This window comes from Bubalus kerabau, chromosome 2, assembly GCF_029407905.1.
Source record: "Bubalus kerabau isolate K-KA32 ecotype Philippines breed swamp buffalo chromosome 2, PCC_UOA_SB_1v2, whole genome shotgun sequence".
In the NCBI taxonomy this organism is placed as follows: domain Eukaryota; kingdom Metazoa; phylum Chordata; class Mammalia; order Artiodactyla; family Bovidae; genus Bubalus; species Bubalus kerabau.
In genome coordinates this window covers 103,260,533-103,314,061 of record NC_073625.1, presented here as the reverse complement: position 1 = coordinate 103,314,061, position 53,529 = coordinate 103,260,533, and the positions used below count along the sequence as shown (strand labels likewise).

Here is a 53,529-nt window from a genome sequence, read left to right as displayed (position 1 = left end):
TGATCTCCATAGCCTTCCAATATCTCCTGAGGTCTGCTGGCTGAAGGAGTTAAATGGGAACAATAAAAGCCAAAAGTGGAGGCACAAGGCACCTGTAAGAAACAGCAAGGAGGCCAGCGCAGGTACAGAGCACACGCAGGAGGAGCAGGACCTTGGGATCAAGTTTCTTGTTAGGATCTTTTCATCTTGAGAGTTACAGGAGGCGCTGAACGGCTTTAAACAAGGGCCAAGTATGATCATATTTGCATTAAAGACATCACCCAGTCTTCTGTTCAGAGAACAGATATTAGTAGAGAGTGGCATAAATGGATGCTGGAAGACCACCCAGGGGGCCAGTGGTGATGGAAGCAGGGTTGCAATGAAGGAAACGAAAGCATTCGAAGGAGAGGGCGGTGAATGACTGGTGTCCCATCTAACTGGGAGATTGGGGACGGGGGGACAAAGTACAGGCAGGAGGACAAGGCCACAGTGTTTCTAAAGAAGAAAAGGAAACGAGTTTTGCTTTTGCCTTCCTGGGTTTAAAAAGGAGAGCCTGGTTCATTCACCTTGAATTTTAAAAACGAGCCCTGTAGGTGTGTAAAAAAAAAATAGTACAGCCCTCGCACCTCTAGCCACTTCACCCAGGGGAGCTGCGGGTGTCAGGAAACCCCAGTCTCAATCAAAGAAAACAGAAATAGGAATCGACCTCTAATGGTAGAAACAAGACCTCTAATGCCAAAACTCACAGACACTTTTTTTTAAATTCTATTGAAGGTATTGACTTACAACATTGCATTAGTTTCAGTTGCATTTATTTTTACACATCAGGATGATCTAGTTCCCCTCTGTCTGTCACCATACAGAATTATTAATGCTATAGTTCTGGTCACAGTATTCCCTATACTGCACAGTATGTCCTCATGCCTTATTTATAATTGGATGTTTGTACCTTTTAAGTTCTGTTACCTACTAGCTCGTACCCCCACCCGCTTCCCTCTGGTAACCACCAGTTTGTTCTCTGAATCTATGAGTCTGTTTCTGTTTTGTTGTGTTTCTTCATTTGTTTTTATTTCTAGATCTACATATGAATGGAATCATATGATATTTTTCTCTCTTTGACTTCACTCAACATAATGGCATCTAGATTCATCCATGTTGTTGCAAATGGCAAAATTCCATTCTTTTTATGGCTGAGTAATATTTCCTTGCATATACATATACCACATCTTCCTCATCCATTCATCTATTGAGGAATACTTAGGTTGCTTCCCTATCTTGGCTTTTGTGAATAATGCTGCAATGAACTTTGGGGTGCATATATCTTTTCAAATTAGCACTTTTGTTTTATTCATATCAATACTCAGAAGTGGAATTTATGGGTAGTATGATAGTGAAGTGAAGTCGCTCAGTTGTGTCCGACTCTTTGCGACCCCATGGACTGTAGCCTACCAGGCACCTCCGTCTATGGGATTTTCCAGGCAATAGTACTGGAGTGGGTTGCCATTTCCTTCTTCAGGGGGGATCTTCCAGACCCAGGGATCAAACCCAGGTCTCCTGCATTGCAGACAGACGCTTTACCCTCTGAGCCATCAGGGAAGTCCTTGTATGGCAGTTGCATATTTAATTTTTTTAGGAAACTCCATACTGTTTTCCATAGACACTGCAGCAATTTACAATCCCACCAACAGTGCAAAAAGATTCCCATTTCTCCACATCCTTGACAACAAGTGTTATTTGTTGTCTTTTTAATAATAGCCAGAATGATAGTATCATATTAATATTAGTACCATAGTATTACTATATCAATAGCCTGTTGGTAGTGGTTTTAGTGCTAGGTACTGTCCAACTCTTGGGACCCCATGGACTGTAGTCTGCCAGGCTCCTCTGTCCATAGGACCTCCCAGGCAAGAATTCTGGAGTTGTTTGTCATTGCCTTCTCCAAGGGATCTTCACAACCCAGGGATCAAACCCGCATCTCCTGCATTGCAGGTGGTCTCCTGCATGACAGGGGGATTCTTTACTACTGAGTGACTAGGAAACTAGCAGTAACATAGTATAGTAATATAGTCTAGTTTGAAATCACTGACCATGATACCTCCAGCTTTGTTTTTTTGCCTCAAGACTGCTTGGCTATTCTGTACCTTTTGTGGTTTCATACAAAATTTAGGATCTTTTATTCCAGTTCTGTGAAAAACAGTATTAGTTCTTCCAATTCATGAGAACAGTATATCTTTCCATTTTGTGTGTGTCATCTTCAATTTCTTTTATCCATGTCTTATAGCTTTCAGAATACAAAGGTTAGATTTATTCCTAGGTATTTTATTCTTGATACAATTGTAACTAGGATTGTTTTCTTAATTTCTGATAGTTTGCTATTAATGTATAGAAATGCAACAGATTTCTGTGTGCTAATTTTGTATCGTTGCAACATAATGAATTTATCTGTTAGTTATAACAGTTTTTTTGGTAGAATCTTTAGGGTTTTCTATATATAATATTATATCATCTGCAAAGAGTGATAGTTTTATTTTTTCCCTTATAATTTGCATGCCCTTTGTCTGTTTTTCTTTTCTGGTTGCTGGGGCTAAACTTCCAGTATTATGTTGAATAAAAGTGGTGAGTGTTGAGCATATTTGTATTGTTTTTGATCGTAAGGGAAAAGACTTCAACTTCTCATCATTGAGCATGATGTTAGCTCTGGGCTTGACATATATGGCCATTATTATACTGAGGTATGTTCCCTCTATATTCAGTTTACTGAGAGTTTTTATCATAAATGGATGTTAAATTTTGTCAAATGCTTTGTTTGTAACTGTTGAGGTGATCATATGATTTTTATCTTTCATTTTGTTTATGTGGTGTATCACATTGATTTGTGTACATTGAATTATCCTTGCATCCCTGGAATAAAGTCCACTTGACCATGGTATATGATCTTTTTAATGTATTACTGAATTTAGTTTCTTAATATTTTGTTGAGGATTTTTATATCTATATTCATCAGGGAAATTGGCCTATATATTTCTTCCTGTGGTATCTTTGTCTGGTTTATGGATCAGGGTAATGCAGACCTTGTAAAATGCATGTGGAAACATTCCTTCATCTTCAATAGTTTGGACTAGTTTGAGAAGGCTAGGTATTAACTCTTCTTTAAATGTTTGATAAAATTCACTTGTGAGGCCATGTGGTCATAGGCTTTTGTTTGTTGGAAGTTATTTTCTTTTATTACTGATACAATTTCTTTACTATTAATTTGTCTGTTCATATTTTCTATTTCTTTCTGATTCAGTCTTGGAAGATTGGATGTTTCTAAGAATTTATCCATCTCTCCAGTTAGTTTTAAGCTGATAGTCACTTAAGTTTGAATGTATTCTAAAAGCACCACATTTTTACCACTCCCCACCTACAGAGTGGTAAATGTTATGTTTTTGTCATCATATTTTACATTTTTATTCTGTATATCCCTTAATCTCTTACTGTAGTTGATTTTACTACTTTGGTCTTTTAAGCTTCATACTCGCTTTTTAAGTGGCTGATACAACGGCTTTGCTATATATTTGCCTTTACCAGTGAGATATTTTCTTTTGTATATCGTCTTATTTTAAGTTATAATCTTTTCTTCTCTGCTTAAAGAAGATCCTTAAATATTGCCTATAAGGTCAATCTAGTGGTGATAAACTCCTTTACTTTTTGCTTGTCTGGGAAATTTTACCTTTCCTTCAATTCTGAATAATAACCTTGCTAGGTAGAGTTTTCTTGGGTTGTAAGGTTTTTCCTTTCAGCAGTTTAAATATATCATGCCACTCTCCTTGAAAGTTTCTGCTAAAAACCAGCTGATAGTTTTATAGGCGCTCCCTTGATGTGACTTCCTGTTTTTTCTAGCTGCCTAAAATTCTCTTACTTTTCCATTTTAATTATGATATGTCTTGGTTTGGATCACTTTGGGTTCATCTTGTTGCTTCCTGGACTGGGATACCTGTTTCCCTCCCCAGATTAGGTAAGTTTTCAGCCATTATTTCTTTAAATACATTTTCTGCCTCTTTCTGTCACTCTTCTCCTTCAGGGATCCCTAAAATGTGAATGTTAGTATGCTTGATGTTTTTTTCAGAAGTTCCTTCAACAATCTTCATTTTTTAAAATGGGCACACCTATCTCCAGGGTAGAGTGATGCCATGAGGCTTCCATTGAATGCTCTTGTTTGCTTACTGAGCTGGTGTATTTCCCTCTTTGCTGAGTGGCCAGAACCTGCTGGTTTTAAGTATATTGACTTTTTAGCAATCGGCCTGCTTTTGTTTGTTTCTGTCACTGTTCTCAAAAATGGTTTAGTTTGAGAGTTTCCTTTTCTGTAGAACTGTTCTTGAGCACCAGCTTCTACTCCACCATCATCGCCTGTCACCTATAGCAGAAATAGCCTTCCTCTGCCTTGTGGGTCTCTCTTAGGTCCTTGTCTGCCTCCTAGGCTAGCCTATGAGCGACTTGAGGACAGGATCTGTCTCTGATTCTTTTTTTTCTCCCTAATTCTTGGTACACAGTAGGCATGCCCTGGTGGCTCAGTCAGTAAAGAATCTGCCTACAATGCAAGAGATTACCTGCAATGCAGGAGACCCAGGTTCAATCCATGGGTTGGGAAGATCCCCTGGAGAAGGAAATGGCAACCTATTCCTATATTCTTGCCTGGGAAATTCCATGGACAGAGAAGCCTGGCAGGGTACAGTCCATAGGGTCACAAGAGTCAGACACGACTGAGTGACTAATCACCACCACCAGGCACGCAATGAATTTTGGGTAAGGAAGGACAGAGAAGGAAAGGAGTGAGAAAGGGAGGGACGTGTAATTTCCTGTCCAAAACCCACTGAATGTCTTTCCTTTCACTTAGCCTCTCAGCACAGCTTTGAGTGTTTCTTGTTTAGATGACCCTGTTGCTCCCCAGGGATGTGTTGAAGATCAGGATAGCCCAAGAAGGGCTACCCTAGCTGTACCTTGGTTTTCTGGTTGCTTATCTTTCAGTGCCCCTCTTCTCCCCTCCCAGAAATCTCCCCATGACCTGAAATTCATTAAGTGTATTTTCTTTCTCCAGATGAAGAAACATCATCTGCTCCCATCCAGGTAATGCAAACATCTCTGAGACTTTTTCTGAGATGACAGTAGAAATGTAGGCACTTCAGGTAGCAGGAGAAGACCTCCAAGACCCCTTATGACCTTAATATTGAATCCTTTAGATGCCAGTGCTTATGAGTCCAGGGACATATGCAGAGTCTGGTAGCAGAAGCTATGACCACTTCAGTTGCACAATTTATTGAAAGGAACTTATATTTATTGAGCATTTAGTTTATGCCAGGCAGTTTATGCCCGTTTATGTGGGCTGAACACTTCACATGATTCATCTCATGTAACTGTCACAACAACACTGTAAAATTGGTGCTATTATTTTCCTACCCATTTTATAGAAGGATTAAGTGATATTCCCTCAAAGCCAGACAGCTGACAAGATGGCAGGAGCATGGATCAAAAACAAGTCTTTCTTCCAAATCCATACTCCCTCTCCTGTCCCTTGCTGTTTTGCTGTTTATCTCCTGAAAGTTCACTGAAGGAGACCTTCTCTTGAGCGAATTCTCCTTTAATAATGCAAATATCTCTAGAGTGGGTGGTTAAATATCATAACCCAAGCATTTTAAGCTGTCTTTAGATTGTTCTCTTATACAAGGATGGATGCCCTCACGGTCTTGAGACTTTGGGAATTCTATAGGGAGGTCACTCTGGGACATGGGGAAGAGAGGACATGCCTGAGTAGGCTAAATTCTCTGAGTAGCATGGGAAGTCTGGCAGCTTGGACTAGTGGTTGGGGTGGGGCAGCCATTTAGGAAAAATAAACAAGAGGTGAAGGGGAAGTGGTCATGGAGGACAGACTTTGCCCGAGGCTGAGCCTGTGCTGAGATGAAGTAGAAGGAGAATGACAAGAGGCCAAGTCTTAATGCTGGCTCTCCTTTACCCAGCAAGAGAATGGTGACCAGGGCTCCTCAGAGGATCTGTGCTACACCCTCATCAATCACAGCGTCCTTGGGAAAAGGCCGTCGGGAATCTCTGCTGAGGAATCTTATGAGAACGTTTCCCTCGAGGCTGAGAGGCCCAGAGCATCGCTGGGAGGAACCGAGACTGAGTACTCACTGCTTCGTGTGCCCTCCACCCCTAAGCAGCCATCCTCCCCAGAGGATGAGTATGAACTTCTCATGCCCAACAGAATCTTCCCTCACTCCCTGAAACAGCCACATCCACTTGCGCCCCCTTCTCAGGCTCAGTTTTCTCATTTCTAATGAAGCGACTGGACCAGCACTTAATTTGTTGTTGTTGCTCAGTCACTCGGTCGTGTTTGACTCTTTGAGACTCCATGGACTGAAGCATGCCAGGGTTCCCTGTTCCTCACCATGTCCCGGAGCTTGCTCAAACTCTTGTCCATTGAGTCAGTGACGCCATCCAACCATCTCATCCTCCGTCATCCCCTTCTCCTCCTGCCTTCAATCTTTCCCAGCCTCAGGGTCTGTTCTAATGAGTCGGATCTTTCTATCAGGTGGCCAAAGTATTGGAGCTTCAGCCTCAGAATCAGTCCCTCCAATGAATATTCAGGATTGATTTCCTGTAGGATTGACTGGTTTGATCTCCTTGCAGTCCAAGGGACTCTCAAGAGTCTTCTCTGACACAATTCAAAGGCATCAATTCCTCGGCACCCAGCCTTCTTTATGGTCCAACTCTCACATCCATACATGACTACTGGAAAAACCATAGCTTTGACTATACGGATCTTTGTTGGCAAAGTAATGTCTCTGCTTTTTAATATGCTGTCTAGGTTTGTCATGGCTTTTCTTCCAAGGAGCAAGCGTGTTTTAATTTCAGGGCTGTGGTCACCCTCTGCAGTGATTTTGGAGCCCAAGAAAATAAAGTCTGTCACTGTTTCCAGCAATTAATCCCAGCAAATAAACCCATGAGTGGGGAACTTTGGTTGAAGCAGGTCTGGGGGACAGAGCACTTTCAGCTTATCTCCCCCTGCTCCCAACACACACATAACAGCTCTTTCAATGGAGGTCCCTGTAGAAAGTGGTTTGCAAACCTCAAAGCCTCCTAAATCCTCCTCAATGTCCAACATCCTAAGATCACCCAACTATCCCGAATACTCACTCTTTGAGAAGGAAGTGACCATCTTTGGTTCTACGTGGCTTGGGATATGGGCCATTCTACTCAGTGGTGGGAGGGACTCCCTGGTTCCCTGCTCCTTTGTTCAGGTTCTTCTTATAAAATGTCTGTGTGGGCCATTCTACTCAGTGGTGGGAGGGACTCCCTGGTTCCCTGCTCCTTTGTTCAGGTTCTTCTTATAAAATGTCTGTGTGATTGTGCTCTGAAGTCACAGGGATGATTCACCCCTCATATTAAAAGCCCCCAGGGATGGGGGAGCCTGGTAGGCTACCATCTATGGGGTTGCACAGAGTCGGACATGACTGAAGCGACTTAGCAGCAGCACGTTACCCAAAGGGCAACCTCATTCCACATACGTCTATGTACCAACTCCTTGCTCATAACCTTCCAAGTAGGTGCCCATGGCATTCCTCTCACTCCATGCCTCTAAGCAGTGTCCTTTGCCGTGGGGGAGGGGAAGGAGAGAGTGGAATGAATTGGGAGAGTAATAATGACATATATACACTACCATGTGTAAAGCAGATAGCTAGTGGGGCCCTGCATAGTGCAGGGAGCTCAGCTTGATGCTCTGTGATGACCTAGAGGGCTGGGACGGCAGCGGGGAGGAGGCTCAAGAAGGAAGGGATATATGTATACATATAGCTGATTCACGTTGTTGTCCAGCAGAAATGGACACAACATTGTAAAGCAACTGTACTCCAATAAAAATAAATGTATATTAAAAAAATAATAATAAGTAGTGTCCTTTGCAGAGTGTCTTTGACTCATTGACCCTGGTGCCTTGGTTGGTTAAATTGGTAAGTTCCAGGCCAGATAACTTTGTATTTCTCCCTAGAATCTTAGGAAAAATCATAGCATCAGAGAAAGACAGACTAGAAAGGTCATTGGAGATCCTTTAATTCCACTCTCTTTTTTTGGCACAGAAAGGATAAACTAGCTTACTGAACACTGCAAGTGAGTGGCAGAACTTTACCTAGAGCCTGATTTCCTGGCTTCCACTTTGGTGCTCTTCCAATATACTATACAGAAGGGCTCTACTATACTGTATGTGTGTTATATACTATGTCATGTATAAACTATGAATAAAGTGTCACACTGGAAAAATCTCACACACACACACACACACGCGCCCCTTCTCTAATGAGCATGTCTCCCTCTGTCTCAATTATTTACTTTCTCTTCTTTCTTTTAGTGTTTCTAGAATTATGCCCAGCCCTTAAAACAGGGTCAGCATACTATGGCCCACAGGCCAAATCTGGCTGACTTGCTATTCTGGTAAATAAAAGCTTGGCAGCTCACAGCCTGCTCATTTATCTATGCACTCGCTGTGGCTTCTCAACTTCTGGAGAGCTGAAATGTTGTAATTCACACTACGGGTCCTTCAAAGCCAAAAATATTTATTTGGGAGCCCTTTTCAGAGGGAAAAAAAAGAGTTTGCAGATCCTTTTCTTAAACAATCAAATAGATAAACTAAACAAAAATGTGTTTTGGGTCTTGGTGTAACCATAATTGTTGGTGCTAATAAAATGGCATGGAAATATTAAACCACAATTTAGGGTAAGAGCAAGAACAATCAGCAAATTAGACTATTTCTATATGCACACCTGTGCTCTCAACTTCCCGTTTTATTTAACCCATAACCATTGTCCTAATTTGAGGGATGTTAAAATAGTAAGAAGCTTGTTGAGACAAGTAGTAGATGCATTATGAGTTTAATCGCCTTTTTGCTCCCCAGTGAACCAAAGTTAAACAGTGTTGCTATTTAAAATGTGCTAAGTGCCCTGTTGGGATAATTCAGTGACTTAAGGTTGGATGTGTCAACACAGGTTTGATGAGGCTTCAGTCAGTCCATGATCTTGAGCTAAGCCAATCACATCTTAATATCGTGTCCTCTGCTAACTTCCTAGTTTCAGCAAAATTCTTCCACATGGAATCCTAACTTTGACCTTTGGTCGAGATACACTCAATTTCAAAAGGAGGCATGCATGGCAACGGAGAATACAGTACAAGATGTAATGTGGCTTAGGGCAAAGAGTGCGCGTGCTAGAGTCAGACGATTAATGATTTGAGTCCTGGTTTCATCTCTTCCTCGATCTGTGAACTTGAGCATGTAAGAGGCTCAGCTCCATCACCCATAAGCAGGAGGATTTCATTCAATGTGTGTACATCATCTGCCACAGATTACGAACAAATTCTGTCAACAAGCAAAAGGATACAAAAATCTTTATCATGTATAGAGAAAAATTTGCACTGATGTGTCCGGTGATTCAGGGCCACTTGGCAGTCTCCCTTCAAGGCAGACACGTAATTACTGGGGATTTTTCACTTAGAAATTGGACCACTGTGGAAGTTGATTAGTAAGTGTTTGTAGTTACAACATAATAAGTTATAGTTGTTTGGGTCTTACCCTGTAAAAGTATTATCTGTCCCAAATATGCTTCATTTGGGGAACATATTAAGTATAAATGCTTAAACAAAGAAAACTGTCTTATAATGAAATTTAAAGGAATTATGAAAGGAAACTATTTTTGAGCAAGAGAGTCTTTGAAATACCTACTATGGCTGTATTTAATGCTGATCTGTTTTCCATAGACTTCAGGATTTCTAATGAAAGCAGTGTACTCTTTTTACAGAAAATGTACCTTCAGACACACACAGACAAATTTGTATACAATTTCATTTGGGGATGCAATCCCTAAATTAAAGAATTCCTGTTCTTGATAAGAAACTGAGCCTGAGAATTTAAAATGCTCCCTTAAGTCACACATACAATCGGAAAACTCCCCTCCCCCATGCTGATCTTAAAACTACACATAGCCAAAGTTCGCAGAGGCATATGCAGTGTCTGCAGGTTTTGTGGTTTCTGCTTTATGCTCACACTAGTACCTATAAATAATCTCTTAGTCTGTGAATAAATTCTTATGTTAGAACACAACAGAGGTACAAGAGAAGAACAAAGATAGGTCAAGAAAATCTACCGTTGACAACAAATAAATTGTTTTAAATAAATAGCATTATTCAAATGCTAATGCTTTTAAGACAACCTTGGGTGACAGGGGCTTCAACTATGGAAGGAATAGAAGGGCGTAGGTAGAATAGGAACGTTGAGGCCTCAAGGTTCCACAGGAGCCTTCAGAGGAAAAGGAGATACTGTTTACATTTTATCTGACTCTGTTCTTTTCCAAGTCAACCTACTGAGTTCAGAAAGCTAGTTGTGAGCCACTTGATCTGAGTGTGCCTCGGATCTGTCAACTGTTAATTGGATCTGTGTAAGTTCCACTTTCCTAACAGAGGCACTTGGTAAAGGGTTGAGTGGTCATGATCACCCCAGAGAGTCTTGCTCAGTCTGATAACCCACCTCTCAACCCATCCCCTTCCCTACCTCCTGTGCTCTTCATGGATTTCCAGAAGGTAGCCAGGCCTGACCCTGTAGCCTGCATGACCCTGGAGTGCCCACCAGTTGGAGGCCATTGATCAGGTGTTTCCCACTAGGCTGGACTTTGCTCCCCACAACTGTGGGATTCTGGGCTGGTCCTTCCACCTTTCCGTACCTTGGTTTCCTAACGATAAGATGAGAGAACTGCCTTCTGCTGCTAAGAGGATAATGAACTCGGATCATAAAGGAAAAGTTGCTGCTGGCAATGTAGTAATTGTGTGAATAAGCTTATTTTGAAACAATAATGGGAGCCGAGAGGGGAAGATTTATAGAGACTTCTCCCATTTTTCGCAGCACTAGACTTTGAATAAGGCAGGAGTCCATATCTAAAGGGAAAAGATGAAAACATGTGTCTCATCCTAAGACACAAACATGTAAAAAGAAAGAAAATGTGTCTACTCAAATCCCACCATTGCTTCAAAGTTCAGCTCCAGTCCTACTTGCTAGCAAAGCCTCCTCCAGTTAAATTAGACTTTTCACCCTTTTCTCTGACCATCACACAGTCCTACAGTTCATCTTTAATATCTTGTTTTTCCCGCTGTTTCCCATTTCATCTGTGCAGAGCCTGAGTCGCTAATAAGACCAGCAGTTTTTTTCCTTCTTATCATTCTCATCTTCATTAGTATATTCTGTAGCCTTCTGCAACTCACATCATTAAAAACAATCTGCAAAACTAAGTTAAACTGAAAGGCAGAAAAGAATGGGACATGGCTAGAATTTTCTTTGGAGATGGGGAGAGGGCAGGTTCCACTGATCTGTTGTGTACTTTCTGTCCATACTTAAGTGACTCCCAGTTTTTCTTCTCAAGTCCTTCAGTGAGAGATTTCCCAGTGGTCCAGTGGCTAGGACTCCATGCTTCCACTGAAGAGGGCTCAGGTTCGATCCCTTTCAGGAAACTAAGATCCTGCAGACAGCACAGAGAGGCAGCCCCAAAATAGTTCACTTGGGAATTCCCTGGCTGTCCAATGCCTGGGTTCCATTCCTGGTAAGGGAACTAGGATCTCACAAGCCTCAAAAAAAAAAAAAAAAAAAATGCTGTTATACCACAGATATTTGTTGAAACCTTCTTATGCACCATGTGGTATAAAGATGCGTGGGAGCCAATTAATTCATCTCCTGTAGCAAAATGTGTATAAATGTCATTCCCCCCCCAAACACCTCAAAATGCTCTAATCACAAAGTTCATTTCTTTCCACGCCATTTGGGCAGAAGGGTCAAACCAACAGAAAATCCTCTCTATGACTTTCAAGTGGTCAAAACCTGAGGCAAGGTGCTTGTATCTTGGTGGTTTCCAACAGAGAAGGGAAGATCAGAACCAAACCCAGTCCTGCCTCCAGACAGGAACCAGCCCTTCCTTCTAGCCCCAGGCTCTTCAGACACCTGGTCATGCCCGCAGGGCCCCAAGGGAAGTGGCGAGAAGAGACAGCCCCTCTGCAACAGGAACAGGGAGAGGAGGACCCAGCCCAGGCGGGTTCAATCTTATTCACTCAGAAGGGGAAGCTGCCCTCATGAAAAGGTCGCTTCCAACACCAATTACTGCAAGGACACGCCAGTCCAAACCCAGGCCCTGGAGAGTTAATGCCTACAGAGCAAACATTAATACAGCAAAATGGAAGCAAAAATAATTTATTGTCAATATTTTAAATCCTCTCCAAAGAAGTTCTTCATTATTTTCTTAAAAGTACAAACATGAAAGTTTAGGTTTGACATATAAAATATAAAGAGGAAGAAGGGAAATTCACCTGTTTCACTAGTTTAAGGAACTATGCTCAAAATGAGACACCGAGTTACAATAAACATATCTTCCAATTAAATAACAAAGCACATTCACATTATCCAGAGTCCTGGGTCTTAAAGAGCTCAACAAACCTAGCCTGAGATGCACACTCTGACACATCCCCTTACACAGCTGCCCTCCCCTGACATCATCCACCGGGCCCAGTTAAGATCCTGAGGCTATGAACCTCTCATTACGTAACCACAGAACTTGCCTGGAAAATTTCCAGCAATGTTATTTTCCTAACAAGACACTCTGTTCCCTCTTGACAGGTAATTCTATGTCTGTAGGCGACCAACACAGTCCCTCTTGTACCCCCCAACCCTCACCTGCCAAAGGATCTGGCATTAAACTTCCAGCGGTTTAGTTCTGAGAGTGGTTCTTCCTATTTCACAACCATCTTCAATAAGATACACAATCAGTGCTTGAAGACACTGAGTCCTACAGGAAGGCTAGTGACCCCAGATAACAAAAAGTCAACATGAACTACCTCTAGCAGATGGTAAGCAGTCTTAACGATTGTCTGATGGAAGCTGATGAAAATATAAATGGACAAACTATCCAAAATGAAGAGCCGTGTGTTCAAAATTCACAGGGACCCGTGTCTCCAAAAGAGGTGTTCAGGAGACACAGTAATTATGCAGGGAAATAATTAAGAAACACACATCTCATTTCTGTAGTGTTACATAATGCTGTAACATTGGGTGACATGCCAAGGCTGGTTTCCTGAGATGTGACAAGTCAACGTGTCTTGGAAGTAGACATGAACAATGTTAATTACCTTTGACAAAGTGCACGCCTTTTCCTCACAGCCTTGTCTGGAGGTAGGTCAAATGTAGGGTTGAGAGGGAGGAGAGCAACTGGCTGAACTCTCCCTTGCTTGGCCTCTCCCTGTTCTCTCTCCTCCAGCCCCGGTTGGCGGGATCCTGCCTGAAAGAACCCCTTGCCCTAAAAAGAGCGTGTCCATTGTGGGTGAAGGGACCTCCCCCTGCAGGTCTGCCAGGCGCCCCATCATGCCACCCCATCCGGACCCAGCTGGGGCAGAGCTGGAGTATTGTTTTGTTAAACACTGAAGCAGACTCTAACTGTGCAGAAGCTGGAGGAAAAGGACCGCCTCCACGCCTCTCATCATTTTGAGTCCTTCCATGTTAATTCTCAGGATCTCTTCTGTAAAGTGGAATGAACTCTCCGCATCCCAAAGTTCAGCAGAGTGCTACTGTCAGACATAGATCAACCTTCATCATTCTGAAAAGGAAATAGAAACAAGAGTCACCGTTTAAAAAAAAGGCATAATTATTTTAAACATTTATGTTTTTATTTTATTTCACTGGGTTTGATTATGAACTCCAATGTAAAACTGGAATATGTGTAAACTCTTAACAGAGGAGATTTACTCTCCACGTAGCATACACACACACACAGGTTCACAACTCCTGAATTCCTTTCAAAAGGAAATAACAGATCGGGTTTAGACCTGGGTAGTTAAGTTGAGGTTCCCCCCCTGCACTGGGGATAGATAAAATTTTGCTTTGTTTTTGATTTTTGCTGCTTTTTGTTTGTTTAAAACTAAATAGGAATGAGGAAAGTTGAGGGTAGGTAAGCTCTTTCAAAACTGTGAGACAACCCCCACCACATTTAAAAAAAAAAAAAAAAGGAAATAACACATTGTTTGCTTATTTACTTTGGCATAATTCATGATAAACAACATTTTGATGAGGACTTTTGGATGCAAAGGACATTTTAACAGTCAATCTTTTTTCCATAGTCTAATCATAAAAATATTTCTAAATTTTCATTTTTTTTAATATAAGCACAATATACAGTGAGAAATTCTAATGAGGGAAATGGTGCAGAGCTGGCCTAAGGCCAAGGCATTTGGGCAATGACTGAGGACAAGACACGGGGAGCCCACGTACTCCACAGTGGGGTTCTGGTGGTTGATGTTTGAGGCTGGATCTTCCTTTGCTGTCAGAATCTGTCCTGTGCTTTGTAAGAGGTTTAAAGAATCCCTGGCCTCTGGCATCCTAGATGCTAGGATCCCACATACACTCCCAATTATGACAATTAAAATGTCTCCGGACCTTGCCAAATACCCCTGGGGGACAAAACCGCACTGATTGAGAAGCAGTATTCTTTGGATAAACACTGCGCTTTCTGGGGAATCTGTAAACAACCTCAACGGTTGCCCTTGACACCCCAGGTAGTCTTTTCAAGGGCAGAATGCGCACTCTGGCCTCTCTGCCAGCAGCCCATAGTTTACCCCAGATTTGTAAAACAAGATTCATCATTCTCATTGCCTGGAACTCTTTCCTCTTCTCTCTCACACTGATCAGTTTTTGCTTTTGTTCCTTACTCAGTCTACCGGTTGACTCCTTCACAGGTCAGAAAACAGTACAAAATAACTACCCCACGTCCAAAATAACTCACAAGGTTCAAAATAAGTCATACAGCTGTTTTACATTGTAAAACATATTTCCCCTCCTTATCTCAAGACCCTACCCTCCACTAGATGAAGAAGCTCAAGGAATAGGGGGATGGGGAAGGAGCAATCCATCACCAAAAAAAAATTCCCTTAACCTTGAGGATATTATGCTAAGTGAAATAAGTCAGAGAAAGACAAATATTGCAAGATCTCACTTACATGTAGAATCTCCAAACTCATAAAAACAGAGATCAGATTGATGGTTGCCTCTTGAGAGTCCCTTGGACTGCAAGGAGATCCAACCAGTCCATTCTAAAGGAGATCAGCCCTGGGTGTTCTTTGGAAGGAACGATGCTAAAGCTGAAACTCCAGTACTTTGGCCACCTCATGCAAAGAGTTGATTCATTGGAAAAGACTCTGATGCTGGGAGGGATTGGGGGCAGGAGGAAAAGGGGACAACAGAGGATGAGATGGCCGGATGGCATCACCAATTCGACGGACATGAGTTTGAATGAACTCCAGGAGTTGGTGATGGACAGGGAGGCCTGGCGTGCTGCGATTCATGGGGTCGCAAAGAGTCGGACACGACTGAGCGACTGAACTGAACTGAACTGAAAAGGCAAGGTGTGAAGGAGGAGGAATTGAATGAAGGTGGTCAAAAAACACAAACTTCCTGTTATAAATCAGTCCTGGGAACAAGTTCTCACAAGGGGAAAAATAGTTTTGTAACTTACAAGGTGATGGTGATGGACGTTAACTGCACTTATTATGGCAATCATTTCACAATATATGGGTTGGGTCACTATTCTGTAACCCTTAAACTTATACTGTCTTATTTGTTAATTATATCTCAATTAACACTGCAAGAAAATATAAATTAAAAAATTCCCTTATGATTCTAATATTAAAGGAAGTTTTTCTTTGTAGAAGGCATCAAAATGCTTGCAGTTAGGTCAAGCAGTCATATTCCCGAATTAGAGAATGAAAAATACACAAACAATCCCTTAGGGATCCAAATTACAAGCTAATTTAAGGTTCAGGTTCTCTAGCACACACGTTGGAAATTCCAAGGAACTGCAGACTGGCTCCAGGGAATCCTTGGAATCCCTGAAATTGTAAAATTCTGTCCAGGGGGAAGAGTGTGTGCATTTTTTCCAGGGAGAAATTACACGGCTGTCTCCAAATTCTCTAAGGGGCATTTGAACCAAGCAATTTTAAAATCCACTGCCCTTTGTAGAACAGACTTGTGGCTGCCAAGCGGGAGAAAGGCTGGTAGAGTGATGGATCAGGAGTTTGGGGTTAGTGGATACAAACTATAATATAGAGAATGGATAAAGAACAAGGTCTTACTGTATAACACAGGGAACTCTATTCAATATCCTATGATAAACCACAATGGAAAAGAATCTGAAAAAGAACATATGCATATAAATAGATACGTGCTGTGCTTAGTCGCTCAATCATGTCCGACTCTTTGACAGATAGATATAGGTATAACTACGTCACTATACGGCAGAAATTAGCACAACACTGTAAACTGACTATACTCCAATAATTTTTTTTAATGGCCAAAAAAAAAAAAGAAGCTTTGCTCTTTGAAGAATTAGAACATGATCTTTGTGGGAAACCAGCTGCCTAGCTCATCGCAGAAGGGGCTACCCTGCCAAGCCCACAGTGCCTGGGAACGTGGGAGTCGGCCTCAGAACCCCAGGCCTTGCTGGTCCCTCCTGGGGCCCCTCTGGTTCCTGCCACCCCTCTCCGCCCTCCCTCTGGATTTGCCCTGAGTTGCCCCTCTGCCTCCCTGCCCTCTAGACTCTCTTTGTCCTTGCTTGCTTTCCAAATGGTCACTGTCTTCCCTTCCATTTGAGAGGAAACTGATACTCACACTCCTGAAAATATCAAACACTGTCCAGGCTCTGCAAAGAGGGTGTGGGGTCATGGAGACCCCCCCTGCCCAGGAGAAATGCCCGAGAGAAAGAGTGCGGTCTCCTTGAGAAGCAGAAACGCTGTTGCTCACGGCTGCATCCTGGGGGCCACGCAGAGTCTGAGGCTCACCTCCAGGTCTGTCAGGCCTCACAAGCAACCTGCTGTTTGCCATACTGTGTGGACTTCCCAGCTTCATAATCCTCCTCAACTCTTTCTCACCCTCCTCCTAATCCCTCATCTCCATTTGGAAAGAGCTGGGGACCACAGTTTCAGAGAGGAGGCTCAGAGAGTCCAGGCCAGTCACCACACAGCAGGCCAGAGGGCCTCTTCTCTCTTTCCGCTGTACACAGGACGGGGCTGAAGGATCCTTTCTTCCTCCCTCCTTCTCTCCCTCCTTCTTTCTTTTTAGAATTCCTGTGGAGGAGGCAGAACCTTTTCACTCCACACAATATGTTACTGGTCTGGCCCACAGACACACTCCATCTATTCAGATGCTCAGTGAGGAAACTCTTCACTGTGTGACTTTCCCAGTGAGCTAGAAGCTGGCCCTCTGAATGTCATTCCTTTTATTCATTTGGGGAAAAGAATGCTTTAAGAACTGCTTTATATAACTCTCTGCTCTCCCAGGCCAAGGTTAGTCCACTTCCACCTCTTGTCCCCAAGAATCGAGTGTCATCACGGTAAACACCTCTTCTCACACCGCAGGGGATGTGTGTGCTCTATAATCTGCTCCACTCTTCTGACCCTTGGCTGGCCCCACGCCTGCTGCTCACCACATCTCCTTCGTGACTGCCTTTGTCATTCATTCAACTAGGATTTACCACTGATGTACAGAGTGCTTCTGATGGATTGTGGATAAGGAACCATCCAAAATCATTAGCATTATGGACTAACCAAGATCCAAAACCCATCCAAGTGAGCAATTAGAAGTGGAAAACAAGAATGGAAAGTAAGGTCAACAGTGCAGACCACAGGGAGGAGGTCTCAGAGGCTGGCGGTAATCTCAACTCCCACCTTCCTTCCTGATAGGTTTTGTATAGTGTTCTCAGATTCTTACAAGTGGGGTGTCATCTATGCTTATTAAACAACGTCCATTTCCTCATTCCATTCTTAAACGTGGATGCACATTTTGCTTATAATCTTCTAAGAAAGAGACAAGCTTGCCTTTTTATGTCCCTCTGTTAATATCTTAGACTAGTGGGCTTCAACAGAAAAAGATATTCTCCAGATTGAACCGTCTTTCAACAATTTAATATACCATTTACTTCAAATTCTTCAGTACTTGCTTCTCCGGTGAGACCACAGCGTTTCCATGAAGGTGTCTAATGATATTGTGACATGGGATTCAGAGCTTTGAATGTGGGTGAACCACAGCGAGGAAACACATAGCAACCCTCATTTTTATAGTTTGCTTCCATGACTTTTTTTTCCAGCTTCTCTATGTGCTCACAAAGGGTAGGGACTGGGTGACCTCCATGGACATGGAAGATCGCCTGCTCAGAAATCAAAGCAAGCTGTCTGCCCCACCTGGTTCCCCCGTTTACCGTCACAGCTCTGCCTTCCGGACATGCTCAACTTATCGTAGGTGCAGAGGGATCCTGGATCAAGCCCCAGAGTTTCACAACCAGCCATGTTCTGATCATGGAAATCCTGCTGCAAAACACCCAGCACGAACTCCTCACTCATCACATACTTCATAAAACTGTCATCTTCAGGAGGAACCCTGAAGTGCAGGCGGAAGATTATTGTGGCGTTTTCACCACTGAAAGGCAAACCAAACAGAGACAATAAACATATCAACAGAACCAGACTGCAACTCAGGAAATTGATTTTAGCAAAAACATCTTTTGAGTTCTACATGCTCTCCCAGTATAAAAAAGCAAAGAGTGTACTACCCTAGAAGAGCCCTTGTCAATGCACCTATCATACAAAATTGCAGTTATCCAAACCTCCTCCTTTCACCTAAAACCCAACCCCGAGAAGCCCGCCGTGAGAGGCCACGCAGGAGAGGCTCCAAGAGCTGCCTAACACCACGCTTTGCCCAGAGGCAGGCCAAGGAAGCCCTTCTCTCCCTGGTCTCCTTTCTCCCACAGGTGCTTGTCAAAGCTATCCAGTTTAATCAGTTCATCACTTAACCTATAAAATGGCCCAAGTAGGGCCCAGAGCTCCCTGCATTGGCAGGATACACAATCCTAAACTCCCCAGATGGCCCTGGGTACCTGCAGCATATCTTACCTCCCTGGTTTGTCCCCAAAGTGAGAAACTGTTTCTGTCCTGTTTCTACTTCCCACAGTTTTGCAACTCTCAGTAAGGGGACCTAGGAAAGGGAGTTTTTCTCTTTCTAGAACATATTCTCCTACTTCTAAAAGAAAAATAATCATACGGCTATCCTCAGCTAATCAATGGTCTACACAGCTTGTTAAATGCTACCTCCCCATTTAGAATTCTCACAATTATCCTTTGGTTCAAGAAGGCCAGATTTTTTTTTTAAAGGCCTAGTTTAAGAAGTAGCAATAAAATATTTAAGAGTGGTCACATCTGAGACTCTCACCCAAGGCTAAGTTTTGCAGTCAAGCCAGTCCCAGTAGTGAATCAGAACATTGTCCCTGCCAACGACTGGCAAAGTGCTCCCTCTAGTGGCCAGAGATGACATAGCCCAAATGAACAGAGATCATTCTGTCGTTTTTGAGATCACATTCAAGTACTGCGTTTTGGACTCTGTTGTTGACTATGATGGCTACTCCATTTCTTCTAAAGGGAGTCTTGCCCACAGTAGTAGATAAAATGGTCATCTGAGTTAAATTCACCCATTCCATTCCATTTTAGTTCACTGATTCCTAAAATGTCCATGTTCACTCTTGCCATCTCCTGTTTGACCACTTCCAATTTGCCTTGATTCATGGAACTAACATTCCTATTCCTATGTTCCTATGCAATATTGCTCTTTACAGCATCGGACCTTGCTTCTATCACCAGTCACATCCACAACTGGGTATTGTTTTTGCTTTGGCTCCGTCTCTTCATTCTTTCTGGAGTTATTTTTCCACTGATCTCCAATAGCATATTGGGCACCTACCGACCTGGGGAGTTCATCTTTCAGTGTCCTATCTTTTTGCCTTTTCATGCTGTTCGTGGGGTTCTCAAGGCAAGAATACTGAAGTGGTTTGCCATTCCCTTTTCCAGCGGACCACGTTTTGTCAGAACTCTCCACCATGACCCATCCGTCTTGGGTGGCCCTACCCGGCATGGCTCATAGCTTCATTGAGTTAGACAAGGCTGTGGTCCATGTTCCAAATAGGAAAAGGAGTACGTCAAGGCTGTATATTGTCACCCTGTTTATTTAACTTATATGCAGAGTACATCATGAGAAATGCTGGGCTGGAGGAAGCACAAGCTGGAATCAAGATTGCCAGGAGAAATATCAATAAGCTCAGATATGCAGATGACACCATCCTTATGGCAGAAGTGAAGAAGAACTAAAGAGCCTCTTGATGAAGGTGAAGGAGGAGGGTGAAAAAGTAAGATCATGGCATCCAGTCCCATCACTTCATGGCAAAAAGATGGGGAAACAGTGGACACAGTGGCTGACTTTATTTTTCTGGGCTCCAAAATCACTGCAGATGGTGATTGCAGCCATGAAATTAAAAGACGCTTACTCCTTGGAAGGAAAGTTATGACCAACATAGGCAGCATATTAAAAAGCAGAGACATTACTTTGCCAACAAAGGTCTATCTAGTCAAGACTATGGTTTTTCCAGTGGTCATGTATGGATGTTAGAGTTGGACTATAAAGAAGGCTGAGCCCCGAAGAATTGATGCTTTTGAACTGTGGTGTTGGAGAAGACTCTTGAGAGTCCCTTGGACTGCAAGGAGAGCCAACCAGTCCATCCTAAAGATCAGTCCTGGGTGTTCATTGGAAAGACTAATGTTGAAGCTGAAACTCCAGTACTTTGGCCACCTCATGCGAAGAGCTGACTCATTTGAAAAGACCCTGATGCTGGGAAAGATTGAGGGCAGGAGGAGAAGGGGACGACAGAGGATGAGATGGTTGGATGGCATCACTGACTCAACGGACATGGGTTTGGGTAGACTCCAGGAGTTGATGATGGACAGGGAGGCCTGGCGTGCTGCGGTTCATGGGGTCGCAAAGAGTCGGACATGACTGAGCGACTGAACTGAACTGAACTGAACTTCGTGCTTTGGGGTTAGGGAAGTCCTTTTGGGTAACTCATGATGACTGTCCACCTTCAGAGAGAGACTGTAATACTCTACATTCTTACCTGAAGTCCATGACTTCAACCGAAGTGAAATAGCGGTTCAGAGCTGGTGAATCACTGTACACGTGTGTAACCTAAAGCAAACAGGGACAAGTTAACAACCACACATCACAGCCAGATCATACTGCATATCACCTGACAAAGCAAAACTACTCCTAGGTGATGGAAATTCCACCCTAGGGAGGAATGAACTTACCAAGAGGCTCTGGGTGAAGAAACAGGAAGAGAGTGGGCCCCACACCAATCTAAATTCAAGTTGGCACTCATTTAAAGGGACCTCATTTGTAAGGCGGAGAAGGCAATGGCACTCCACTCCAGTACTCTTGCCTGAAAAATCCTATGGAGGGAGGAGCCTGGAAAGCTGCAGTCCATGGGGTCGCTGAGGGTCGGACACGACTGAGCGGCTTCACTTTGACTTTTCACTTTCATGCATTGGAGAAGGAAATGGCCACCCACTCCAGTGTTCTTGCCTGGAGAATCCCAGGGATGATGGAGCCTGGTGGGCTGCCGTCTATGGGGTCACACAGAGTCGGACATGACTGAAATGACTTAGCAGTAGCAGCAGCATTTGTAAGGACCAGGTGATCAGGCTGGGATTTTCAGCATCTCTTGCACGTTGACCTGTGACTTGTGGTCTGACTGGTCAACAGCCTGAGCCCACACAGACCCAAGCACCACAGGAAGGCGGGAATCTCCAAAGGGCTGGGAAGACTCAGAACAGGCGACTCAGGGGCCTGCATATCACCAGACAAAGGAAGGCCTCTTCTCTCCTTTCCCTGGAACTTCACTCCAAGGAGACACAGCCATGTGGTTTCTGGATAATGCAACCAAATGAGTGGTACAATTGCAAAGACACAAAGTTCTTATTTTAGCCATCAAGTGTTGCAACCATAAAAAATAAGGACACCTGTGTTCCCACTACCCACGTTTCATGCCTTCACATTTTACCATATGTAGCTGAGCCCTTTACCTGAAGAAACACAGCACAGCTAAAGTTATTCTCACACACTATTCCGCTGTCCTCTCTCCCTGCCCACTACTAACCACTGTCCTGAAGCTGTCATGTATCTTTTCTGCACATGTTTTTATGAATGTAACACTCCCTTGTGTAATCATAAGTATACATAATTTTTTTTTTTTTGGCTGCTCCACACAGCATGCTGGATCTTAGTTTTCCAACCAGGAAGAGAACCCATGCCCCCTGCATTGGAAGTGTAGTCTTAACCACTGAACTGCCAGGGAAGTCCCCAAAGACGTGATCTTTTTAGAAATACATATATAAATTCAATGCATGTTTTTATTCAAATAAAACATACCATATTCTACACCTTCTCTGACTTGATTTTTTTCACTCAAATCACATTTGCAGTTTACCCACAATGGTCCCTTGGAGAGCAAGATCAAACAGTCAATCCTAAAGGAAATCAACCCTGAATATTCATTGACAGGACTGATGCTGAAGCTGAAGCTCCAGTACTTTGGCCATCTGATTTGAAGAGCCAACTCACTGAAAAAGAAAAGACCCTGATGCTGGGAAAGACTGAAGGCAGGAGGAGAAGGGGATGACACAGGACGAGATGGTTGGATGGCATCACCGACTCAATGGACATGAGTTTGAGCAAGCTCCAGGAGATAGTGAAAGACAGAGAAGCCTGGCGTGCTACAGTCCGTGGGGTGGCAAAGAGTTGAACACAACTGAGGAACTAAAAAGCCTCTTGATGAAAGTGAAAGAGGAGAGTGAAAAAGTTGGCTTAAAGCTCAACATTCAGAAAATGAAGACCATGGCATCTGGTCCCATCACTTCATGGCAAATAGATGGGGAAACACTGGAGACAGTGTCAGACTGTATGTTTTGGGGGCTCCAAAATCACTGCAGATGGTGACTGCAGCCATGAAATTAAAAGACACTTACTCCTTGGAAGGAAAGTTATGACCAACCTAGATAGTATATTCAAAAGTAGAGACATTACTTTGACAACAAAGGTCTGTCTAGTCAAGGCTATGGTTTTTCCAGTGGTCATGTATGGATGTGAGATTTGGACTGTGAAGAAAGCCGGGCACTGAAGAATTGATGCTTTTGAACTCTGGTGTTGGAGAAAACTCTAGCCCTGGGTGGTCTCTGGAAGGAATGATGCTAAAACTGAAACTCCAGTACTTTGGCCACCTCATGCGAAGAGTTGACTCATTGGAAAAGACTCTGATGCTGGGAGGGATTGGGGGCAGGAGGAGAAGGGGACGACAGAGGATGAGATGGCTGGATGGCATCACCGACTCAATGGACGTGAGTTTGAGTGAACTCTGGGAGATGGTGATGGACAGGGAGGCCTGGCGTGCTGCGATTCATGGGGTTGCAAAGAGTCGGACACGACTGAGCAACTGAACTGAACTGAACTGAACCGAGCAACTAAACAACACAATGTACATCCAGATGGAGGTCATTCAGTCTGACTCCTAACTCTGCAGAGATTCCGTGAAGTGACAGCTCCACCCCCTCCCTCCCCATCCTGGTGGCCGTGTGCTTTGCTTCCGACCGCCTCCTGCCACGACTGTGCTGAGGCGATCTGCTTAAACATCCCCAAGCCCCTCTTCTCATACAGGTATGAGATTTCCTAGGCCATATACCAAGAGGTGGACTTGGGTCTAAAAGTTAGCACATCTCTACCTTAACTCTTTCTGAATTGCACTCCATTTCACTGCCTCCCAGCAATGCACAAGTGCTCTATTGCCCACAGCCTTGCCAGCATTTAAGATAACCAGATTTTACAATTTTTGCCAATCTGATGAGTTTTCATTGTGTTTCACACTGTCATATTGCATTCTAGTGAGGTTGAGCATCTTATCATGAAAAGATGGAAGGATGTCTTTCATGAAAATCCTTAACTCTGTGGGATTTCTCACCTTTGAATTGTCTGTCAGTGTTGTTTCTCTTGGGTTGCATTTTTCTTACCCAAACTGATTTACACTCTGGATACTCGCTGTTGGTTTTATGTCACAGATATCTTCTCCCACTCTTTGATCAGTCTTTTCATCATGTCTCAGAGATGTAAATCCTAACCTATAGTATCCCAGAACTTGTGGCTGAACATATTTACATTGCATCTCTTCAAAATTATTACTTTGAAGTTTAAATGCCTTGTTCTTAGCAGGCAGGACAGTGCTGGGATCTGGGTACACCCCCAGCACGAATCCAGCTCTGAGGCTGGAAGCAAGCCTGTAGCTAGATCCACTCTTGCCGGCCTGAAGCCTCAGCCTTAACGTCGTTCTGGAAATTTCACCCCCACGGTTCCTCTGTGCTGAGCTCGGTGTGCCCCGCTGCACCCATCATGGCTTGTCGCCTCACTGCTTTATTCCGCAGCAAACAGCAGAACTACCCCCAAGGAAAACCTGCCCATCGTCTCCCACCCACCCTCAGCAGAATCTCAGGGAGGCTGCATCTGTTGTTTGGTCCCACTGCATTCACTGGTGACAATCCAGTTTCTCCAAGGTAGAGCAGAGGGGTTGCGAGCACTTCCTGTAACCCTGTCACTATGGCTGTCGTCTGCATAAGAAACTGACATAAGAGGCACTGCTATCTCTGCTCTCTGTTCCCTTTGTGCTGATTAAAAAAAAAAAGTCTAGGCATTCAGGGAGGTTACAAAACATGCTCTAGGTCACTCTGCTAGCAAGGAATCTAGTCCTGGATGTTAGACACTAAGCCCAGCGTCCTCACGTTTTACCACACAACCCAGTGGAAATGAAGCGAGGGGGACAGTGTCTCCTGAACAAGGACGAAAGTAGCATAAAAAGTGTCAAGAACTCTGTGGGGAAAATGACTGGGCCGTCTTAGAGTTTTTGAGCCCCAGAGAAAGTTGCCAACAGGCCAACAGTCATTTAGAAAACCCGGAGGTTGGAGCAGTCCCAGGACTGCTCAGAACAGGGAGGAGGATGAGGATGCTAGAGAGGGCATTTTTTCTCAAGCACTGAAAATAACAATAATAACAACAACAATATCCCTCTCTTCCTTTTATTTTTTTATTTTAATTGCAGGAGAATTATAATATCGTGATGGCTTTTGCCAAACATCAATATGAATTGGCCATAGGTATACATGTGTCCCGGTCATCCTGAAGCCCCCACCCACCTCCATCCCCACCCTATCCCTCCAGGCTGTCACAGAGCACCAGCTTTGGGTGCCCTGCGTCATACATCAAATTCCACCTGGTTATCCCTCTCTTCCTTTTAGACTGAGCTTCTTTTGTCAGAAATTATGTCTGTCCTTCCTTCTTTGTTCCCTTCCTCTCATTCTTCCTTTCATTAATTCTTAGGGGCCTAAGCACTGTGTTTTTTGCACATTGATACTCAGAAAAAGTTTTAAGATTTCACGTTAAGAGATGGAGTGGTATACTAGATCAATTTCAGTGTCCACTCTAACATTTTTATTTGTGGCACCATCACCTACTATGATTAGGAAATATTTACATATTTATGAGCTGTCAACCACACTACTTTGGGATCAAAAAAGTGAAAAGAGGCGCTCCTCACCCCTTGCTCTGGTGTTTCCCAAACTGTGCCAGTGAGGCTGAATGCAAACTGAGCTTTGAGCGCAGTGAGCTGATCACCAAAGTCAGGCACAGTGGCTCATCAGAAACCAGTTTCCATTATTTACAATGGGGCTTTCCAGGTGGTCCAATGGTGAAGAATCCGCCTGCCAGTGCAGGAGACTCATGAGATAGGGGTTCAATCCCTAGGTGGGAAGATTTCCCAGAAAAGGAAATGACAACCCACTCCAGTATTCTTGCCTGGAAAATTCCACAGACAGAGGAGCCTGATGGGCTACAGTCCATGGGGTCACAAAGAGTCAAACACAGCTGAACACACACACAATTATTTACTATAGCCAAGATACGGGCACAACCTAAGACTCCATCAACAGATGAATGGACAAAGAAGATGTGGTATATGTAGACAATGGAAAACTACTCAACCATTAAAAAGAATAAAATTCTGCCATTTGCAACAACATGGATGGACTTGGAGGGTATTACACTAAGTGAAATAAGTCAGAGAATGACAAATACTGTATGATATCAATTATATGTGGAATCTAAAAAATAAAAGAAATGAGTAAATATAACAACAACAAAAAAGAAACAGACTCACAGATGCAGAGAACAAACTAGTGGTTATCAGGGAAGAATGAGAAGGGGGAGGGGCAAGATGCAGGTAGGGGGTTAAGCAGTACAAACTACTATATATAAAATAAACAGGCGATAAGGATATATTCTATAACACAGGGAATATAGCCAATATTCTTTAGCAACTATAAGTGGAATGTGACCTTAAAAATTGTGAATCACTATGTCATACACCTGAAACATATAATACTGTATGTATCAACTATATCTCAATTTTTTTAAAGTGATAGTGTTAAAAAAAGAAAAAAAAAATCTTCCAGAGGAAGAGGATACGTCCCCTGCATTATCAGAGGGGCCAGCGCTGACTCTGGCATCGAGCAGGTAAGCTGAGCTATGACGCCGAGTAGCTACCAGGCTAGCTTAAGCTGAGTTATCAACCCAACCCAAATAGAAGGAAACTGGCACTGAGATATGAGAGGAGCCAGGAAAACTGTGCGTAGAAAAGCAAGACAATAAAGCAAAACAGGGGGCGCAGTGTTTCAATATCCATTCCCATTTACTTTCCAAACCTGGAAACTGGCCTAAGTGGAAGAAAAGGGTTCTCAATCTGACAGTAAGATAGTAATATCTCCAAGTTCCCCATTTTTTTTTCTTGAACATTTGTTGGGAAACCGGAGAGCAGAAGTTTCTTCACCTCACTGCACTTTATGTTTTTCATCTGCAAATCAGATAATTCTTTTTAAAAATGCCTTACAAAGTTCTTTATATGCATCTGTGGGTATGCAGGGAAAGTGAGGTGATTTCCATTTATCACAGTAGGAACCAACTCAAAGAGGCCTGTGAACTTGCCCCAGAGACCCACCAGTCCCTGTTCCTCAGCCATTATACCACGATGAACTAAAAACACCTGCAGAATCTGCTCACATCTGCTTCTATGACCAGAGAGATGGCTTGTAAGTGACTGCCTGATATCCATCTCCCTCTGACACAGAGGCTAGCCTGGAACAGCGACACCTGTGGATCCTGGCTCACTCGGTCTCTCCTCGGCCAATGCAAATCCCTCCATCAAAAATGAAAAAGAGCGGACTTCCCTGGCCATCCACTGGTTACGACTCTGCCCTTCAGGAAATAAAGGGAACTCACCCCATTCAACCTATCTACCACAGGGACAAGAGTGACAGACAGCAGGCTGGTCATGCTTAGAGTTCTCAAAAACTTTCCTGGGTCTGACTGTGAACCACTCTGTCTTTGACAGGGTAACCAGGGCCGCTCCAACCAACCCTCGTGGTCTTACTGCAGAGCCCCCATAACACACAGAGGCTCCTTCTCCTGCATCCCCTGCTCCATGAATGATGTCACCATCCACCCACATGGTCACCCAACCAGAAGTCTGGAGCCATGCTCTCCTCAGCCCACATCCTACCAGCCATGAAGTCCTATTGAGGGAACAGACCTCTGAAATCTCACCTGAACCTCAATTATCTCCCCTGACATTGCCCTAATTCAAGGCTCCCTCACTTGTCTCCCTCACCAGATTATTGCAATACCTTCTAACTAAGCACTCCACCTCCAATGTTTTCCCATCACCACAGAAAGACTAAAATGAGAAACTGACCATGTCAGCCTGCAGATTAAAATCTTCCAGGACCTCACCAAAGAACCAGGGGTCATGATCTGACCCCTTCCTTTCGTTCAGCCTCACCTCTGCATTTCTGCTACACAGCATGCGGAGGTCATAGCACACCGCTGGGCAGATACCCTTATGTTCTCTGCTCTCTAATCTGGAATACCCCTACTTCACATTTCAAGACTCATCCTGAGTATCGCCTCCTCCAGGAGGCCCTCCAAGCCTCCATCCCTCCTCTGTGGCTGTAAATCACACTGTACATATCTTGGTGATGGAACATACCACACTGCTCATAACTATTTAATTGCTTCCTCTACTTGGACTTTGAGCCCCCTTTGAGGGCACAACCTCTGTGGCCCTGGCACTAAGCATGTTGTCTAGCACCTCACAGACCCTCAATAAAATTTCAGGTTGAATCAAACCTAAGACCAGAGTGAGAAACAGAATACTGTCCTCCAGGACACATTCAGCAGGAGGCCAGGGCTCTTCCTTCCAGCTTTGCACTACAGAAAATCTATTTCTAAGCACTGGTTTCTGCCAGTATCCAAAGAATCCAAGCTTGAAGCTACTTACTGGCTAGCTCTAACCCAGCTGCTCCAGAAGAATTCACACTCTAATGCTAAGAACTTAGTAACAATACATAAGGTAACTTACCCGCTTCTCGAGCATGTCAGGTAATTCCTCTTCAGAAACACACTGCTCTGGAATCTTTAGCATGACCGAGAATGTTTCATTTAATGACAATTCAAGTATTTCATTTTCATCTTCATCGATATAAGTTACTAAACAGAATGGGGGGGTGGGATAAAAAGTAAAAGTAAGCACATGCATAAAATAAACATTCATCCCACTTCAGAAATAAACGAACAATGAGTATTCATCAAGCCTAATCACAGTAAGCAAGTATGAGCAGAAATGCTTTCTTTTTCTTGGGTAGGTTGAATAAACACAGGGGCTTGCTTCCATCACAATAAAATTTTGTTTCTTTATCTGATGCCAAAGGGGGCTCAGATTCCATTGAACACAGACTGGGTGAAGGGCAGCTGGAAGAGGTGGTAAGAACATGAATTTCTTTGTCAAACTGACTCTTGCAGCTTAGCTACTTTCACTGGTGTCAAGGCAGGTGCTAGAGACGGCCAAAAAACAACAGGAGATGGGGGACAGGAGCAGAGCAAGGAATTTCCCTGAATCCCCTGTGGTTCTGTACCCACGCTGAGGACGTGACATCATTGAGACCTGCTCCTGGGTTAGAATCTGAGCTAGTGAGCATGAAGTCATCACTCTCCAGGATGTCCCACGGGGGGAATGTTGACACACTCTGTTTGTAGAAGGAACCCAAACTGCACTCAGAGTCCCAGGGCCCATGGGACTTACATTCCTAAAACAACAGTTCTGTGCTGCTTGCATTCCAAGGACTGTGAGCTAACTGATTTTTAAGTAGTTAGAGCCAAAGGAAAAACACACAAAGTCGGCAGCCAGGAACCTGAAGCTGGCACACTGGTACTCATTAAGCTGCCCTGGCTCCCTGCCAGCACCACTTGGGGACCACCTCTCCAACCCTGAGAAAAGCGTGGGTGGGAGGAAGCAGGCGTTTGTGGGCCATGGACTTCTCTGTAATCCCGTGCCTCAAACATAACATTATCAGTCTCTTTACTGGACTTTGCAAAGGCCACCGTGGCATCGATTCTGGGTTTATGAGGCAAGTAAGAATCCAGGTCCTTATTCCCTGGGGAAGTCTGAAGCGTGAGCCACAAGGATCAAGGGAAGTTGCAGAAGAGTTAACAGAGCAGGTCGGAGGCTGCCAGCCTTGGCAAGGCCGGTGCAAGGTTGACCCCTTACTGGAATCTGGAACTTGGATTTCCAGAGAATTCCCACTTTCCCTGATAAGAGTGGCTAGCTGTGCCCCAACTGTTTACAGAAACAGCATGCTGAGCCTCTCCTTTCCTTCTGGGAGTCTGGGGTTTTAGTAGGTGCCAGGCAGAGCCTGCCCATGTGACCAATCCCAATATAAACTGAATCTCTAATGAGCTTCCTTGGTGGACAAGACTTCACATGTTGTTGTCACAATTCATTGCTGGAGGAATTAAGTGCATTCTGTGTGATTGCACTGGGCGAGGATTCTTGGAAGTTTTCCCCTGGTTTCCTCTCTATTTTGCTTTATATCCTTTAGCTGTAATAAATCATAATCACCTTTACAATATATGCTGAGTATCATGAGTCTTATCAGCAAATCAATGAATCTGGGAATAATCCTGGGGACCCCAACACAGGGAATTATCCCTGCATCATTATTTGTTGTAAGTCATCATGTTATTTTGTTTGAGAATAAAAAGTTATGCCCTCAGGAATTTCCTGGTGATCCACTGGTTAAGACTCGGCACTTCCACTGCTATGGTCCTGCATTCAATCCCTGGTCAGGGAACTAGGATCCCACAAACCACCAGTCAAAAAAAAAAAAAGGCTTATGGCCTCAAAGCAGAAAACTTGCAAAGTATAGAAAACTGCAGCAAAGCCAAAAAAAATTACTAATAATTCTTTAATCAAAAGGTCTCCCCCTATATTTGATATATTTGAGGTCTTAATGAAAAGGTAATTTGTATATTGCTTTTTATTGTTTGCTGCCCTCATTGCTTCGGAGAAGGCAATGGCACCCCACTCCACTACTCTTGCCTGGAAAATCTCATGGACAGAGGAGCCTGGAAGGCTGCAGTCCATGGGGTCGCAAAGAGTCGGGCACGACTGAGCAACTTCACTTTCACTTTTCACTTTCATGCATTGGAGAAGGAAATGGCAACCCACTCCAGTGTTCTTGCCTGGAGAATCCCAGGGACAGGGGAGCCTGGTGGGCTGCCGTCTATGGGGTCGCACAGAGTCGGACACGACTGAAGTGACTTAGCAGCAGCAGCAGCCCTCACTGCTTATCTGCTTGATTCTTTTGTTGCTGTTATTAACATATCCAAAGGCATTTCCCATGTGTTCAAAATTCCTTGCAAAGATTATTTTAATGGCTACATTATTGTCCTAAAATAATTTAATGTTTTCAGCTTTCCAAAGTTATAAATAAGGCTGCATTAGGGATCTTTGAGCTCTACACCCACCATGTGCATTTCCAGAGTAGATATCATTACCTCAGAAAAGAATAGGGATGCCAGAGAATGGCTACAGGAGTCACAGAACTGCTGAACTCAAGGGCACTAAGAAATGCCAAGTTCACCATTGTATATACTTGCCTCCTTTGCCATAGGCTAATTGACCATAACTGCATGGGTTTATTTCTGGCTTTCTGTCCTGTTCCATTGATCTATATTTCTGTTTTTGTGCCAGTACAATACTGTTTTGATGAGTATAGCTTCAAAAGACAGGGAGCCTGATTCCTCCAGTTCCTTCTTCCTTTCCCAAGGTTGCTTTGACTATTCAGGGTCTTTCCTGTTTCCACAAAAACTTAAAAAACTTTTGTTCTAGTTCTGTGAAAAATGTCATTGGTAATTTGAAAGGGATTGCAGTGAATCTGTAGACTGTGTTGGACAGTATGGTCACTTTGACAATATTGATTCTTCTAATCCAAGAACACGGTACATCCTTCCATCTGTTTGTGTGTTCTTTGATTTCTTTCATCAGCGTTTTACAGTTTTCAGAGTAAGGGTCTTTCACCTCCTTAGGTAGGTTTATTCCAAGGTATTTTATTCTTTTTGGTACGAAAGTAAATGTGATTGTGTCCTTAATTTATCTTTCTGATCTTTCTTTGATAGTGTATAGAAATGCAACAGATTTTTGCATATTAATTTTGCATCCAATAACTTTACCAAATTCATGAATGAGCTCTAGTAGTTTTCTGGTATTGTGTTTAGGATTTTCTGAGTATAGTATCATATCATCTGCAAACAGTGACAGTTTTACTTTTCCAATTTGGATGCCTTCTATTAAGAAATGCTGAGATCAAAAAGAGGTCTCCAATAATAGCTGTACTGTAATACCTTGTATTTTCTGAATAATGACTCTGTACAAGAACTAGCTAAAGAGTTGTGTTTGTTAAAATAGTAACAACAGCCACAACAGGCTCACCCAGTTAGCAAAATCTTTATGTTATTAATGAGATTTAATCTGGGCAGTGTTTCCAGATAGAGAAAATGTCTTTTAAAAATCATAGTACATACACAAAGTACATTGCTGTTGTTGTTCAGTGGCCCAGTTGTGTCCAACTCTTTGTGACTCTGTGGATTGCAGCATGCCAGGCCTCTTTGTCCCTCACCATCTCCCAAAGTTTGCCCAAGTTCATGTCCATTGTTGAGATTTAATCTGGGCAGTATTTCCAGGTAGAGAAAATGTCTTTTAAAAATCATAGTACATACAAAAGTACATTGGGAATACACAAAAATAGCTCTTTGGAAGAAATATAAGAAATGAGCCCAGAGAGGGAGGCCTTAAATGCCAGATGTCTTCAAGAGATAACGGAAGTTGTTAAATGTCTCCCAGGAAGGAGACAGGGAAAAATCTGTTGGTGACGGGATGAAATGGAACTGGGCAGATTGGAGGTAAAGAAGCCACTGGACACAAGAATAGGAAAGACAGATTTCAGTTGACAGCAGTGAGAAGAGGAAGGAAGATTTCAATTGACAGCAGTGAGGAGAGGGAAGAGAAAGACCAGGATGGTGGAAACAGAGCTGTCTGTAAAGGTAGCCAGATTTAGTTTGAATTCCACCTCAGCCAGGCACAAGCCATGTGACTTAAGTCATTTAAATCTCTGAAGCAGTTTGCTCAACAGAAATACCAATGCCTACACTGTAGGTGATGGTAAAGGTAAGAACCACCATATCCAGCGGGGAGCCCAGAAGTAGGTGGGTAGTCAATGTTGAAAGTTACTATCAAGACACTACCAAGGAATGATTGATAAGATCTAGTCATTATCTAGCAATAGGAGAGAAGAAGAATTCAAAAATGTTTCAAAGAATCAAGTGTGGATAACAGGAGAATAATGTTCCAAAGAATCAAGCGTGGGTAACAGCAAGAATAATAGCTGCTATATTAAGAGTTATACACAGACATCCTGCTATGTACTTGTAGTTGTTAACCTCATGTAATCCTCCAGTCAACCTTATGAATTAAATATTCATGTTTTCATTTTAAAATGAAGACATTCTTAGAAAAAAGGCACAATTTTCTTAGGTCAATTGAGCTAGTTAAGTAGGAGGGTCAGGGTACATTTATAGACACAGATTCAGAAATCACTTATATTTTACAAATGAGGAAACTGAGGCCAAGAACATTGAAGAATTTGCCTAAAGTTACACAATTGGATGATATAAACCTAGCTTAATGATTCACCATGAAAATATGAAGGGTGAAGAAGGGGATTCCCACAAATAGTAGTTTCAGATGAATAATGATAAAGAGGGTGATAGTTATTTCCAGGTAGAGAACTCCAGCAAAGAGCGTGACTAAAACTCAGGAAAAACATGTGCATGAACTTCTTGGAGTCATCTCCAAGGTGGGGATGGCCGCTGCCCTGGGACTAAACAAACTTCTCAAGGGAAAGAACGAATGAGAAAAGTCAGAAACCTGAAGATACGCCTCCTGCAACCACAACACGGAGGCCAAAGGCAGAAATAAAGTCTGGGAGTTCTGAAGGCCCGGAAGAGTACAACACAGCTGAGAGACCTGGCAGCTGCAAATAGGGCGGAGAGGGGGAGGGAGAAAGACCACTGGCCTTCATCATCAGACACTTGCTATTGACCTTAGGAAGAGAATTTGGGACCAATGGATACAGTGGTTTAGGAGTACAGATCTCTCTTTCTAGAAGTTTGCCAGTGAAAAAATAGAGAAAAATATCTAAATGAAGTAGCAAGATGCTGATGGAAGACTGCTCTGAAGGAGAGACTATGAGCACATTTGAAGAGGCCCAAGAGGATGCTTTTAGAGAGGGCGTGCAATATCTGGAAGTCCACAGGTCGGAAGAAGCTGGAGAGGACTCCATGGAGAGCACAGGTGAAGAGGTTGGTCTTAGGAAGGCAGAGGATCATATGATACATGAGGGAAAGAGAAGCAGGGGAAAATGCAGAGAAATTTCAAGGTCCTGGACTGTGAAGTTCCTGCTCCCAAGGACCTTGCTGTCTGCCTAGGATTTTCCCAAAGTCACCCTATACCAGGGAGCAATCTGTGCGACCTGTTTATCCACCAGGACTGTGTGATGTTGTAAGATGCGGTTCTTATTCCCAAGATCTGGTAAGAGAGCTGGGAGACATCACATAAGCATTTCTTAACTATTAAAAATGGTCACCTTTCAATCACATTTCTAAGCATCTACCTACTCATCACAGTTTGCAGTCTGTAACATTTAAAATATTTTTGCCCAAACCAAGGAAGGGTTTCACTAGTTAAGGTGTTCCTAGGATCTTTCCTCTGCCTGGTTGGGATAGATTAGTAAAGAAAGCAGAGTCCTTGAGGATGCTTAACTGATTCTTCAAATTATCCAGACAGGAAAGGACTTAGAGAGAGGAAGTGAGGGAGACAGAGATGAAAGCTTCCCCTCCCACCCCCCACCCCCACCGCCTTTACTCTTCACAACAAGGAATTTATAATTCCTTAGGGAGAAAGAGAATCCATCAATATTTTTTTTTTAAGAGGTGGGACAAAACTAGCCTCTAGATTCAACAAGGATTCTCTGAGCTATGCCCCCACCCCAAAATTGTCCATTTTAAGAAGGTCTCAAAAAGAAATAATAATAATAATGATAAAGTTTCATTGTCTCTGTGAGCCTGGAGGAGTGTTAGCCTCTGCTCCACAGTATGGACACAGCCCAGCGTCAATGCCTTAAGCTGAGCTGTGATCCTAACTTTCCATCACTTCAGTGGCATACCAAGGGCAGAGTAGGGGGACAGGTTATTCCAGGTGCAGGCAAGAAGGGGTGCACGGTCTGTACAGAATTAATAATAATGCAACTGACCACAGGATGGTCTGCTTGTATTATCACCACATCATAGCCATTCCTATCAATGTCAGTGACAAGATACAGCTCCCCCAGGCATCTCATTCTGGGTACCCTATTGTCCCCTCCCTAGAATTGGATACCCTTCCACACTGGGATACAATTAATGCCCCCTCTTTGTCCACTCCAGCTCCATGGCTATTATCATCTTCATCTCTGAGACTCAGTCTGGGGACTGCAGAGCCCCGAGACAGTAGAGTAAGGAGGCGGGAGGAATGGCAAACAAGGTCCTGAGAAACTTCACTTCCAAATGAAGAGACAGCATCACTTTCTAACAAATGTATACTCATTCCTTTTACATATATATTGAAGCATAGTTGCCATACAATATTATATAAGTTATGAAAAGAAAGTGAAGCAAAAGTGAAGGTTGCTCAGTCGTGTCCGACTCTTTGTGACCCCATGGACTATACAGTCCATGGAATTCTCCAGGCCAGAATACTGGAGTGGATAGCCTTTCCCTTCTCCAGGGCATCTTCCCAGCCCAGGGATCGAACCCAGGTCTCCTGCATTGCCGGTGGATTCTTTACCAGCTGATCCACAAGGGAAGCCCAAGAATAGTGGAGTGGGTAGCCTATCCCTTCTCCCGTGGATCTTCCCAACCCAGGAATCAAACCAGGGTCTCCTGCATTGCAGGTGGATTCTTTACCAACTGAACTATCAAGAGTACAATATAGTGATTCACAATTTTTAAAGGTTATACTCCATTCATAGTCATTATAAAATACCGGCTACATTCCCCATTTTGTACAATATATCCCTGTAGCTTATTTTATACCTAAAAGTTTGGATTTCTTTCCCCCTTACCCATATATTGCCCCTCCCACATTCACTTATGAAGGCACAGCCTTCGACTTTCCCAATGGCCCTTTCCCCAGATGGCAGCATTTTCCACAGAGTGCCAAGAGGTTCTATCAACACTCGATTCATATCAGTGGGCCTGGCACTTGAACAATGGCTGATTATTGCCGACTATCATCCCAGACACACCCACAGAGCTGCTCTGGGTGAGGCTGGGAAGCCCAGAGGGAGTCCTGTCCTTCCTTCTTCTTACCTACCGTACCCCCCACCACCCACACTAGACTCTCCCCACAGACCCAAACCCTTGAAAGTTCAGGTGCCAAGTAAAGTAAAAGTATTTCCCTGATTTAAAAAAAGTAAAAGTTTGAAAATCTCTTGGAGCATCAACCCTTTTAAATAATTTTATAACCAAATTAAAAAGAAAGTTTGCACCACAAGTGTTAAGAAAAAGTTCATCCCTAAATCTGATCCTGTAAACTCTCATGTCCCCTGAGAAACTGTGGAGGGAGATGGAATCCTTTCCTCTGCAGGTTGTTCTTCATGATTTGAAGTCAAGTGACTCTCTGAGAATTGAAGAGAGCTCTTGGTTCTTGAGTCTTTGGGGGTTTGGCTGTTTTCTTTTTTGTCCACACACTTGGTGGGATCTTAGTTCCCCGACCACAGATCAAACTCATGCATGGAGTCTTAGCCACTGGACCACCAGGGAAGTGCCTGGGTCCAGGGCTTTAGAATCCTGAATATCAAACCAACCAGATCTGTGGTATCATCCTCTGTTACAGGCGCCCGATGCTGGCAGATAGATCAGCCAACTTTCAGGCCAGCACTGGCTGGTTGTGACAGGATAAGATTGTGTGACTCAGTTCAGTTTCAACATCTACACGTGGGAGTTGATGGAAGAGGTAGTACCAACACTCACACTAAACCTACTGTCCTCAGTGTGATGGAGGAGGGGCAGTGGCACCCCTTATCAGCTTCTCCCTACTCAGGACCAGTCTGTGGCCACAAAGCCACAGCATCCCACCTAAACACTGCCCTAAGTTACTAAGCAGACATGGTGGCCGCCTGGGAGGCTCACATGCTGGAGGATGGCACACCTCATCAGAGTTTTCCTATTCCTTCAAGCACCATAATACCTTGAGACAGGAGATGAAAGGGTTGGGACAAGGTGGAACAGGAGGTGAATAACGAATGCAGGCCCTTAGGAGAATTCCCAGGGCCCCCTCTGGAGAAACTCAGGGGCCGCCATTCTTGCTCGCATTCTGTGACTGGGTTTGCTATGGACAGCCCGGCTCAACCTTAATCCTGTGGTGACCAGATCACTCTCATGATCCACTTCAGAGTGAGTATGCCCACTTCAAAAGAGCCCCCTCACACCGCTGCAGCCTGCAACCACCCCTACACACAAATCAAAGCATTTTTCTTCTTTCTTTTTTTGAAACAGAAATCATTGAGTATCCCTGCTTCAGAAGAGCCCCTTCACACCCCTGCAGCCTGCAACCATCCCTACATAGAAATGAAAGCATTTTCTTTTTTGAAACAGAAATGATTGCCCACTAGGGGGTGCTATATTTGTCATCATAAAAATCTTAATACTAATAATCATAAAAAAAAAATAATAGCAACTACCTAAAAGACTTTTTCGGAGAAGGCAATGGCAACCCACTCCGCTACTCTTGCCTGGAAAATCCCATGGATGGAGGAGCCTGGTAGGCTGAAGTCCATGGGGTCGACTGAGCGACTTCACTTTCACTTTTCACTTTCATGCATTGGAGAAGGAAATGGCAACCCACTCCAGTGTTCTTGCCTGGAGAGTCCCAGGGATGGGGGAGCCTGGTGGGCTGCCGTCTATGGGGTCACACACAGTTGGACACGACTGAAGCAACTTAGCAGCAGCAGCAGCAAAAGACTTTTTAAAAGTGTGGAAGAGTACATCATGCAGTAATTTAAAATATATATATATATATATATATATATGTTCACACATAACTTTTAATGAATTGTCAAAATGATTGCAATGTAACATTAAAATCTTAAAGTTAAGCCACAAAATTATAAAAAAAAAAAAAAAACTGACCTCAAATTATCCTTAAAATGCAGGTAAGAAAAAGACTAGAGAAAAGTGTAACAAAATACTAATAATATGGATGGGCTTTATGGGTAACTGAACATGTACTATTTTCATATTCAGAATACAAGATAAAATGAGATAATATATGTAGAATACATAGGCAACACCAGCACCATATGAGTTTTTATTTTGCACACCCATAAACACAAACATAGTGATTTCTAAAAGAAGTTAAGATGACAGCTAATAGATACATGCTTCTATAGTTTTTAAAATGCTTTCAAATACGTTATTCATCATTTTGTCATTACAATGATGTGCCAGGTATATCAGATAAAGTTGGCTTTATACAATAATAACCCTTTATAATAATTATCTTTACTAAGTAAATTATTTTAAAAAATTTTCAAACACACATGTGTAAGATACAATAAAATATCAATTTATGTTTAAGTAAATTAAAATTTTTGAGAAATCTTCAACATCCAGTGCATAGAGTTTAGGGCAAAACAATGGTCCCCATATTTCTACCAGAGTTTATAAAACAAACAAACAAACCAAAAGTAAAAAAAAAAAAGCAAAAATCATGTATATCGCCCATCTATACAACATACCCCAAAGCAGTTTTAAATTCATATTATAGTGGTGAAGTAGCAGTGAGTACATCTTCGATTTCAGCATTTAAGTCATAAGCATTACATAAGTTCTTAAAATACATCAACTTAGTCACATTTAAAACTCTCTTACCTCCAGTGAGACATAAGCTTATGATGATGACTAGAATGAAACTCAGGAAAACAGAGGCAAGGACCATCCAGAGTTTGCACTTTCCAATCAACTTCTTATTACAGGAGCTCCAAGGGCTTTCCTTGTTAGCCTGGAAAGCAGAGGAAGACTGTGATGCAGTCATTTGGTTTCAAGAAACATTTTTTAATGCTTACTATGGGCCAGTGACACAGAAATGAAGGCAGCAGGATCCTGATCTCAAGGAACTTCACTCTACTGAGTCAAGTTCACAAAAGAACAGATGGAACGTCATAAAGAAGTTAAGGAGAACATGCTCTGGGGACTCTGAGGTGGGAAGAACAGGCAAGATTTTGAAAGATGAACAGAGAAAGGCATTCCAAACCCAAGAAAGAACATCCTCAGCATTGATTCATAATGAAATTGGCTAAAAGATTCATCTGATGGGAATGCAGGTTTCAGAGGCAAGTAACGACAGTTAAGATTGGAGAGAATGAAAGGTTGGAGCATCCCTGAAGCATCTTGAATGCTTCCAGAGTGGTGTAGACTTAATTTGGTCTGTACTGGGAACCCACTGAAGATTTTTGGTACACAAAGCTGAGTAGAAGATTAAGAGAAAAATAATTAAAAGATGCTTACTCCTTGGAACAAAGCTAGTGGAGGTGATAGAATTCCAGTTGAGCTATTCCAAATCCTGAAAGATGATGCTGTGAAAGTGCTGCACTCAATATCCCAGCAAATTTGGAAAACTCAGCGGTGGCCACAGGACTGGAAAAGGTCAGTTTTCATTCCAATCCCAAAGAAAGGCAATGCCAAAAATGCTCAAACTACCGCACAATTGCACTCATCTCACAGGATAGTAAATTAATGCTTAAAATTCTCCCAGCCAGGCTTCAGCAATATGTGAACCATGAACTTCCTGATGTTCAAGCTGGATTTAGAAAAGGCAGAGAAACCAGAGATCAAATTGCCAACATCTGCTGGATCATGGAAAAAGCAAGAGAGTTCCAGAAAAAATCTATTTCTGCTTTACTGACTATGCCAAAGCCTTTGACCGTGTGGATCACAATAAACTGGAAAATTCTGAAAGAGAATACCAGACCACCTGATCTGCCTCTTGAGAAATTTGTATGCAGGTCAAGAAGCAACAGTTAGAACTGGACATGGAACAACAGACTGGTTCCAAATAGGAAAAGGAGTATGTCAAGGCTGTATATTGTCACCCTGTTTATTTAACTTATATGCAGAGTACATCATGAGAAACGCTGGACTGGAAGAAACACAAGCTGGAATCAAGATTGCCAGGAGAAATATCAATCACCTCAGATATGCAGATGACATCACCCTTATGGCAGAAAGTGAAGAGGAATTAAAAAGCCTCTTGATGAAGGTGAAAGTGGAGAGTGAAAAAGTTGGCTTAAAGCTCAACATTCAGAAAACGAAGATCATAGCATCCGGTCCCATCACTTCATGGGAAATAGATGGGGAAATAGTGGAAACAGTGTCAGACTTTATTTTTCAGGGCTCCAGAATCACTGCAGATGGTGACTGCAGCCATGAAATTAAAAGACGCTTACTCCTTGGAAGGAAAGTTATGACCAACCTAGATAGTGTATTCAAAAGCAGAGACATTACTTTGCCAACAAAGGTTCGTCTAGTCAAGGCTATGGTTTTTCCTGTGGTTATGTATGGATGTGAGAGTTGGACTGTGAAGAAGGCTGAGTGCCGAAGAACTGATGCTTTTGAACTGTGGTGTTGGAGAAGACTCTTGAGAGTCCCTTGGACTGCAAGGAGATCCAACCAGTCCATTCTGAAGGAGATCAGCCCTGAGATTTCTTTGGAGAGAATGATGCTGAAGCTGAAACTCCAGTACTTTGGCCACCTCATGCGAAGAGTTGACTCATTGGAAAAGACTCTGATGCTGGGAGGGATTGAGGGCAGGAGGAGAAGGGGACGACAGAGGATGAGATGGCTGGATGGCATCACTGACTCGATGGACATGAGTCTGAGTGAACTCCGGGAGTTGGTGATGAACAGGGAGGCCTGGCGTGCTGCGATTCATAGGGTTGCAAAGAGTTGGACTGAGCAACTGAACTGAACTGAACTGAATGTATAGTTTACACCAAGAAAAAGCTAAGAACCTACTGCTGTGGCCCAGACTCTATGTAATAAGGAAGGAACACCAGGAAATAAGCCTGCAATGTGTTCAGTGATGCAGAGGGTGGGGTCAAAATAAATAATTACAAGGGCTATGGTCTACAGAACACCATTTCACTTATCTATACAGCCCTGCAAGGGAGGTGTTGGTGTTGTTACTTAGTTGCTAATTAGTGTCCTATTCTTCTTCAACCCCATGGACTGTAGCCCTCCAGGCTCCTCTGGCCTTGGGATTTCACCGGCAAGAATACTGGAATGGGTTGCCATTTCCTTCTCCAGGGAATCTTCCCAACCCAGGGATTGAACCCTTGTCTCCTGCATTGGCAGGTGGATTCTTTACTACTGAGCCACAAGGGAAGCCCTAACTTGAAGTTAGGATAATAGAAATTACATAAAGTGAAAACCAAAGAGAAAAGAGTGATAAATAACAGAGCAATGAAGAACTGTGGGACAGTATTAAACAACCCAGTCCAAAGATAACTGGAATCCCAGAGGGAGAATAAAAAACTGAGGGCAGATAAAATATTTGAAGAAATACTGGGTAAAACATCCTAAGACTACAGACGGGCACAAAATGACATACTTAAGAAACTTAAGAGTCCAAACTTAGGGAAAACAAACAAACTGTACCTAGACAAATATTAAAATTGCTAAAATCCAAACACACAAAAAATCTTGAAGACAGCTGGAGGAAACTCATTTTACCTACCCTTATGGATTTAATGGTTTTATCCCAGGATTCATATGTTGATATCCTAAACCACCTTACCCACCACCCCAGTGTGGCTGTATTTGGACATGGGCCTGGTAAAGAAATAATAGAGAATGAAGTTCTAAGGGTGGGATTAGTGTCCTTATGGGGCTTCCCAGGTGGCACTAGTGGTAAAGAACCTGCCGATCCAGGAGACATAGCAGATGCTGTTTCAGTCCCTGGGTGGAGAAGATCCCCTGGAGGAGGGCATGATAACTCACTCCAGTATTCCTACCTGGAGAATCCCATGGACAGAACAGCCTGGTGGCCTATAGTCCATAGGGTCGCAAAGAGTCGGACACGACTGAAGTGACTTAGCACGTACACACACCACGCAGTGTCCTTATAAGAAGAGATACCAGAGAACTCACACTGTCTCTCTCTCCCTCTGTGAACATGCACCAAGAAAAGGACATGGGACGATATGCTGAGAAGGTGGCCTTCTACTGCCAGGAAGAGAGCTCTCACCAGAAACCAACCACGCTGGCACCCTGATCTGGGACATCCAGTCTCCTGGACTGTGAGAACATTAATTTCTGTTGATTAAGCCACCTGCCCTGTGGTGTTCTGTCATGGCAGCCCGAGGAGACCATAACACCTACAAAGGAACAAAGATAAGCCCACTTCGAAGAAGCAGTTTGGGAGAGGTTGGCCAGGTTGGGGTTGTATCCTGGCTGAGTGTCACTGCCCCGCGCAGGCGCTCTCTCTCTAGTCCACAGCCTCCCCGCATCAGTGTGTGGAGCTCCAGCTTACGTGTGCACCCAGCTTTCTCTCTCAGTACTGTAGCTAACCCCTAAAAGGTCCCATTCCTCTTCTCGTGTGTCCTACATGAAAACCATGGGAAACAATAGAATATGATGGATAAAAAATGTGGATCTGGATCTGGATCCCAATCCCAGTTACACCACTTAAAGGCAGGGTGACTATCAGCAAACTACTTGCTGAAACTCACTGGCCCCAAGGTTCACAACTGTAAAACATGTGAGTAATAAATCTGGCCCACAGGAATGTTGTAAACCTAGAGATCATGCAGACGAAGCATATGCTAAACAAGGGCAGAGTGGAGGTCGCGCTTTGGCACCCCTGAGCGCACTTGACATTGGCTCTCAACATGGGAGCCAGTGGGTTACACTGAGTGTTCACCTTCCCACCAAGCAGCAGCAGGCACTTCCTGAATTGATGCCTTGTTAACTTTCTCTCCCGTGGTGACTTTAGCGGGAGCCATCAGGAAAGAAAACTGTCCACATAAGGACAATTCCGTTTTTCTTACTGAGTGGGTCCCAGCCCTCAGAATCTTCTGAAGGGGAATTTAAACAACACACACCTAGGCACAGATTATAGGGGAAATGGGCAGCCCCAGTTTGAAAATGTAAATCTCCCAACGTGAATCAACTGCTTTACCAGAGGTGGGTGGGGGGCCCTGGTCTGGAGCCTCCTGCCCTCTGGAAACCAGGTAAAATCTCTCCCTTTTGTGGAGGCCTCCCTACCAGGCTTCCCTCAGAGAGCACCCAGTATATGAGCTGTCCACACAGCTCATCTGCTGTGGCCATCACCTGCCTTGTCTGGTTTCAGGTCCAAATGTAAATAGATACTGGCCTTATTTACGTAGGGAAAGTGAAACCACCCAGAGTGAGGAGTGGCTCTTAAAATTCCCCTGTTCTTATATCCCACAACTCATACAGGTAAGACGCAGTTAATAAATGTGTGTTCCTGAGTTACAATGGGTGCCCCAAATATTGAAAATGTACTTTGAAAAGTTCTAGAGTAGAGGTCACACTTTGGAGCCCCTGCGTGCACTGGCCCTTCAGGTGATGTGTGGTGAGGGGATGGCGTAAAGGTCCCAGCAACATCTAGACAGAGGCAAACTCTCTTTGAGGTAAGGGTGTCTGGAGTCCGAGCGTAAGCACCTCTCACTCTCACCTGAAGCCTGAGCACTGCTCCAAGGTCACCAAGGCTAGGGGCTCAACAAGGCACATGGCAAAGAGGACCCCAATACAAGAAGCCTTGAACTTCTCAGGATAGAAACCTATCTTCCTGTTAACAGAGGTCCTGAGACACATTTTTAGTTCTCATGAGACAGCAGGGACCACAAGTCAGTTCAGTTCAGTTCAGTCGCTCAGTTGTATCCAACTTTTTGTGACCCCATGGACTGTAACACGCCAGGCATCCCTGTCCATCATCAACTCCTGGAGCTTACTCAAACTCATGTCCATCGAGTCGGTGATACCATCCAACTATCTCATCCTCTGTTGTCCCTTTCTCCTGCTACCTTCAAAATTTCCCAGTATCAGGGGCTTTTCAAGTGAGCCAGTTTTTCACATCAGGTGGCCAAATTATTGGAGTTTCAGCTTCAGCATCAGTCCTTCTAATGAACATTCAGGACTGATTTCTTTTAGGATTGGATCCCTTTGTAGTCCAAGGGACTCTCAAGAGTCTTCTACAACACCAAGTTCAAAAGCATCAATTTTTCAGAGCTCAGCTTTCTTTATAGTCCAACTCTCACATCCATACATGACTACTGGAAAAACCATAGCTTTGACTAGAGAGACTTTTGTTGGCAAAGTAATGTCTCTGCTTTTGAATATGCTGTCTAGGTTGGTCATAGCTTTATTCCAAGGAGCAAGCGTGTTTTAATTTCACGGCTGCAGGTACCATCTGCAGTGATTTTGGAGCCTGAAAAAATTAGTCTCTCACTGTTTCCATTGTTTCCCCATCTCTTTGCCATGAAGTGATGGGACCAGATGCCATGATCATATTTTCTGAATGTTGAGTTTCAAGCCAACTTTTTCACTCTCCTCTTTCACTTTCATCAAAAGGCTCTTTAGTTCTTCTTTGCTTTCTGCCATAAGGGTGGTGCCATCTGTATATCTGAGGTTATTGATATTTCTCCCGGCAATCTTGATTTCAGCTTGTACTTCCTCCAGCTCGGCATTTCACATGATATACTCTGCATATAAGTTAAATAAGCAGGGTGACAATATACAGCCTTGATGTACTCCTTTCCCGATTTGAAACCAGTCAGCTGTTCCATGTACAGTTCTAACTGTTGCTTCCTGACCTGCATACAGATTTCTCAGGAGACAGGTCAGGTGGGTTGGTATTCCCATCTCTTGAAGAATTTTCCACAGTTTGTTGTGATCCACAGTCAAAGGCTTTGGAATAGTCAATAAAGCAGAAGTAGACATTTTTCTGGAACTCTCTTGCTTTTTCGATGATACAACAGATGTTGGCAATTTGATCTATGGTTCCTCTGCCATTTCTAAATTCAGCTGGAACATCTGGAAGTTCAGGTTTCACATACTGTTGAAGCCTGAGTTGGAGAATTTTGAGTATTACTTTGTTAGCATGTGAGATGAGTGCAATTGTGCAGTAGTTTGAACATTCTTTGGCATTGCCTTTCTTTGGGATTGGAATGAAAACTGATCTTTTCCAGTCCAGTGACCACTGCTGAGTTTTCCAAATTTGCTGGCATATTGAGTGCAGCACTTTCACAGCATCACCTTTTAGGATTTGAAATAGCTCAACTGGGATTCCATCACCTCCACTAGCTTTATTCATAGTGATGCTTCCTAAGGCCCACCCAACTTTGAATTCCAGGACGTCTGGCTCTAGGTGAGTGATCACACCTTCGTGATTATCTGGGTCATGAGGATCTTTTTTGTGTAGTTCTTCTGTGTATTCTTGCCACCTCTTCTTAATATCTTCTGCTTCTGTTAGGCCCATACCGTTTCTGTCCTTTATGTGCCCATATTTGCATGAAATGTTCCCTTACTATCTCTAATTTTCTTGAAGAGATCTCTAGTCTTTCCCATTCTATTGTTTTCCTCTATTTCTTTGCAATGATCATTGAAAAAGGCTTTCTTATTTCTCCTTGCTATTCTTTGGAACTCTACATCCAGATGCTTATATCTTTCCTTTTCTCCTTTGCCTTTTGCTTCTCTTCTTTTCACAGCTATTTGTAAGGCCTCCTCAGACAAACATTTTACCTTTTTGCATTTATTCTTCTTGGGAATGGTCTTGATTCGGGCCTCCTGTACAATGTCACAAAATCTGTCCATAGTTCTTCAGGCACTCTGCCTATCAGATCTAATCCCTCGAATCTATTTGTCACTTCCACTGTGTAATTGTAAGGGATTTGATTTAGGTCATACCTGAATGGTCTAGTGCTTTTCCCTACTTTCTTTCAACTTAAGTCTGAATGTGGCAATAAGGAGTTCATGATCTGAGCCACAGTCAGCTCCTGGTCTTGTTTTTGCTGACTGTATAGAGTTTCTCCCTCTTTGGTTGCAAAGAATATAACCAATCTGATTTTGGTATTGGCTGTCTGGTGATGTCCATGTGTAGAGTCTTCTCTTGTGTTGTTGGAAGATGTTTGCTATGACCAGTGTGTTCTCTTGGGAAAATTCTGTTAGCCTTTGACCTGCTCATTTTTTGTACTCCAAGGCCAAATTTGCCTGTTACTCCAGGTGTTTCTTGACTTCCTACTTTTGCATTCCAGCCCCCTATAATAAAGAGGACATCTTTTTTGGGTGTTAGTTCTAGAAGGTCTTGTAGGTCTTCATAGAACCATTCAACTTCAGCTTCTTCAGCATTACTGGCCGGAGAATAGACTTGGATTACTGTGATATTGAATGGTTTGCCTTGGAAACGAGCAGAGATCATTCTGTCATTTTTGAGATTGCATCCAAGTACTGCATTTTGGACTCTTTCGTTGACTCAGATGCCTACCCTATTTCTTCTAAGGGATTCCTGCCCACAGTAGTAGATATAATGGCCATCTGAGTTAAATTCACCCATTCCAGTCCATTTTAGTTCACTGATTCCTAGAATGTCGACATTCACTCTTGCCATCTCCTGTTTGACCACTTCCAATTTGCCTTGATTCATGGACCATGAACATGACTAGGTTCATGGACTAGGATTTGCCTTGATTCATGGACCATGAACCACGAACCATGAACATGACTAGATTCATGGACTAGGAACATTCCAGGTTCCTATGCAGTATTGCTCTTTACAGCATCAGACTTTACTTCCATCACAAGTCACATTCACAACTGGGTGTTGTTTTTGCTTTGGCTCCATCTCTTCATTCTTTCTGGAGTTATTTCTCCACTGATCTCCAGTAGCATATTGGGCACCTACCAACCTGGGGCGTTCATCTTTCAGTGTCCTATCTTTTTGCCTTTTCATACTGTTCATGGGATTCTCAAGGCAAGAATACTGAAGTGGTTTGCCATTCCCTTCTCCAGCAGACCACATTTTGTCAGAACTCTCCACCATGACCATCTTGGGTGGCCCTACACGAAATGGCCTGGAGTCTCAAATGAGCCAGAGAATGAGGGTCATATACCTCTCTGGTCTTTTGGCCTTCATATATGCTGTCCCCTAGAGACCACAACCAGGACCCTAGTGGTTTGATGAAACCAATATTCTCATTTCCTGGGTGAACTCGCCTCAGAATTACACAGCCCTCCTCTGTAGGAAATGCCTCTTCCAGTCCAGCCCATCACAGCCGTCCTACATGCAACCCCCTTCACCTGCCTGCTGTCAGCTCCAAGGCAGAGACCACTATCCTTTGAATGACTCATCTTCACATCCTTTAAGTCATAGTAAAACGGTCAGTTAGCCACATACAAGACAACCGAGTACAGGGCTTCTCGGCTGTCTCTACATTACAGTCAACCCAAGAATTCTTTTTAGAAGTGCCCCCAGGGGATTCCACTGGACCTTGAGGGTACAGAGCCTCTGACACAAAAGATGTGCGCTACTTGCACACACTGGGTCATGAAAACACACTGCCTCCTTCACTGCCTTCTTTAGTCCCTCTTGCCCAAATTCTAGGTCATGAGGAGAGGCCACAGGAAGTTTTTTCTCCAGAGTGACTTTCAAAGATTTTTACAAACTGCATCTTACATTCTATGATTGAAGTATATGGCCCAAGAATTTTTGTGATTTTCCTTTGCCTATTTCCCCAGATTTTCACAACCCTCTTCAGATAAGGTTCAAATACATGACATACGGTCCTGCAACAATAGCAGGACTACATAGCTCTTGGATACAAAAGGCTTTTCTTCTCTTTGGCTCAAAGAGGAGCAGATATTATACGTGTGCATGCTCAGTCTTTTCAGTCAGGTCCAACTCTGCAATGCTATATACTGTAGCCCACCAGGCTCCTCCATCCATGGGATTCTCCAGGCAGAATCCTGGAGTGCGTAGCCATTTCCTCCTTCAGGGGATATTCCCAACCCAGGAATCAAACCCATGTCTCCTGCAGCTCCTGCATTGCAGGCAGATTCTTTACCACTGAGCCACCAGGGAAGCCCAGATATTATATAGATGACGGGTAAATTTTCTTAGCACACAGTAAAATCTATACTTTAATGTTCATTGTGGGGCGTAATCTACTTGTTGACTGAAGCACAAAAGAGCCAGTTGATCCTAGTCCTAAATTCTAAACAACACGTGGCAATAGGCTAATTTTTATCCAACTTATTCAAATCTGCCTTGCCCACCTCAAAACTCTCCATGTACTGAATAAATAGTTATTATTATCATGAGGCTACTATCCTTAAAAATGTCTCTGGGACTTCTGTTTAAAAACTGAGGTCAGAGTCCATGTAATAAACCATAAAAGAAAACTAGTCTTGGGACTTCCTTGGTGGTTCTTCAGTGGCTAAGATTCCATGTTTTAAACACAGCCGGCCCGGGTTCGATCCCTGGTCAGGAAACCAAATCCCACAGGCTGCAACTGAAGATCTCATATGCTGCAATGAAGATCAAAAATCCCACGTGTCACAACTAAGACTAGGCACAGGCAAATAAATAATTGATTTAAAAAAAAAAAGCTAGTCTGGCTCAATTATCCCTGATGGCTTTTCCAGTTTTGACCCAACTACACTGCCCTATTTACACTGACAGTAGGCAAAGTGAAGTTCAATGGCTTACAATTTTTCCTTCAGTTTCCGAACCCAATTAAGAAAGGGAAAGAACTTCTTCCCATGACCCTTGAATACCCCCTCAGATATCCCTTCCAGGTAGGAAGATACTCCATGATATGGGATGTCTTCTTCCCAGTGATGCCCAAACTGTTCCCTGCTCCTCACCGATCTACCCATCTGCCTGTAACTCCCTCATCAGTCCTGATACACCACTCAACTCTTCGTATTTCACCTATGTTCCATCATTTACAGAATCACTAATAGTATATAATCTAGGCAGTTATACACAAATGAATATAAATTATGTGATTATGTTTATATATTCAAATTAGATGTACATATTTTTTATATATATATATACACACATACACACACACACACACACACACATACACACATATATGCTTCCCTGGTGGCTCAGATAGTAAAGAATCTACCTACAATGCAGGAGATTCAGGTTCCATCCCTGGGTCAGGAAGATCCCTGGAGAAGAGAATGGCTACCCATTCCAATATTCTTGCCTGGAGAATCCCATGGACAGAGAAGTCTGGTGGGCTACAGTCCACGGGGTTGCAAAGAGTCGGACAAGACTGAGAGACTAACACTTTTACTTTTCATATATATGCTGCTGCTGCTGCTGCTGCTGCTAAGTTGCTTCAGTCGTGTCCGACTCTGTGCGACCCCATAGACGGCAGCCCACCAGGCTCCCCCGTCCTTGGGATTCTCCAGGCAAGAACACTGGAGTGGGTTGCCATTTCCTTCTCCAATGCATGAAAGTGAAAAGTGAAAGTGAAGTCACTCAGTCGTGTCTGACCCTCAACAACCCCATGGACTGCAGCCTACCAGGCTCCTCTGTCCATGGGATTTCCAGGCAAGAGTCCTGGAGTGGGGTGCCATTGCCTTCTCCATATATATGCACACATATAAAATAAATCAACAAAACCAGCATAAGTTTGAATCCTAAAAGGCCTGAGTTCAATCTCAGAGCCAACAAACTTCAGTATTTTGGTAAATTCTCTGAGCCTCAAGTTCTTCACTCTTTGTCAAATCAGAATAAAGTTAGTTGTGCTAATTAAATGCATTTATGTAGCAGAAGTATTTGACACATGATAGGTACAAAACATATGGTTAATAAAAACACATGCTACATTTCAAAACTGGAAATCTTAACATACAGTATAGATCTTCACGACCCAGATAATCATGATGGTGTGATCACTGACCTAGAGCCAGACATCTTGGAATGTGAAGTCAACTGGGCCTTAGAAAGCATTACTACGAACAAAGCTAGTGGAGGTGATAGAATTCCAGTTGAGCTATTCCAAATCCTGAAAGATGATGCTGTGAAAGTGCTGCACTCAAAATGCCAGCAAATTAGGAAAACTCAGCAGTGGCCACAGGACTGGAAAAGGTCAGTTTTCTTTCCAATCCCAAAGAAAGGCAATGCCAAAGAATGCTCAAACTACTGCATAATTGCACTCATCTCACACTCTAGTAAAGTAATGCTCAAAATTCTCCAAGCCAGGCTTCAGCAGTATGTGAACCATGAACTTCCTGATGTTCAAGCTGGTTTTAGAAAAGGCAGAGGAACCAGAGATCAAATTGCCAACATCTGCTGGATCATGGAAAAAGTAAGAGAGTTCCAGAAAAACATCTATTTCTGCTTTATTGACTATGCCAAAGCCTTTGACTGTGTGGATCACAATAAACTGTGGAAAATTCTGAAAGAGATGGGAATACCAGACCACCTGATCTGCCTCTTCAGATATCTGTATACAGGTCAGGAAGCAACAGTTAGAACTGGAATGGAACAACAGACTGGTTCCAAATAGGAAAAGGAGTACGTTAAGGCTGTATATTGTCACCCTGCTTATTTAACTTCTATGCAGAGTACATTATGAGAAACGCTGGGCTGGAAGAAGCACAAGCTGGAATCAAGATTGCCAGGAGAAATATCAATCACCTCAGATATGCAGATGACACCACCCTTACGGGAGAAAGTGAAAAGGAACTCAAAAGCCTCTTGATGAAAGTGCAAGTGGAGAGTGAAAAAGCTGGCTTAAAGCTCAACATTCAGAAAACGAAGATCATGGCCTCTGGTCCCATCACTTCTTGGGAAACAGATGGGGAAAGAGTGTCAGACTTTATTTTCCTGGGTTCCAAAATCACTGCAGATGGTGACTGCAGCCATGAAATTAAAAGACGCTTACTCCTTGGAAGAAAAGTTATGACCAACCTAGATAGCATATTCAAAAGCAGAGACATTACTTTGCCAACAAAGGTTCGTCTAGTCAAGGCTATGGTTTTTCCTGTGATCATGTATGGATGTGAGAGTTGGACTGTGAAGAAAGCTGAACGCCGAAGAATTGATGCTTTTGAACTGTGGTGTTGGAGAAGACTCTTGAGAGTCCCTTGGACTGCAAGGAGATCCAACCAGTCCATTCTGAAGGAGATCAGCCCTGGGATTTCTTTGGAAAGAATGATGCTGAAGCTGAAACTCCAGTACTTTGGCCACCTCATGCGAAGAGTTGACTCATTGGAAAAGACTCTGATGCTGGGAGGGATGGATTGGGGGCAGAAGGAGAAGGGGATGACAGAGGATGAGATGGCTGGATGGCATCACTGACTCGATGGACGTGAGTCTGGGTGAACTCCGGGAGTTGGTGATGGACAGGGAGGCTTGGCATGCTGCGATTCATGGGGTAGCAAAGAGTCAGACACGACTGAGGGACTGAACTGAACTGAACTGAATACACCAAATTCTTAAAAGTCTGTATCTCATGCTTATGCTACATTTGTTGACTTTTCAATTTAAAATACACTTCCACTGATGCTATGGAAGCGAAGAGAATGATCAACACATTAGATGAGGATTTTTTTCTCTTTTCTAAAGTTTTTCCTCTTCAAGCATTTCTAGAATGTTCTCCAAATGCTGATGTAACCCTCATCTGCACACCATTCTGTTCCTCACACAGCTTTCCTATTCAGTGACTTACAAAGCTAGTTCACAAGGAAGTCTCAGATATCTGTATACACCTGGCTAACAAGGAAGTAATTAAAATATGAAAGAGCAATCTCTACCAAGTAGGTACTAAATGATAATAAAATACTGACACCCTATATATGTCCGGCTCCTCCACTGTCTTCAATGTGAATTCCCAGGCTCACAGAGAAGACTGGTTGGCCACATTACGTTACCGTCAGTTGACAGCTGGGAAAAGAAAACGTAGACCTTAGTTTCTTGCCTCGGGACACACCTTTTAGTAGGGAAGGTGTCACCAGAACTCAGATGTCTGGATTCAGTCCCAAACCATGCAGTCCCTGGGGTTCCTGGGTCTACCCAACACAAGGCAAGTACTCCCAATTCCCACTCCCTGACACTGCCTTGGAGGACCCATACAAGTCCACCCAAGCAAGTCTGCCATTACAACCACATACACAGAGATCAAATCATCTTTCTTCAACATTCATTGTCCTATGGCATTCATCTTTCATTCAAATATAAAGTACCAAATTACTCTCCAGGGTACCTATAAAAGCAGACTTTACATTATTTCCAGGAATCAAGAAGAAGGTAAAAGCAATGCTTTCAACTTCTGAATTTCCTGTTTACCCCTTAAATTAACAGCTGAACAGTCAAAGAAATAGGAGTGGAGGAGAGGGACCCAGAAAGGTCAGGTTGGAAGCATATGTATATACATGGGGAGGTCCATATACCTAGTAAACATCCAGCCAGTTTGAAGAGTTAATCAGAAGGTAGAATTCAAAGTCTCTGCTGTTTTACAAGCATTTGATGAGAATGAATAAGTTTCCTGTCACTGTTAGGGCTGAATCAGAAACGAGTTCTGTCTAAACATCACCAGCGACTTTCTCAGAAACTGAAATGAGGCCAAAGCAAATGATCATAGTCTAGTTCTTTGAGACACGAACCTGGAAACTGAGTTAAGCAAGGCAAGTTCACTCCACCCCCACCCCCACCCCAGTCCTCTGTGCTAAGTGCTAAGTCGCTTCAGTAGCAGATTCTTTGCGACCCCTCGGACTGCAGCCGGCCAGGCTCCTCTGTCCGTGGGATTCTCCAGACAAGAATACTGGAGTGGGTTACCATTTCCTTCTCTTGCCTTTTTCTCCCTTCTCCCCTACATCTCTTTCTGCGAAACCAAATGGCCAGACTGGGCGAAGACATAAAGTGTGGACCCAGGGGATGGTTAGCAAAGATGGATGATAGTGGGCAGTGGGTGAAGGCTGGGGGTCGGGGAGTGGTAGGGGAACAAGTGGCAAGGCAGTATAGAAAAGGAAGGCTAAGAGATTCTCAAGAAAAGAGGACTCCAGTTATCATTTCTAATTCTTTGCACCGGGGTGTGGGGGGTGTGGATTTTTGAAAGTTAAAAAATTTTTCAAAACCACCTCTACCTCTGATGATTCTCTCTCTGAAGAGAAGAGCACACACTTCCCAGATAAAACTCTTTAATTTCCCTGAGTCGGAGGGATCCGAGGGAAGGCTCAGGCTGGAGGGCATTTCGATGTCTGCTCCATTCAGAACTTTCCAGAGCGCACCACGGACGCTGGGGTAGGCTGCGCCCCAGGAGCTGCCTGGAAACCTGAAACTGTGTCCTGCCACACCCGGGTCCCGGCCTGCAGCCTGGCTTAGAGCCAGGATAACAGCGGCCAGAGCCAAGGAGACCTTACCTGGACTGGGCAGGGCTCCTCGGCTAAAGAAACGATGCCCTGGACGGCTCCGTTGAGAGGCGTCTGCTCGCCTGGCTGCCCTTGGATCACCGAGAGCTCCAGCTCATCTCCTGGAGATGGGGGACTGGCCCCCTCCATGAACCGGCAGAGGGGGACTAAACAGCCCGCCAGGAAGCAGTACGCATACACCCGCGGGTGCAGAGTCCAAAGAGGCCTAGCGAGCTACTCACTCCACCCCCGGGCGGGGAGGCCTCGGGTAGTAGGCGGGGTCCGACGGGGCGGGGCAGGCAGGCCGCTGCCTTTAGCGCGGGGCAAGCGCGCCTCGCTCCCTCCAGGCGCCACAGGCATTCCCAGCTGTGAGCTCAGGAGCACTGCAGAAGGCTGTTTTTCTGGTTTGTTCAGGGCGCTGCCTGCTCTGCCGTTTTCAATTCGCACAGTTCAATACAAAGCCGAAGCTGAGCGGGTGGCTTGATTGGGCTTTGGGCTTTGACATGGATGGACATTCCATCCTCCCCGAGAAGCTGTCTGTTGCCAAGGCTTGCTCCGCTTTCACCGCCTAGCAAAATTTCATTCATTTAATCTCATCACTTAATGGCAAATAGATGGGGGAACAATGAAAATAGTAGAAGACTTTATTTTCTTGGGCTCCAAAACCA

The 53,529-nt window shown here is 43.5% G+C and overlaps 2 protein-coding genes across 4 annotated transcripts in view; one reads left to right on the top strand and one right to left on the bottom strand.

Moving 5' to 3' along the window:
* The window catches only part of GCSAM (germinal center associated signaling and motility), a 14,437-nt gene extending 7,700 nt beyond the window's left edge, over window positions 1-6,737 (top strand). For all 3 annotated transcript variants that reach the window (XM_055570274.1, XM_055570273.1, XM_055570272.1), the window contains 2 exons: window positions 5,057-5,085; window positions 5,973-6,737. In XM_055570274.1, the coding sequence (XP_055426249.1) occupies window positions 5,057-5,085; window positions 5,973-6,290 (347 nt within the window). In that variant the 3' untranslated portion in view covers window positions 6,291-6,737. The remainder of the gene's footprint in view (window positions 1-5,056; window positions 5,086-5,972) is intronic.
* A 5,488-nt stretch (window positions 6,738-12,225) lies between these two features.
* C2H3orf52 (chromosome 2 C3orf52 homolog) lies at window positions 12,226-53,132 on the bottom strand. Its single transcript, XM_055570271.1, has 6 exons — window positions 52,874-53,132; window positions 38,342-38,471; window positions 28,398-28,525; window positions 21,006-21,076; window positions 18,270-18,487; window positions 12,226-13,622 (listed from the first exon to the last, which is right to left on the bottom strand). Exons 1-6 carry the CDS (start codon window positions 53,009-53,011, stop codon window positions 13,618-13,620), a joined length of 690 nt encoding a protein of 229 aa, XP_055426246.1. The 5' UTR covers window positions 53,012-53,132; the 3' UTR covers window positions 12,226-13,617.
* Window positions 53,133-53,529: the final 397 nt, after the last annotated feature.

What these genes read in the sequence shown, in the direction of transcription:
- C2H3orf52 (XM_055570271.1), bottom strand. Translation starts at nt 53,011, where the DNA reads ATGGAGGGGGCCAGTCCCCCATCTCCAGGAGATGAGCTGGAGCTCTCG. An exon ending in AAGCTTATGTCTCACTGGAG is followed by an intron (nt 28,526 to 38,341) that starts GTAAGAGAGTTT and finishes CATTCTGTTTAG; the next exon opens with TAACTTATATCGATGAAGAT. An exon ending in CTGACATGCTCGAGAAGCGG is followed by an intron (nt 21,077 to 28,397) that starts GTAAGTTACCTT and finishes TGTTTGCTTTAG; the next exon opens with GTTACACACGTGTACAGTGA.